Raw genomic sequence first — 71,312 nt, forward strand, 5'->3', positions numbered from 1 at the left:
ACAAAAATTAGCAGGGCGTGGTGGCAGGCGTCTGTAGTCCCAGCTACTTGGGAGGCTGAGATGGGAGAATTGCTTGAACCCGGGAGGCAGAGATTGCAGTGAGCCAAGATCACGCCAGTGCACTCCAGCCTGGGCTATGGAGCCAGATTCCATCTCAAAAAAAAAGAAGAAGAAGAAGAAGAAATTGGCAGTTTCTTTTCTTGAAAAGAAGAACTAGAGAAAGTTCATTTTGTTCGAGTATCTATGTGAATACAGAGGAGGAAGGCTGTAGTTCAGTGTTCCTCAATTGGGTGCTTTTTTGTGCCCTGATAGACACCTGACAATGTCTGGAGTCCTTTTTGGTTGTCAAAACTGGGCTAGGGGAGCTACTGACATCTTGTGTGTACAACCTACAACCTAGAGATGCTGCTCAGCGTCTCACAATGCACTCTTGTTCCCAGACCAAACCAAGGGTCAGGCTGCTTATTCTCTTAGCTCAATGACAAGATACAGGTGAACTGGCAGAGAAGGGAGTTTATTTCTGTAACTGGGTACAGGGAGAAGACCTGGAAAATATTGCCAGACCAACTCAAAATTACAAAGTTTTCCAGAGCTCGTATACCTTGTAAGCTATTTGTCTACAGGTAAGTGTGCATTCATCTAAAGACGTAAGCGATTAACTTATTCCAATCCATAACTAAGATCTCAATCCTGAAGATCTCCCTCTGGAGCCTCAGTAAATTTACTTAATCTAAATGTAGCAGGACGAGTCGCAGACGAAACCTCTCAGACACCGAGTTGTGGAAGGAAGGGCTTTATTCAGCTGGGAGCATTGGCAAGCTACTGCCCTAAAATCCGAGCTCTCCGAGTGCACAATTTCTGTCCCTTTTAAGGACTCACAACACTAAAAATTTTACATGAAAGGGTCATGATTGATTTGAACAAGCAGGAGGTACGTGACAGGGGCTACATGCACCGGTGGTCAGAGTGAAACAGAACAGAGCAGGGTGTTTCACAATGTTCTTCCATACAATGTCAGGAACAATGGTTTCTAAGTCATGAGTTGATTTTTAACTACTGGGTTTAGGCCAGGCAGACCAGGGAAAGTTCCGGGCCTGGCGCGGGGCTGCCTGTCTTTGGTTTTACTTCATTGTTTTTTCTTAAAACAGGTACTGAGTATAAAACAATATACAACAATATGAGAGGGTCTCTGTCTTTCCTCAGAAATGGGTACAGGGGCTGGGGTGATTACCCTTATCTTATCTCCTGCTAAATCATGGAGGTTTGGGGAGTTCCTTCAGACCCCCAATAAACTCGTTTGTGGAGGCTTGAGGAGTTTCTTCAGACCTCCAATAAAACTTGTTTAATCTTAAACGGGTCCTGTTAAGAATTCCTTCATTATCTTGTCATGCTCAAGGCCCAGGAAAGGCCTGGGCAAAACTCTTGGTGGGCTTTTGTTACATTCCAACCATTGTATGAGGGCACTGGCTCTGTCAGCTTTTAATATTTAACTTAACCACTCAATCAGTGCTGAGACAGTTGTTATGGAGGCCTGCCTGTTCAGCCATTAGGGAGACGTGGCCTGCCACACCCTCCCCTAACCACCACCACCAAAGAATATTCAGCCCCAAATGCCAGATTATGAATAGCGTTGAGGTTGTGAGGCAGGGTAAGTAAGGTTAGGAGGCCATACTGACTTGTCTCCTTATGCCAAGCCCGGTGGATCCCTTTCCAAGCAGGCTCCTTTGGCTTGCACCCTAGTGAGTCGGCACCTAACTCTTTTGCAAGATAAACAGTCCTACAGGATACCAGCAGACCACCAGATGGTTGCAAGTTCCTGTTGTTACTCAATATGGCCTGGGGAAGAGAACAAACGCTACTTATTCACGATGTAGTTTCCCCAATCTCCAGCCAATCAACACCAAAGCCCAAGAAGCTGGGAGCTGCAAATTCCTGCCGTGGGGGAGCTGGGAAGCTCTCCAGGGTCCTGCATGTGCAGCTAGGCTCAAGGTTTAGCTTACAGTGAGCTTTTCCTCATTTTAATAGTGGAAAACACACCCCTAGGTGGAGATTTTATATGCTAATGATACATGCAATGCGTGTTGGAGCACAGAGATGCTGAGTGCATACTTTTCATGCTTGACTCACCAATATTTTATGAATGTGTATGCATAACTCCCATAAAAGGAATTACCTTGAGATGCCAGAGGCTGTCTCTACCTCCCTCTGCCTCTCAGGGTGTACTTTGGCTTTGCAATAAACTTCTTTGCCTACTCTTACTTTGGATTCCCTCTCAAATTCTTTTGTGCCACAAAGTCAAGAACCTGAATTGACGTACCAACAACAGTTGATAAACTCTGCTCTAATCCAAGCTGTGGGAAAGTATAGGGGCTGGGAGAGGGGAGAGGGGAGGCAATGCAGCTTATCTGAGGAGGTGATGTTTGAACCAGCTCTCAAAGGATGAGTGTGTGCTGCAAAGGAGGAGGGCAGGGGACAATATTGCAATGAGACAGAACCACATGTATGAAGCATGGAGAGGCACAGAGGGACACGCGATCTTTAGGATGTGGCTGAGATGTGTGAGGGATTGTGGCTGAGGGTGAGATTGTAAAAAGTTTTTTTTTTTTTTGAGAAAGAGTCTCGCTCTGTCGCCCAGGCTGGAGTGCAGTGGTGTGATCTCAGCTCACTGCAACCCCTGCCTCCCAGGGTCAAGCGATTCTCCTGCCTCAGCCTCCCAAGTAGCTGGGACTGCAGGTGCAAACCACCATGCTTGGCTAATTTTTGTATTTTTAGTAGAGACAGGGTTTCATCATGTTGGCCAGACTGGTCTCAAACTCTTGACCTTATGATCTGCCTGCCTCAGCCTCCCAAAGTGCTGGGATTACAGGTGTGAGCCACGGCACCCAGCCTTTTTTTTTTTTTTTTTTTTTTTTTTTTTTTTTTTTTTTTTTTTTTTGACAAGGTCTCACTCTGTTACCCAGGCTGGAGTGCAGTAGGGTGATCTAGCTCACTATAACTTTGAACCCCTGGGCTCAGGGGATCCTCCCACCTCAGCCTCCCAAGTAGTTGGGACTATAAGCGCATGCCACCACACCTAATTGTTCTTTGCTTTTGTAGAAACAGGGTCTCTCTATGTTGTCCAGGTTGGTGTCAACTCCTGGCCTCAAGCAATCCTCCTGCCTCAGCCTCCCAAAGTGCTGGGATTACAGGCGTGAGCCACTGTTCCTGGCCTGAGAAAAGTCTTGAAAAACTCTCACTTAGAGTCAGAACGTCATCTTGAGGCAAAGGGGCAGGCATGGGAGGATATTTAGAAAGAGAGATACCGGGTTAGAGGTGAGTATTAGAAAGCTCCCATTGCTGATGGTTTTGGTGATGGACTGGATGGGGTGAGACTGGAGCCCAGAGGCTGGGGAGGAGGCTTTTCTCATGTTCTGGGGAAGGGGGGTCAAGATGGGACCTGGATCTGAGAGTAAGGGGAAGCGTACAGGCCAGGAACTTGGTGACTTACAGGAATGGGTGAAGAGGGAAAGGGAGAAGTGAAACAAAACTCTGGCCATGGAGACTTAAAATAGGCTTTATATAGCTGGGTGAGGTGGCTCACGCCTGTAGTCCTAGCAATTTGAGAGGCCAGGGTGGGCGGATCGTCCAAGGTCAGGAGTTCAAGACCAGCCTGGCCAACATAGTGAAACCCCGTCTCTACTAAAAATACAAAAAATTAGCTGAGTGTAGTGGCAGGCGCCTGTAATCCCAGCTACTTGGGAGGCTGAGGCAGGAGAATTGCTTGAATCCGGGAGGCGGAGGTTGCAGTGAGCTGAGATCACGCCATTGCAGGCCAGCCTGGGCAACAAGAGCGAAAAACTCTATCTCAAAAAAAAAAAAAAAAAAATAGACTTTATACTTCTCTTTTGCTATCTTGCACATCACTTTTCCCCGTGACCAGAGGGGTCACCCGTGTAATCAGGGTGCAAGTAGGAAGCCTGGTGCCACAAGGATATAGCTGGAAACCTGCAGGTCATTTAGTGAATCAAATCATTACCTTGAAGAATTTGGCCGGGGGCTGAGTTCACTTTGACCAGCCCCCAAGAGCTGGGGGCTTGGCAAGCATCAGCCACTCTGTCAAGCATTGATTCATTGAATCCTCAGGATGAACCAATGAACTAAGTGGTGCTATTATCCCCATTGAACAGAAAAGCAAATGGAAGTAGCAGGAGGTTCAGTGGTGAGGCAGATGTTCAGATCCTGGAGGTCTGCCTTGAAAGCTTAAATTATTATTATTTTTTTTTATTGAAGTAAAATTCATATTACATACAATGAACCATGTTAAAGTGAATAACTCAGTGGCATTTAGTACACACACAATGTTGTGTAACCACAACCTCTATTTGGTTCTAAACATTTTCACTGCTCCAAAAGGAAAGCGTGTACTCACTAAGCAGTCACTGCCCTCCTCGAAGCCCCTGGCAACCACCAATCTACTTTCTGCCTCCAGAAATATACTTCCTATTCTAGACATTTCATATCAATGGAATCACATGATACGTGATCTTTAATGTCTGACTTCTTTCACTTGGGTGATGTTTTCGAAGTTCATACACGTTGTAGCATGTATCCGTACTTCGGTTCTTTTTTCAATGACTGAATGATACTGCATTGCGGGAATGTACCAGATTTTGTTTATTCCTTCATTAGTTGATGGACATTTGGGTTGCTTCTAATTTTTGGCCACTGTGAAGGAAGTGAAAATTTTAATTGCTGCCTTCGTTAAGACAGTTTTAACAGATTCTAGATCCTGGGATATAGCTGTGGTGGAGAGATGGATGGGAACCTGTGGGATCCCGGAGGAGGGAGTTTCAGATTTGTCCCAGGGTAGTGCAAAGTTGAAGGATGTTTCATACCGGAGAAGACCTTGTACTTGGGCCTTGAGGTATTTCATACTGTGGCCAGTGGAGCTCATAGTCTCCAGAGGAGAAGGAGCCAGGAGAAGGGAGGAGGAGGACAAGGTATAAACTCATCAGATTCAGGAAGTGGTTCAAACAGTGATCTCTTAGAGGAACAGGCAGAGAGGAACCTAAATTGGGATCTGAGAGATTGGAGAAGGGCAGGAGGCCTGTTTCACAAGAAACCATGAGTGTAGGCCAGAAACTGTGTCTTTAGACAGGTTAGAACCAGGCACAGGGGTGCGATGTTCTCCTTGCTCAGTGAGATAGACTGAATGCTTATGTCCCCCCATATTCATATGTTGAAGCCTAATCACCAGTGTGATGGTATTTGAAGGTGGGGCCTTTGGTAGGTGATTAGGTCATGAGGGTGGAGCCCCCATGAATGAGATTAGTGCCCTTATGAAAGCAACCTCAGAGAGCTCCCTTCCCTGCCTTTCCACCATGTGAGGACACAGTGAGAAGGCATTGTCTATGGATCAGAAAACGAGCCCTCATCAGACATGGAATCTGTTGGCCCCTTGATCTTGGACTTTCTAGCCTCTAGAACTGTGAGAAATAAATTTCTATTGTTTATAAGCCACCCAGTTTATGGTAGTTGGCTACAGTAACCCAAACAAACTAAGACACCCAGGCATTGAGTACCAAGTGCCATGACTGTAGATGGGAGTCCTCACCCCTCTGGATGGGGAACCTGGAAGACAACCACGCTTAAGGAAAGATGAGTCCAGTTTGGGGTGCATTAAAAGCACAGAGCCTGTAGGTCATTTGGGGAGAGATGTGCAGGAGAATATAGGAGATTAGAGCTTAGGAGAGAGGCCTGGGCTGGAAATATAACTTTTGAGGCCTCATCAGAGTCCAACCTTGTGGTTCCCACCTGGATTGAGTTCAGGTCATTTCAGAGATTTACTGGAGTACACTTCATGTGCTGTGTTCCAAGGCTGGGCTCTAAAAATACAGGGCTGGACATAGTACAGTTCCTGACCTGGGGAAGCTGACGGTTTGGAGATCAGAACTAGATACTAATAAGGATAATCTTATTAAAATATTAATGTAAATTTGATTGAAGAGTAACATTCATGTAGAAAAGGGAACACATCACAAGTGTTTTACTAAAAAAATTTTCACAGAGTGATGACATCTGAGCAATTAGTAGCCAGATCAAAAAAAAAAGATCCTGGGCTAGGTGCAATGGCTCACGCCTATAGTTCCAGCACTCTGGGAGGCTGAGGCAGGAGAATTGCTTGAGCCCAGGAGTTCAAAACCAGCCTGGCCAACATGGAGAACCATGTCTCTACACAAAATTAAAAAAATTAGTTAGGCGTGATGGTGCACACCTGTAGTCCCAGCTACTCTGGAGGCTGCCGTGGAAGGATGGCTTGAACCAGAGAGGTCAAGGCTGCAGTGAGTCATGATGGCACCACTGCACTCCAGCCTGGGTGACAGAGAGATTCTGTCTCAAAAATAAACAAACAAAAAACCCCCAAAGAACAAATTCTTACCAGAATCTCCCAGAACTCCCTAATGCCCCTTGCTAGTCGTTACTAACAACCAGCCCCTGACCTCCGCCCCTCTGGTCACCAGTGTCTAGACTTTGAACACCAAAGATTAGTTGTGAGTGTTTCTAAACCTTATATCAAGTACATCACATAGTATGCACTTTTTGTATCTGGGTTCCTTCACTCAACATTATATTTCTAAGATTCATACGTGTTGTATGCAGTCATTATTTGCTTCTTCCATTGCAGAAATAATCCATAATTTATTTATCTGTGTTACTGTTGATTGGTATTGGGTAGGTATTATTTTCAACCATTACAATTAGTACTGCTATGAACATTCTTGTGTATATTTGAAGAACATTTGTATGTATTTCTGTTGGGTATGCACCTAGGAGTGGTTTGTAACCAGAGGAAACCTGTGCTGCTCCAGCCCCACCTCTGACATCTGCAGTGCTGTCCCCTCCCCGACACACTCACCCTCCCTCCCCAGGATGGGGCAGGTCCCTCAGTCAGCAGCGCCCTCACTGCCCCTACACCCTGGGCAGTTGCCTCCCATCTATGGGGCGGAGCCGCCTGGGGGTCTGGGCTGGGTGAGGTGGACCCTGGAGGGGCACCCGCCACTCCCATGGGCAGGGGAGGCAGAGGCAGGCACAGCCTGGCGGGGTCGGGGCTTGGCCTCCCAAAGTGTTGGGATTGCAGGCGTTAGCCACCGTGCCTGACCCACGCATTTTTTTTTTTAAGCAACACTAGAATCTTCCATTTGTTTATCTAAAGGGCATTATGAGCTTATGGCATAATGCTTTCACCCGTCATGGTTTGGGTGCTGCTGATGAATTTGGGGCTGGTTTTCTTAAACTGATTTTTATCATTTTAATTGGGCTTTTTAGGAGGATGATTGTAAGCTTCTTCTTTCTGCCATCTCCATTTGGACAGCTACCTTTGAGGTCATTTGGAAGGATAAAAATATGGTAGCCTGCTAATGACATGGTGACAGCCCTTCTTGGAGGAGGCATGTGGATTCAAACAGACAGGGAGGAGTGCATCAGAATGGCGTCCATAGAGTGTAGGGTGTGGCAATGGAAGAGTAGACTGAGCGAGATTCAGAACAACAGAGAATAGAGGTCAGCACACCATAGCCCATGGGTTGCCTGTTTTGATAAATAGCATTTTGTTGGAACATGGCCATATAATTCATTTTCAGATTGTCTGTGGCTGCTTTGGTGCTACAACGGCAGAATTACATCGTTGCAATTGAGACCATATTGCTTGCAAAACTGAACATGTTTACTATCTGGCCCTTTGCTAGTACTGGTTGACCATCTCTGACTTAGAATGTCACATTGAGAAGCTTCAGATTATTCCTGTGGGTTGGGGATCTAGGGAACTATTTTGACTATGGTTAGCTCTGAGTTTTAGAAAATTCCCCAAATGCTAATATGTGATTTTCCCTGTAGCAGGACATAAAGAAAGCAGAAATCTTAGTAGGGGACAGGTGGGATGGAAAGGAAGATTCAGGAGTAGAGAGAGATGATGTTGGAGGGCAAGTCAGTGAAGAAATAGATGGTGGGGTTTTGAGCAGCAAGTGAGATAGACATGTTGCTGATATAGTTCCAGGGATCAAATATCACTCATGACTTCTGTTTAAGGGGGAAGGAACCAGGATGCAGCAAACTCCCAGTGCACAAGGACTGGCATTTTCCACATGTACCTTTATTTAATGCTCACAGCATCCCTGTGAGATAGGACTTCTTGTACCTATTTCACAGAGAAGTAAATGGAAACATGGAAGGTTAAGGAGCTTGTGTGACATCACACACTTAGCAAATGAAAGAGCACAGATTTGATTCCACGACTCTCTGCTTACAAAGTCTAAGATGATGTCAATATAGCAGGAAACTCACATAATGTCTATAAACCCGTTGCCTGTGGGGTGTTAAATATCCAAGAATCAGCCTTTGGTCCCTGACCTGTACAGGATGTGAATCTTCTAGCTGAGCCCGATGCTCTTGTGGGTTCCTCACTGGGTCCTGACCTCTGAGTATTCGGCGGAGGTGTCCTTGGAAGGATTCATCCCATGAAAGTTGAGGGAAGCATAGTGCAGCTCCTCGTCCATCTCCACAGTAAGGGCGGCACCTGAACAGCCTGAGGTTTCAGTGGGGCCATGTAACTTGGACTTCTTCTGGTGTTTCTTATGGAGAGGAAAGAAGGGGGTTAGAGCAGGGCAGTGAGGAGGGGGACCGGGAGAAGGCAAAGAGGGTCAATGAAGTAAAATGAACATTTATTCACTCTTTCATTCTTTCATCAAATGTTTATTAATTAAGGCTTTACTTATTCATTATCTAACACATGTAGCACGTATTGATTGATTCCCAATTCTCTTGAATATTCACAGGACTAATGTGGAAAAATTATGACCAGCTACACTGACATCATCTTTGGCATCTATTATTTTATCCATTTTACAGACCAGGAAACTAGGTCTCAGAGAGCTTAGGTAACTTCCAAAGTCACACATCTGTTGACCCTGAACTCAGTCCCAAGTCTCTGGGACCTCCTCTGTGCTGGGAACTGGATCCTCAGAAGGGAGCAAAGCAGAGCAGGAGCCCTGTGATTTCTACTACTGCAGGGTATGAAGACAGAAACAGACTGGTAATTGCAAATTGTGACAGTGTGCAGCTGAACAGGAGAGAGTAGAATGATGGAGATCTGATAAAACGCAGCCTTTTCCTTGTGGAGCTCACGGTGTGGTAGGGGGAGCTATGGAAATGTAGTTAGTTCACGTGGTGCAAAGCTCTATACAAACAGGAACATGGTATCCTGAGAGACACAGGAGCAGATGCTGGAGAAATGGCAAGTCTACAGGGTACAACCATTTTCTGGTGCAGGCCCATTGCTTGTTTCTAGATTTGGTGCAGTGTTTCTCAAAAGAGTCCTTCAACTCACAGATTCTGCCTCCTCTCTTCCCATTCTCTCTTGAACTCTCTCTAGTCAAGGGATCTTTCTCCAGTAGAAGATCAGATCTGCTTTGCTGTCATATTGCTTAGCTACATTCAAATAGCCATTTCTCAGATTCTGTCTTACCAGACTTACCAGCGTTTGAAACAAATGACCAACCTCTCCTCCATGAAGCCCCATCTTCCGTTGGCCACCAACACTAGAGCCTGCAATTTCCTGGTCATTGGCTGCTACTCATTCTCAGCTTTCTCACCATTTACACCTCATCTCCCTAACATTCGATGCTGGAGGGTTCCAGGGCTATGTCTGTGGACCCCTTCTCTTCTTTGTAGATTCATCCATTATTGGATGTTGATATGGAAGCCCCTAACCTCTGTGTCTCCCACATGGATCCCTCTTCTGAGCTCCAGACACTTGCCTGGTACTTGTCATCTCCACATGGATGTCTCAGAGGCACCTCACACTTACAGTAACCAAAATAATGTTTGATATACACTTGAAAATATACTTCTCCTTCAAGGTTGGCAATTTTCATCATTGGCAATTTGATTCTTTAAGTTTGAATTCTGAGTAAGTCACATGAACACCATCATTGGCATCTATAGACATCTATGACATCCATGGGGGTCTTCTTGGACATCCATGACATCTATGATATCTGTGGAGCCACCTATGACATCTGAGACACTTACCGAGCAGAGCCCGTGAGCTATCTTTGCTCCTGCCTTGCATGCACTCTATCACTGCATTTGCAAATACTGTTGACTCCACCTTCAAGACGTATCCGGAACCCAATTTCTCCACATTAGATTCATGATTCTTACTTGGGACTAAGTCTGAGTCAGTCATCTCTTGGCTTGATTATCCGTGTATCCTCTATTCTGGTATCTTCTCTTCTATGTTACGTCCTAGAGCTTCTCACAGAGCAACCAGAGTCGCTCCCACTAAAATGAGTGTCAGTTCATGTCACTCTTCTGCTCTAAATGCATCAAGAACTATGATGGACTTAGGACCCTGCAATATTTGCAGCTTCTATGTCTCTTCAGCTTCATTTCCTACCTGCCATTGTTCAGTCCACACCCCACCCCCGACACTGCCTTATCCACACTGTCCTACTTTGTTCCTCTAAAACGTCAGACGTGCTCCAGCCTCAGAGCCATGGTACTTGCTGCTTCCTCGATGATTCTCTACTGCTCACACTGTACTCATTTTCTTCCTGCAGCTGTTTGCCCAAAGGCCACTCTTTGGCCCCCAGGACTGTCCAATCCATTCTCCCGTTTCATTTTCTGCCATAGCACTTATTTCATGCCTCTTTCATGTATATTTGCACTACTTATTTGTTCATTATTTTCATCCCTTTTCCCAATAGATGTTAAGCCTCTGATAGGAGGAATACTTTATATTTGTAAAATACATGTTTATAAAAATACAGAATAGCACAAGGACCTAGAACAACTGGCAAATGGGATTATATAGATATTTGCAGAATGAATGAGTGCTTATTGACCCTGTGTTAAAAAACTTTACTGTGATGTTCACTTTAGTCAGAGTTAAATAAATTAAAAAAAAAATCAGAGCTTGAAGGATGCACTGGAGTTGGGCAGGTAGCTACTAGGCATATGAGGAGGAAGGAACAGCTCAGCAATGATTCTGAGATGAAAAAGCTTGCTCTGCTTGAGGTGATTGAGTGGCTAATGTTGGGGGAGCATAGCACTGAAGGGGCCTCTGGTTTTCCTGCTCTAAATGCCAGACCAAGTTGTTGGAATGCCAGCCTTTCAGGAGTGTGGAGAAGCAGCGCATTTCAAACTTGGGAATGAGGGGACGATGATCTTTGAGGGAGGTAATGTTCTGGAGAGGAGAAATGGGAGGTGAGGCTGCAGCAGAATAAGGAGTAACAGGGGATCTCAGCTCAGAAGGAGTGATTGTGTTAAGCTGTGTTCAGAGGAAGCTCAGACATGCATCGTAGCGTACTGGCACAGGAAGAAGAGATGGAGGACTGGGGCAGGAGAGGGCCATGTCTGTGGTTGGGTAATGGGGACAAGAGTGCCATTAGTGAGACAGAGAACCAATCAGGAGAAGTATATTTAGGGGTGTGTCAACCAAGTGTTCCTGATGTTTTGACATCTGGGGCATTGCTGAGCCTTGAGAGACTACCTCTCCCAGGGATAGTAGATTTCTAGAGCTAATAAAGGACTTGCATACAAGTGAACCTTTTGTGTGCAAACCAGTCAATCTAAAGCCCACACTACCAGCTGGATCCTTTATTGAGCTTTTACACTCCAGGCCACAATCCCTCTTAATAAACCCAGGACCACGTACCAGACAACTAGAGACAACTCCTATACCCGAGTCTGCTGAAATTGTTCAAAGTAGCCAATCCTAAACCTGCCTACCTTGCTTACCCTGTCTTGGCCATTATTTTCGATGAAAGCCACAGTAAAGGCTCTTGTCCCATTTTCCCCTTGCTCCCTCTGCTTCCTGACTGACCCTGGTGCTTTTCTATATCGCCTTGCATGGTGTGGTGCATCCTCTCCTCTTGGGAACAGTGAATAAGAAACTATCTTTCTTTTTTTTGTTTTTGAGACAGAGTCTTGCTCTGTTGCCCACGCTGGAGTGCAGTGGCACGATCTCGGCTCACTGCAAGCTCTACCTCCCGGGTTCACACCATTCTCCTGCCTCAGCCTCCCAAATAGCGCCCGCCATCATGCCTGGCTAATTTTTTTGTATTTTTAGTAGAGATGGGATTTCACTGTGTTAGCCAGGATGGCCTCAATCTCCTGACCTCATGATCCATTCACCTCAGCCTCTCAAAGTGCTGGGATTACAGGCATGAGCCACTGCGCCTGGCCAAGAAATGGTCTTTTCAATGGCCATAATCTCCTGATCTATTGGCCTCAACATACCTGAATAATATTAAAACCCACACTGTTGGGGCCGGGCGTGGTGGCTCATGCCTGTAATCCCAGCACTCTGGGAGGCCGAGGTGGGCAGATCACGAGGTCAGGAGATTGAGACCATCCTGGCTAACATGATGAAACCCCATCTCTACTAAAAATACAAAAAATTAGCTGGGCGTGGTGGTGGGTGCCTGTAGTTCCAGCTACTTGGGAGGCTGAGGCAGAATAGTGGCTTGAACCTGGGAGGCAGAGCTTGCAGTGAACCGAGGTTGTGCTACTGCACTCCAGCCTGGGTGACAGAGCGGGACACTTGTCTCAAAAAAACAAAAACAAAACAACAACCTACACTGTTAAACAGCAGGAAAGACAATAAGCTCAGTTCTGGAAATGCTGAATGGGGCATGACTGTGGGCCATTTGGGAGGAGGTGTCTGCAGGGCATCCTGGATGCCAGCATGCCCCATCACTCACCGAGGATGCTGGCCCTGTGGCAGGGTGGGTGTCGATCCTGCCCACTGCTGTCCTGGCTGCTTTCCTCCTGTGAGTCTTCACTCTGATGGGAGACACCAGGGTCTTTGAGCCTGGTTTTCTCAGGCTGTGGGGCCACTGTTATGAGCTTGGAATGACGGACTTTGGCAGGTAAGGGGTGGAATTAATCCAGGAGCCTTCAAACAAAACTTAGTAACAAGGTCTTCCTCTACCTCCCACTCCTTGGACACCTGAGACCAGGGCCCTAGCATAGACCCATGCCTAGCCCAGTGGCTACAGGCTGGCTTCTGTAGATCACCACACCCCCTGCCCTTTCTCCAGCCCTCACAGCCCCTCCAGCACCCTTCTACACGAGGTCCATCCTCTTCACCTCTGGTCCATGCCTGACCCAGAGAAAATGCTCACATGAAGAAGATGAGGCAGAGACAAAGAGCGATCAGGGCTGTGACACCAGCTCCCCCAATGGCCCCCTGAACCACTCCTTGTTTCCCTGCAGACAAAAAAGACATGGGGTGAACTCTAATCTGGATAAACAGGTATGTGTATCCTCTTCTCCAGCATGTAGAGAGGGGTGACTTCACCTCCAAAATGGAGTTTAGCTCCTAGATCTTCCCATCCGTCATAGACATGAATATGGACCATGACCATGAGATGAAGTACACAGTACACCTGATACCTCTCACCTCCCACCCTCTCTCTCCGGTGCACAAAACACCATCGCTCCTAGGACCCAGTTTCCTCTCCACCCTCGGGCTCTCTGAAATGAACCTCAGAAATAGCCGCTGAAGGACTGTGAAGCTCTGAGCCTCTTGGATGACAGAGAGAGAGAGAGAGAGAGAGAGAGAGAGAGAGAGAAGGAGAGAGAGAGTAAGCACTGGAATGCTGATAGGCCTTGTCTCTTCTTTCTTCCCACTGGCCCTACCACTCAGGGTCAAAGGGGATCCTTTTGGCCTTAAAAAGCACCTGGAATCAGGGTGGGGCAGGGAGGTGGTTCTCAGACCTTCTTAGACCCAGACAGTTCTCCTGGACCTGTCTGGCTGTACCTTCTAGATCCCAACACTCAGAGTCAGGGGCGTTTCTCTGAGCATCATCTGTCAACAGTTTGATGACAACTGCTGAGGGAACTATTCCTGCCCTCACTGGGCTCACTGTCCACTGAGGGACCAGATGCCATTATTAATTGGAATAAGGCAGTGGAGAGAGCACTGGTCTTTGGACAGAGGTCAGGGGTAAGGGTTGAGGTATGGACAATAGAAAAAAAAAAATGCCCTAAAGAGATTTTTGGGGAAGTGTGACTATTCTATATGATACTCTCATGGCGGATTCATGTCATTCTACATTTTTTTAGAAACCTGTAAAATGTACAACACCAACAGTGAACTTTAATGTAAACTATGGGCTTCAGGTGACAATGATATGTCAATGTAGGTTTATTGATTGTAACAAATGTACCATTTTGATGGGGGATGCTGATGGCTGGGGAAACTATGTGTAAGGGTAGAGGGCATATGGGAAGTCTTTGTACCTTCTGCTCAATTTTTTCATGAAAAATAAAGTTCATTTATAAATGCTCCCAAGATGTTCAGTGACTAGAAGATTCCACTCAATTTTGCTGTGAAACAAACACTACTCTGAAAAATAAAACCTATTAAAAAATGCCCCCATTGGAGCAAAATGGCTGACCAGAGGTGCCTGGAGCTCATCCTCCCCCATCCCACCAGGCAGGAAAGGACCAAGGCAATGAACAAACAGCAAAGATTTGAGTGGAGTGTCGAAGGGAGAGTACTGTAGTGCAGCAGGGGAGTGGAGAGTTACCTGTGGTAACTGGAAGCCAAGGAGGGCAGCATGGAGGCACCCAGACATTGCAGCTCCCTCTCCCCAGCCCAGATTGTGGATTGTCCCAGAGACAGGAAGGATTTCCTCTTGTAGGGAAATGATAAGCAGAAGAATACAACCAACCTCCAGTGCCCACTGCAGATACCTACATTCCTTACTACAGGTTCATCCTACAGTCCTTACAAGCTCTGAGCACAGTTGGAAGAGCTACCAGGAATTCATGCAGCTGCACGGTTCTGGATTAGGAGCACACGGTGTGCACTCCCAACTTCCTAACCAGCCCCTGTGGGCAAGCTGCTGCAACACAGCACCATCTCGAGACCACAGCCGTCTCTGGAGTGCACTCTCCTCTGGGGGCCAGTGGCCACGCACCTCTTCATCACTGTAACTCCATCTTCGTTCCCCTAAGCCTGCAGTAATGGCTGGATACCACAATTAGAGCTGCATGGAGCCTGGGCCCAGGATTGGCTGGAACACGGGTCCTGAACAGCAGAGAAACCAACCCCTGCTGCCTGTACTTCCAGCTGGAAGGAGAGTCTTACAGTCCCACTCAGTCTCTTCAATAAATGATGCTGGAAAAACTGGTGCCATATGCAGAAGAATGAAACTAGACTCACACCTCTCATCCTATGCAAAAATCAATTCAAAATGGATCAAAGACCTTAATGTAAGACACAAAAATATAAAAATACTAGAAGAAAACATAGGGAAAATGCTGTAGGACATTGGTCTGGAAAAATATTCTATGAGTAAGACCTTGCTAGCACAAGCAACAAAAGCAAAAGCAAATAAATGAGATAATATCAAGCTAAAAAGCTTCCATGCAGCAAAGGAAACAATCAACAGAGTGAAAAGGCAACCCACAGCATAGGAGAAAATATTTGTCAGCTATTCATCTGACAAGTGATTCATATACACAATATACAAGGAACTCATGCATCTCAATGGCAAAGAAACCCAATCTGATTTAAAAATGGGCAAATTATCTGAGTAGACATTTCTCTAGAGAAGATATACAGATGGCCAACAAATATATGAAAAATGCTCAGCATCACCAATCACCAGGGAAATGCAAATCAAAACCACAATGAGGTAACGTCACCCCAGTTGGGAGGACTATGATAAAAATAAGATGAAAATTAACAAATGATGGTGAGGATGTAGAGAAGAGGGAACTCTTAAATGCTTTTGACCAGAATGTAAACTAGTATAACCACTACTAGTATATGTAGTTTTTTTTCCTCAAAAAAACACAAATAGAACTACCATATGATCCAGCAATCCCACTACTGGGCATTTATGTAATGGAAAGGAAATCAGTATATTGAAGAAACGTCTGCACCTCTGTGTTTATTACAGCACTATCCACAATAGGAAGATATGAAATAAACCTAAGTGTCCAACAACAGATGAATAAATAAAGGAAATGTGGCATATATACACAATGGATTATCATTCAGCCATAAAAAATAATGAAATCTTGTTATTCACTATAACATAGATTGAACTAGAAGACATTATGTTAAATGAAATAAGCCAGGAACAGAAAGTTAAATACCACATGTTCTCACTCATAAGTGGAAGCTAAAAAAAGTTGATTTCATGGAAGTAAAAAGGAGAACAGAGAATAATAAGGGCTGGGAAGTTTAGGGGAACAATGATAAGGAGAGAGATTTGTTAAAGGATACAAGATCACACCTGGAAAGGAAGAGTAAGTTCTGGTATTCTATACCACTGTAGGATGACTATGGTTAAAAATAATAGATCGTTTCAAATAGCTAGAGAGGGGATATTGAATGTTTCCAACACAATGAAATGATAAATGTTCAAAACGACGGATATGCTATTACCCTGATCTGATTAGTATACATTATTAGTATTGAAACATCACTATGCCATCCACAAATATGTACTATTATTATCTATCAATTAAAAATAAAATACCCCGGCCGAGTGCGGTGGCTCAAGCCTGTAATCCCAGCACTTTGGGAGGCCGAGGCGGGCGGATCACGAGGTCAGGAGATCGAGACCATCCTGGCTAACACAGTGAAACCCCGTCTCTACTAAAATACAAAAAAACTAGCCGGGCGAGTTGGCGGGCGCCTGTAGTCCCAGCTACTCCGGAGGCTGAGGCAGGAGAATGGCGTAAACCCGGGAGGCGGAGCTTGCAGTGAGCTGAGATCAGGCCACTGCACTCCAGCCCGGGCGACAGAGCAAGACTCCGTCTCAAAAAAAAATTAAAAAATAAAAATAAAATAAAATAAATAAACAAATAAAATAAAATACCCCAAGACATTCAGTGACAGGAGGGAGACAAAGAGCATTATTTGGATGGGCAAGGAGGAAGTTGCTAGTCATCCCCAAATATCCTTATCCGAGGTGCCTGATGTCTACCTGTGTCTAACTGCAGGCCTTGCCTCTGAACATTTGACTCTGAAAGTCCAGATCTGACCAAACGTGACACAGACTCAATCCAGTAACAGCCCCAGGCAGGGAGGCGCCTTCCTACCTGAGCCATCTTCTAGAAAGATACCAGTTCTTGGGTTCTGTGAAGCATCTAAGAGAGGAAGAGAGGATTTCCTTCAGTTGGGAGTAGAGATGAGATAAGGGTAGGCATTTTCCCTTACTCCTGCCAAAGCCACAGAAATGCAGAAGAGACAGGGCTTATGTCCTTCTAACTGCCGAACTCAGCCAGGCCCCCAGGACACTAAATGTCCCCAGCACCAGCCCATCCTGTCTCCCCTACACACTCAGGGACCCGAGCATCCTGGCCCAGCACTTACAGGTGACATTGAGCTGGATGGTTCTCTCCGTGGTCACACCAGCTCCAGGGAGCTTCACCTGACAGGTGAGGTTGGTGCCGTGGTCCTGGGGCCGTGGGGTGATTATGAGCACCGAAGAGTGAGTGGTCCTGAGGCCCAGGGAGGTGGGGGCAGCTGACAACCAGGAGAAGATTGGAGGTGTTCCCTGCTCACAGGCCCAGGGCACAGAGCAGGTCAGGTTTTTGGAGTGGTCGGGGTCTAGGGCTCCAGGGATGAGGATCTGGGGCCTGTGGGTCAAGTCTAGTGAGAAGAAGCAGGGGATGCAGAATCAAGAGGGAGGGTCCAGGTGAGGGCCTGAGAGAAGATCAACCTCTGGTCAATCTCCCCCGCTAAGCATGACAGGCTTTACCCCTAAACCCCTCCCTGTACCAGGGGCCCATCCCAGCCCTGCCCTGTAGTACCCATGACCTTCCCTTGTGACCACTTCTGGAGCCTGTGCCTCACCTGTCACATGCACAGAGAGCTGGGTAGATTTGTAACTGTATTTGGTATTGCCTTTCTCCATCCGAAAGAAGTAGGAACCATTATCCCTCCTCCTGGCATCTACGATGCTCAAGGAGCAGTTGTTCCTACTGGGATCCCCAAGGAGGTGGAATCGGCCCTGGGTCTCCTCCTGTACTTCTCGATCTAGCTTGTTTGTGGCCACTGGAGAGTCCAACGATACAATGGCTCCTTCCCGGAACCAGTAACCATGAACTGGGTGATTCCTGGTGTAGGAGGGTACAGGATGGAAGAAAGTGCAGGGCACAAGGACGCACAAACCCTCTTGTACTGTCACTGACTCCTGCACTTCCAGCCTGACTCTTGGATCCATAGCCAGGACACCTGTGGGGAAATGAGGGTCAGCTCGGCCCAGCCCGACAACCCCCCTCCCCGCAGTCACTCACCTGCCCACAGCAGGGGCAGCAGCAGCAGCAGCAGCAGCAGCATGTCTGAGGCTGAGGCTTCCTGGGCTCCCTGTGTGAGCAGAGAACAGGAAAGGAGTGGAGGGGAAGGGCTAGGGGCCGGACAGGAAGCTGGGGAGGAGCAGGAGACCTCAGTCGTGCGTGGAAGAGGAACCTCAGACCCACACGTGCTCAGAGCTTGTCTCTTCCACACAGATTGACCCTCATGGGCCAGAGATGCCAGAGACCCGCCCAGAGAGGGGAGGAGATGGAGCAGAATCTGAGTCTTGCCTCCCAGGAGCACCGGAGCCTGGACCAGTACCTCCGGGGCCATCTGAGACATGCGAACCCCATGTCTAAAATCCTTCCACTCTGAGGTACTTTTCTGTGCACAACTGTTTACACCGGGGCTGGTCACTGCTGGCCTGGCCCGAGTCACAGCCTCACCTAGATCCATGGGGTGATTTGTCCAGCAGGATATAGGATTCCATAGGGTCCGTGTGAGTGTCTGGGGCAGAGAAACAAAGAAGAGTCCTAGGTAAAGTGAAGGTGGCAGCCATTCATTTCTTCATTCATTCACTAAAGACATGGTGAGTGACAGAGCAGGACCACTGTCATCTCGGACAAACACCGCCACTTTAAGTTCCAACTCCCTTTCTAGCTTCATGTATTTCAAGGAAATCACTTCTCTGCTAACTACAAGCAGCCAGAAAGAGCAGACGGTGAAACACGGATAAGACAGCTCAGGCACAGAGGGAGGTGGGGGGAAAGTCTCTTGAGTTATTGCCAAACTTCACCCTCATCCAACGGGCCCTAGTAAAACAGTGGGCCTTAGTAAGCACATACCTTTGCCTTCAGGTGCACTAAGATAGGAAAGCTAAATGCAGACTCGGTGGGTATGCCTGCAGCTGCAAAAAGATGCATGGGAACAGACACACAACTCTCCCTCCCAGATAAGCACAACAAAGAGACACAGAAGCAGTCCAAGCCTCTGATAAACCCTCCCACCCTAAACCTTTAAAAACTCTTAGTCTGTAAGAGAGTGAGCCTCTACCTAACTCAGCCAGAAACCCCTCTCAGGTTTGTTTTCTCTAAAACCTGTCTTGACTAGTAAGCCACCATACATGTTTCTTTCTTCTTTCTTTAATTCTTACAGTGAGCCTTTGTGTATAGGTGGGGCTTGAGAAGAGATGCCACTGACCTGATTCCTGCCCTTGAGATGTTCCCCATCCATAGCCTCATGTCCTTACCACACACACACATATACTGTCTGGCTTTAGAGCTGTGAAAAATTGGGAATTTGCCATGTGTCATGGGAGCATATTGGAACTTTTAAAAGAAATATGACTATAGAATTTTCCCCTGGCAGCTAGTACACTGCTTTGCACAGTGTCAGTGACATCTCCAAAATAAGAACTATGCAGCATCTTCCTGTAAAACAAAAAGGAGAACACATGTTTGTTCTATGAACCAGTGCAGAAAAAAACTTTTTTTCTGCTCATGCTGCTATTTGGTGCAGTATGGGCAGAAGCAAGTGTTTTTAGAGGCACATGATATGGATCAACATTTTCATGTAAAAATCTGCTTCTCACAGTTAAATATGGCCCAAAGACATAATATTTCCAGACAACATGAGTGGAATGTACAGGGAAAATTAAACTTTAGGTCCAGCTACATGGTTGTCCATATCACTCTGTGTAGTATGCATCCATCAACCCTTGATCCCTGGGACATATTAGTACTTGCCACCATACCTTTGTCAAATCTCTACACACAATAGTATCTAGATAACTCTTAATTCTTCCTTATTAATAGAGAGGTAGCTGCATCCTCATTTGATATACAACAAATTAAGTCTCCAGTAAATAATATCTGTTGTAAGTTATTTAGCATGTGGCACATAATAAAAAGTTCAGTACATTTAGTGCTTTTTTTTTTTAAGACAGGGTCTTGCTCTGTTGCCCAGGTTGGAGTGCACTGGCATGATCACAGCTCACTCCAGCCTTGACCTCCCAGGCTCAAGTGACTCTCCCAGCTCATCCTCCCTAGTAGCTGGGACCACAGGCTCATACTACCAGGCTGGAGTAATTTTTTGTTTTTATTTTTAGGAGAGATGGGGGTCTTGCTATGTTCCCCAGGCTGGTCTTGAACTCCTGGGTTCAAACAATCCTCCCACCTTGGCCTCCAAAGTGCTTTGACTATGGGTGTGAGGCACTGTGCCCAGTCACATTTAGTTTTAACAATAAAGTCATACTATGTTCAGAGACCAGAAGATCAAATATGAATATGTGAGTCTTACTGTGGTTCTTTAACGAATTTAATGAAGGCCTGAGAACCAAGAGCAGATGGATTTCCCAGCTCCAGCAGAAGGAGCAAGCTCGTGCTTCCCGCTAGCTCTTTCCTTCTACGATTCTGTCATCTGATCCTTGGCCCCAGCAGAGTCTCCCCTCCATGGCTGGAGCCTGAAAGAGAGAGCGAGAGAGAGGATGGGGAGGAGGGACCTCTCCTGCCTCTCCTGGGCCCTGTCTCCGACATCCTCCATCCCCACATAACAGCACTAAGAACAAAGCGCATGCTCAGTGCAGGTCTACACGAATGAACGCCTTAATAAATGGTGGGGGCTGTTTCCCTACCTTCTTCCTAATTCACACTGCAAAGCTGCTCCTGATGAGGCGTCCCTCGTCCGTCTTTTTCTTACGGATGCGTCTGCTTCCTGCGGCAAAGCCTGCCCAGGCTCCCACGTATGTCTGTTTCTCTCACTTTTCAGGAGCTCTGAGCAGCCTGTACGTGTGCATCCGTGCTGCCTCATACCAGGCAGAGCCGCAGTCTATTCTCTTCTGCAGATGGAAGAGCAACGTGTGTTTGATTTGAGTGCAGGAAGTACGTTTGCTCCCATGTGCTGAAAGATTTTGTTGTAAAACTTCCCTGTAGTGTGGCGCCAAGGGAAGCCCTCTTTTCTCTCTGCAGCAGTTGGTGGGATGACTTTTTTTTTTTTTTTTTTACCAACCTCCCATCCAATACGGAGCAAGCCACGGGAGAACCTCCTGTGATCCTCAACACACGAGAAGTGAAAGAGTGAGTATGTCCTCCACCGCCCGGACGAACTTTTACCGGGATTTGCAGAGGCTGTAATTCACAGTATGGCCACCAGAGGGCAGTCATAACCCTTCACTTTCCAGTCATTTCACACCAAAGACAAATCAGGTCAAACGTCATGTGAGACTTGTGCAAATAGCTGGAAATAGTTTTCGTTTTAATTGGAGAACGCTGTTAGTGAGCCTTTAGTATTAATTAATTATTAATTATTAATTTATTATTAAATGTTCGAAATCCTTTACCTACAACAGATCTTTTGAACCTTATGAGACTGTAAGAGACCAAAAAATACATCACCGCAAAATACGACTGTAGGAGACCAAAATACGCCACCCCAAAATGTACCTTTTTGGCATAAAGATTATTTCAAGAGCCTGCAGACACAGGAGACTCTCTGAGAACCAGGGAAGAAGTTAGCTTTTTAAAAGGGAAAACCACATCTACAAAGGAATCTCCAACAGCAAAGGGATCTCCCTCTGTACCAGGAAGAGAAGACGACTCACTCACGAAACTCTTATCAAGGGAAGAGGCACCCATGTGATCTGCAAAACAAGCCTGCTGTTGTTTCCTGGTGTATTTCCCTGTTGCCTTCCGATAACTGGCCTACCCACACCCTTCTTTCTTTGTTTCCGTGGAAGATGCTGTTTAAGAATGAAGTCAAAGCCACCTCTTTGAAATTTACTCTTTTTCCCTGGGTGTATCCCATGTACACATGAGGTATACAGGTTGCTAACCTCTGTTTTTCTTTTAATAAACTTTTGTTACTTGGGTTCTTCCCAACGAAGGACTTTGAAGTCCTGTCACTCATAGTTTCGAAAGGTTTTCTTCTTATTTCTAAGGGAAACTGAAACTCCCCACTATCCTAAAAAGAAGTACATGATCTTTTTCTTCCCCTCGCAAATGGCCAGGTTAGCAGGGGAACATATCCAAGTCCTGTGGCAGATCATATTGGGAAGCTGCTGATCACCAGTTTCAGGTGTTTTCTATCTTTTGGGAGATGGCCGTTCTCTGGCACCAGCTGCGACCAATAGATTATTTTAGAGAAACAGTGTAACAACCACCTGACAGCAGATAGCCACCTGACATTGCCGGTAGTGGAGGCAGCCCTCTCCTGCCCTGCTTGTGCTGACTAGCTACTTCCTGTAAGAGCCTTAGTAAATGTAATCCACATAACATACAACCGACCCATGTAAAGTGTACAATTCACGGGTTTTTTAGTATCATCACAGGATGGTGCCTTATACCAGGCAGAGTCCATTCTCTTCTGCAGAAGGAAGAACGGCGTGCGTTTGATTTGAATGCAGGAAGTACGTTTGCCCGACATCACTACAAACATTTTAAAAACTTTTTCGGCCCGGCGCGGTGGCTCACGCCTGTAATCCCAGCACTTTGGGAGGCCGAGACGGGCGGATCACGAGGTCAGGAGATCGAGACCATCCTGACTAACACGGTGAAACCCCGTCTCTACTAAAATACAAAATTAGCCGGGCGCGGTGGCGGGCGCCTGTAGTCCCAGCTGCACGGGAGGCTGAGGCAGGAGAATGACGTGAACCCGGGAGGCGGACCTTGCAGTGAGTGGAGATCGCGCCACCGCACTCCAGCCTGGGCGACAGAGCGAGACTCCGTCCCAAAAAAAAAAAAAAAAAAAAAAAAAAAAAAAAAAAACTTTTCATGACTTCAAAAAGAAACCCAGTGCTGATTAGCAGTCACACCTCAATCACCTGTTCCCTCCCAGCCCTGGGCCACTGCACTTTCTGTCTCTGTCTCTATAGATGCGCGGAGTCAGACACGCGCATATAAAGAGGGAAGCGTGCATTTGTGGTCTTTTGTGCGGAGGGCGGCGTTGTTTTTTTGTTTTTTTTTTTGTTGAGATGGAGTGCTTCGCTGCTGTGCGCCCAGGGCTGAGTTCGTGGCCGGGACTCAGCTCACGCCAAGCTCTGCTCCGCGGCGTTGACCCATTCTCCTGCCGCAGCCCGAGGTGGCTGGGACTACAGGCGGCCCGCGACCGCGCGGGGCGGCTAGTTTTTTGTATTTTTTTTTTTTTTTTTTTCTTTTGAGACGGCAGTCTTGCTCTGACCACCAGGCTGGAGTGCGAGGTGCCGGATCTCGAGCTCACGGTGCAAGCTCCGCCTCCCGGGTTCCGCCATTCTCCTGTGCTCGAGGCCTGAGCCGAGTAGCTGGCGATAAGCGCCCGCCTCATCGCCCCGGTAGTTTTTTGTATTTTTTATAGAGACGGGTTTCACCGTATTAAGCCAGGGATGTCTCGATTCCTGACGCATTGATCCGCCCGTCTCCGCCTCCGCAAAGTGCTGGGGATTACAGGCGTTGAGCCAGCCGCGGCCCAGGGCCTAGGGTTTTTTGTATTTTTTTTAGTAGCTAGAAAAAAAAAACCGGCGTGTCACCGTGTTGCCAGGATGGTCTCCGATCTCCTGACTCGTGATCACCCGTCTTGGCCTCCACAAAGTGCTGGGATTACAGGCTTGAGCCACCGCGCCCGGCCCCCGTGTCTGGCTTCTTTCACATAGATGATGCATCCAAGCCTCATCCATGTTGTAGCCTGTGACGGTTCTTCGCTCCTTCCTACGGCTGGATACCTATGTAACAAACCTGCACGTTTAGCACATGTATCCCAGAACTTAAAGTAAAACAAAATAAAATAGTATGTGTTATTATAAAAGGAAAGAAAAATGTATTTCCAAGTACTGCTTGCGATACCCTGTGAATTGAACATTTCTGAGTGGCTCTTTCTGCCTTTCTCCTCCTCTATCTCTGTTTCTCTCTCTCTCTGTTATTTCTCAGTATGCAACACATCATCACATCCCTGCACACCTCGACTCCTCCTCCACGAGCTCCTGTCTGCACAGGTCTGCCCCTGTGCTCCTAACCCGCAGCGTTATTCCTCTAAACAAATGTGAACCAGAATGAGCCTCTCTTTCAAGACGGATCCTGAGTGGCTAACTGAGCCTAAGTTTAAAATAGAGGCAAGCGGCCAATTACTGACTACAGGTCACCCACGTACTCTGACTTCCCTAAAAACCCACAGCTTTTTCATCTCCCGGACTTTCAGAGATCACCTGAACCAACCAATCAGAGCTCAGCTGTGTCCACCAATGAGCACTCAGTAAGTTTCAATCCTTCATTTGCATAAACAGACCTGATTGGGAGCCTGGGCAGGACACTAAACCTGACACTTCCCTTGGCTTGATGGAACAACCCTTCATTTTACACTGGAGTCTCTCTGGTTTGCAAACTGTTACCTGGAATAAAGTCTCTTTCCTGCAAAATCCTTTTCAGAGAACTTTAGTTTATAGTCCTAATAGTGAATTTAGGAATAACCTAAAACTCCAACAAGGACACTGGTTATACGAACTTGGGTTTAGGATTTTACCAGCATGCCCTGCAGCCATCGAAAATGGACTTGCTGAGGAACATTTAATGGTACAAGGGAAGAGTACCCTGTTGAGGAGAAAAGCAGCTGGTCTTAAAACAGGACCAGTAATTTAAAAATTGGGTGAGACTTCCGGGGGCCGCTCTGGGCTCCAGCGTCTGCTTGGGGGCCGACTCCCTCTAACTGGCCAGTGGCATGGACGGGACAGAGCCGAGCCCTGGGCCCACTTTGGCCCATCCATGAGTGCAGCTGCATGATGCATCCCAGCCTTGGCAACTGCAGCAGGCAGGGAGGAGCTGCAGCGCCGGCCGACTCCGCCTGGGCCTCAGATCCTGTCACACAGGACGGCATGCACCTTAGATCCTGAAAAAAAGGCACAAAGTGTTCAAGTGATGTTTAGAAATCATTTGCGAGTGGATCTTACAGATTTGGTGCTAAAGCACCCAAACGTTATGCATTAGATCCTGATGTGCACTCCTGGGAATTCTTGCACGGCCAGGGTCAGGTGTCTGTGGGTGCCCATCGAGCATCCTCCTCTCTTGACTGAAAATGACAATAACGACTCTTCGTCATCCTCCTCTTTCTCTGAGGCTGATGTGGCAAATGGGGTCTGGGTCATTGCAACTGCTGTGGCATGATCCGCGCTGTCATGACTTGGCTGCTGGTCTTCTGTGCAGACTTTTGGTGACGCTTGTCATGCTGCTGCCTTCCAAAGACTTCTGGTACTCTGTGGTCAATGGCGGTGCTTGCCTGTTGTTCTAGCTGGGAACCACGCTCACCGACCCCAGGGCGGTACCCAAAGGAAAGGCTACAAAAGAATACACGGAGAGTGCGCGGCTGCAGCCCCGAGAAGTGATCAACACCTGCTCCAAGTGCTGCTGTATCAAGCAGAGATAGGTTAGACAGGCGGGTCACAGCCTCCCTTAAAGGGAAACAAACTTGTTAAATAGAGAGAACAAACCGCCGGACATCGCACAAACCGCATCCCGGGCTGGTGGTCAAAACATCCTGCAGGAAGGAGGTAGAAGGGCAGAAGGGAAAGTCCCCAAATTCGTGCAAGTGCGGAAACCCATGCTGAGTTAGTGTCCTCGGGCTGATCTGTGCTTATTATAATAGTGAAAACACACCCCCGCGTGGAGACTTAAGGTGCTAATGAGACAGCGAGGTATGCACTAGCGTGTACAGCCATTGCACATGCGGGCCTAAGAGACCACCCAGAACATGCTTAAGAGCAACACCGTCCTACTCCCGCATGAGTAGTCACGGAAGATTCCCCTAAAGGGAGTTTCCCCAGCGTCAGTCAGCGCCATCTCATGTTTGAGCAGCCGCTCTGACCTGCTGTCAGAGTGCACTTTCACTTTGCCATTAACTCTCTTGCTTACTTTTAGTTGGACTCGTTCTCAAATTCTTTTGCCTAGTGAAGTCAAGAACCTGAACTGGCCCACCAGCCTACAAAGCCAGAGCGTGCCCACCACTGCTGTACTTGCAAGAGATGTGTTTGCAAAACGGGTCACCACAGCCTGAGGGTGAGCAGTGGTGTAGGAGGTAAGAATCTGAGTTTTCTGTGCTCTTTCCTATGTAGACAGCTCCGTCTTCAGCCCACGGTCTGATTCTCTGTGGATTTCAGTTTATCTCCTGTGTCCGGGGACAGCGGACTGAATGCAGTGAATTCTTACCTCCAATAATTGTCATCCTGCCGATCCTCCTGTGCCTTGAGGATTGTCTGTTTTCACTTTCACTGCAGTTGTTTGGCAACTGAATCCACTCCATATGCAACAGACAAGACAGAGATCAAGAGATGGGAAAGTAAGAAGTCCACGTGGGAGCAGAGGCTGCCATGGGAAAGGGTGAAGGCTATTTTTAGGGGTCCCCTTATTCCTTTGGATGAATCTCTTCTTCAGCTACCGATTTAGGCGACTGCCGATGATACCCTGGAAAGGAGGCCTGGAGTTCTCTCTGGGAGGGCCCTCTCATCAGGCTGGAAATTGCTAACAGACTTTCACTTATTTACTTGGGATCTGAAGGGAACGAACAGCTCACCTGGGACCAACAGGGCAAATGGAACCTACACAAACCAATTGCTTACAGCAGGCGGAGTGTGATGTATTTACAGTCACAGACTGCAGATTTTCCAGTTCTCACCTGTACAGCTAGGGAAAGGTGCACAGCCGCGTGTTGAAGCCAAACGTCATTAACATTCCTGCGGAGTTAGGATTTTTAAGAATACTTTGCTTTTTTTTTTTTTTTGAGCCAGAGCTTGCTGTTCCGCCCAGGCTGGAGAGTACAATGGCATGATCTCGGCTCACTGCAAACTCTGCCTCCCAGTTCAAGCGATTCTCCTGCCTCAGCCTCCTGAGTAGCTGGGATTACAGGCTTGTGCCACCACACCCAGCTAATTTTGTGTTTTAGTAGAGGTGGGGTTTCACCATGTTGGCCAGGCTGGTCTCAAACTCCTGACCTTGTGATCCACCTGCCTCAGCCTCCCAAAGTGCTGGGATTACAGACATGAGCCACCGCGCCCGGCCAAACAACCTACTTTTTAAGAAACCGTTTCAGGGAAGAGGGAGAACTGCTCCAAGGTCCTCCCCGTGGGTTACTATGAATACTCTGCAGAACATCTTGATCCAATGAGCAGCCGTTCCTGTGTGGTCCTTTGTGCCTCTCCTGTTTTAATTTTGTTTCAAAAATCTTGAGTGTGTGAGGGCCTTGGAACTGATTTTTGTTGTTGTTCCAGCGAAATCAGCACTGTAAACATAGCACCTGCATGAGAGAAAAGCAGCGTCTCGGTGGCCTGATACTAATACTTTGGGCAGCTCAATGCTGATGGTGGTGTGGGGGACCAGGGGGCTGCCAACCTAGCCCTTGGGCACCCTGGGAAGGCGCAGGGACCACAAGGCGGCCAGCCCCTGGCAGGGGAGACCGCGTGTGCCGCGGTGCAGGCAACACTCATGCCGGGAATGGTCAGGATGGCACCAGCTTGTTGGATTTTTTGTTGGCATTTGTGTTTGTTTCTCTACTCACCACCCAAGTGATAAAATAGGATCCTTGGTGCAGAACTTAAATTATCCCAGAAAGCCAACAGTTCCCCGCCTTGGGGACTTGTCTTTAAATTGCCTGGTTTGTACGTTTCTGGCCGGACGCATGAAGAAGCAATCTGTGACAAATCTGAGGGTCTTCCTTTCAGCCCCCCTCCCACGCTAAGAAAAGTCGGTGTTTCCCTCCCGGGAGCTGTTGTGAATTTCTCTTTATCTGGGAACTGGTTTGGTTTTGTTTTTAGTTGCTCTGTGCTCCCTCTGAATCAAAGCTTCTAGCACTGCCCCTGAAAACCACAAAGGGTCCTGCTTGAGGCGCCAACCCGGCCAAGAGAGCAAACCGGCAGGAGGTTTGGAAATGGACTCGGTCTCTGCAGAAGCGTGTGCACTATTAGGGGATGAACCGCGTCACAGCCAGAGGCACGAAGCTCATGTTGTAGGCGATCCAGGAGACGTGAGTTCCCAGAGCTTGTTTGGCGCGTTCATGTGCACACTGTTGTCGGGGTTGGAATGTGTACTGAGCTTCCATGTGAGGCTTGTGATATGCATTTCCTGTTTATCAATAAAAGATTATCGAAGTGGTTGAATCCTGGGAGTTGGCAAATGTGTACTGACCCAGTGCACTTGACTCTTCAACCCCTTCTTTCCATATCATTTTTATAAGAAATAAGGTAACCTACATGACAATTCTAAAATAAAATAAATTGGGCGAGGTCCTAAGTAGGAAAACCAAACCAAACGGAAACAGGACACCTGGAAATGTGAGGCTTTGCTGTGCTTTTCTGTATTTCCCAACTGTCCCAACAGTGAGCTGTCTTTTTTGTTTGTGTGTTTGCTTTCTTGCTCGTTTGATAGCCAGGTCAAAATAAGGTAAACAAATATGAAAATAAGTAAATAAATAATAAACTAAAGGCAACATAAAGCCATAAAGATAAGGTTGGGCTCACAAGCGCCATCCTCCCCAGGCCCCACCCGTGCTGGTCAGAGTTCACCCTGGGGAGGAAAGGCTGCCCCAAGGGCTGGGAGATGAGACCCGCAGCCTCTGTGCCAGGAGACACAGGTCTGGGAGGGAGCAGAGCAGAGGGAGGGAGTTGCATCTCTGGAGGGACCCCTCTTCCTGGAGGACTCCAGTAGCTCACAGACCTTTCCAGACCCAGATGGAGGCTGTGGAGGGGGCTCTTTCTGGTGGGTAAGAGAAGCTGGATGCTGGATGAGCTTCCCAGGGCTGAGGGAAGGGCAACTGGAAGCAAAGGAGGGGAGGAGGCTGGGGCCATCCCCATCCAGGGCCACAGCCGGAAACTCCCAGAGCAAGGGTTGAGGAGAAGGGAGGAGGCAGGACCCTCTGCAGGACTTTCATGAGGTCACACACCTGGAAATGTCTTACCCCTAGACACAGCCCTGCACAGACTCACAGATGTGGTGTTACACTCACTCAGACATACACACACGCACACGTACACACACACACACGCGCGCGCGCACACACACACACACACACACACACACACCATGCATTTCTATCCACATCCAGCTGCCAGGACCCTGTACCTCCACCCTGAGGTTCCCATACCGACTTTCTCGTTGGTGTGAACATTGGTCTCTATCATGTTCTTGCTGTGTGATTGTGGGCAAGTAACTTCACCTCTCTGCACCTCCGAATTTCTTCATCTGCAAATGGGGTTAAAGTATGTGTCTTGCTTGGCTGCTGGGAGGGTTAAAGGTAACCCTGTCACAGTGCCTGGCATACAGTCAGTGTGAAATAAATTACTATTATCATCCGCATTGTTATTGTTACCCCTTGTAGTTAGGCCAGCAGTGCCAACTCCTTCCTCAGCTTCACCTGGCGGCCTCTTTCCCCCACACGATGGCATCTTCTTACAGCGCCCTCGGAAATCTTTAAAAGTACGGAGATGTTGAGGACTCTTGGTGCAGAGGTGAAGTCCCCAGACCATCTCCTCCACCTCCTAGGGTCCCACGTGAGGAGGAATTGGGCTTGGACTTGGTGGGAAGTTGGGCACCTTCACCTCTCTCTACCCAGGACTCTCCCGTGGTTCTTACGGACCTGAGATGCGACTTCTTCCCTGATTTCTCCCCATAGGGCGTTGGGTCAGACATATCTCATTATAACCCCATTTGTGTGGTTTAGACACAATAACTTAACAACGTTAATGTTACCGTAGAGACCCTAAGACTGACAGAGTGGACTCTTTGTAGCATTATGGTACCAAATTTTAAACAAGACCTAAGGGCACGCCAAGCAAAGGTGAAGTCACGTGCCACAGAACTTGAAGAATTACTGTGTTCTGACGGCCTCAAGGTTTTTCTTTTTCTCTATCAGCTCAACAAACACTGGTCTCAAAATAAACAATATTAAAATAATTTGCAGCTCATCCACTGCCAGATGCTAACTAACCCCCTGTTCTACCAGCCACAACCACAGCTTGAATTCAGCAAAAGACTAATTTCACTAACTTTCTCCTAAGAAAACAACCATAGGCTAATTCTGCCCATTTACAGAGACTACACACTTTTTTTTTGAAATTATTTTTTCAAAAAATTAAATTTTGAGGCCCGAAAGTCTCGCTCTGTGGCACCAGGCTGAGTGCAGTGGCCGGATTCTCAGCTCAATGCAAGCTCCGCCCCTGGGTTTACGCCATTCTCCTGCCCTCAGCCTCCTGGGTATGCCTGGGACTACAGCGCCTGCCACCGCGCCGCTAATTTTTTCCTTGTATTTTAGTAAGAGACAGGGTTCCAGCCATGGTCTCAATCCTACCTTGTGATCCACTCCGACCTCGGCCTCCCAAAGTGCTGGGATTACAGGCGTGAGCCACCGCGCCCGGCCCCTACACACTTAAACACCTCTGCGTCTCTGCTTTGCCTCTTGACATAGATGGCTTAATTATAATACATTTAAATATTAAGTCTCCACCCCAAAATAAACATGAGTTGCATATAACTGAGGTATTTATCCATCACACGTACGCGTGACACCCTTTCATAAATACCCATGACTCTGCCTCTAATGTGTTAAATCTGTATATTTAGCCAACCCTTCCAACATAAAACTGCTCCAAGCCCTCCTCCCTTAAAACACCTGACTTTCAACTTTTACGAGAAGTTACACTTCCCAGCCCGCCTAGATGGCCACTTACAGACTATAACCCTTTTATTTTTATTTTTTTTGAGATAGAATCTTGCTCTGTCAGCCAGGCTGGAGTGCTGTGGCGTGATCTTGGCTCACTGCAACCTCAGCCTCCCAGGTTCAAGCGATTCTCGTGCCTCGGCCTCTTGAGTAGCTGGGATAACAGGTGTGTGCCACCACGCCCGGCTAATTTTTACATTTTTAGTAGAGATGGGCTTTTGCCATGTTGACCAGGCAGGTCTCCAACTCCTGGCCTCAAGTGATCTGCCCACTTTGGCCTCCCAAAGTGCTGAGATTACAGGTGTGAGCCACCACGCCTAGCCTCATGTAATATTTGAAAATCAAAATTGTGCCAAAAACTCCATGGAGAACAAAAATTTAAATAAACCCAGGATTTTAAATGTGCTTTGCTGAGCCAATTGCAGCCTGAGGCACGAGAAAAATGTTTGTCCCTCTTTATATGTTTTCATGTATGTTTAATGGTCAGTTTTATCCAGAACATTAAATAATTGAACTACTACTGACAAATTGAAAAATTGTGTGTAATAAAACATCATTTTAAGTTTAAAGATTTTACGTATACCTAGAGCAGAATTTATTATACTCAGCTTTCCTGGCTCTACTGGAAGCAAGGAGAAATAATATTTTCAAATCCAACTTTGATTCCCTCATTTTCAACTGAGAACGCTGCCCTACTTGACAATTTCTCTTGACTAAGTGATGATCTTAAATAATTCTTAGTTCACTTCAGTTTATTTTTTTTTACTTTATTTTTATCTTTTGAGACGGAGTTTCACTCTTGTTGCCCAGGCTGGAGTGCAGTGGCATGATCTCGGCTCGCTGCAACCTCTGCCTCCCGGGTTCAAGGAATTCTCCTGCCTCAGCCTCCCGAGTAGCTGGGGTTACAGATGCCTGCCACCACATCTGGCTAATTTTTGTATTTTTAATTTAGTAGAGGTGGGGTTTCACCATTTTGTCCAGGTTGGTCTCAAACTCCTAACCTCAGGTGATCCGCCTGCCTCAGCCTCCCAAAGTGCTGGGATTACAGGTGTGAGCCACCACACCTGGCCACTTCAGTTTATTGAACCTGTCATTATTTAAAATCTTGATATTGGCTTATCATTGGTTTTTAAATTTTAATTTTGATGTTTTAAAAAACAATGCATGTAACTTTGTTTTTCTCAGTTGCTGAGATTTTTGGCGTCCCCTTAAATGTTGCATTCAAAGCAAGTGCCTCATTCTTCTCATCCTAACTCTGGCCCTCCTGGAAAGGTAGGTGCCTAACAACCAGAATGTGCAGGGCTCCAGGCTGAGGAGTTTGGGCTTTATCATGGGTTGGCAAACTACAGCCCTTGCATTGAATCTGGCCCACTGCTTGTTTTTGTCAGTAAAGTTTTATTGGAACACAGTCCAACTCACCATTAACATGTGGTCTACGGCTGATTTCATTCTACAGTAGCAGAGCTGAGTAGCTGCAACAACAACTGTATAGTCCACAAAGCCAAAAATACTTACCATCTGGCCTCTCAGAAAATGTTTGCTGGCCTCTGATCTAGACCATGCGGGTGGAGGACAGCTGTCCAAATGCAGAAGAACTGGGCAGTGATGCCTTCCAGATAGTCCCTCCAGATAGGGAAGGGGAGGTGAGAAGTAGGGAGGTGACAAGGTCCAGAGAAAAAATCCTGAGGCCTCAGCAATGAGAGGGTCAGGATGGGCGGGAGTGATGCTAGCTGTCCTTTGTGGGGCAAATTGACAAGATATGGTGAATTTTCAGCTGTAGAGGAAGACAGGGAGGACAGAGAGGAGGCAACTCTCCTCCATGCCTGATCTGGGAGGAGTGGCTGCCATGCTGTCAGCAAGATGGGGAATCCTGCAGGAGAAGCCGGCTTGTAGGTAGGAGGAGGAGATGAGGAGATAACTTTGGCTGTGACTAGCTGAGCAATCCTGGAGGCCATCCTGTGGGAGGTGTCCAGGCTGAATGCTGGGTGTGGAGACACCCACATTGCTCACCTGACAGGCTGAGCCCCTGACGGCGTTTGCATTCTCCATGCCTGTATCCCCGATGCCCGCTGCTGGCCTTGCCTATTTCTTCCTGCAGGACCTCACTCTGAGTGAAGAGACCGGAGTCTTTCAGTCTTTATCGATCAAGGTGTAGTGGGTGGACCAACCCCCACCCCACCATCATGTTTCCTATTAAAGGGCTGGAGGGATGACTGAGGTGAGAGAGAGGTAAGCTAGTCCCAGGGACCCCAGTGACTCCAGTGATGAGAACACAGGCTCCTGCCTTCTGGCTGGTGGTGCCCGGGGCTTGCCATAGACTTGGAGCCCCACGGACAAGGATGCTTGTGAAATTCTCACTTTGCATCTGTGACCTCCTTGCCCTTATTTTAAGCTCTTGACCATGCAGGTCCCTACAGCTCTGACTTCAGGGATTCTGTTCCCACCCTGCCCTCCCTCAGGGCTCTCCTTCCCTCCCTCCCCAGGGTGAATGCTCACACCATGAAGATGACACAGAAGGACAGGAAGGCCAGGGCTGTGGCTCCAGCTCCCCCGACCGCCCGCAACATCACTCCTGATACAGGCCATGTGGTGCCTGCAAATGGATTGGAGTTATCTCTGGGATTTACCTTCAACAACTGGGTCTCTTCGCCTTCTACTGCCTGTAAGGCCCTCGACTTTGATTCTCCTCCCAGCTTTCCCAGATACAAAGAGCAGGCATGGGAAGGAGGAGGATTACGGACTTCTGGTGAGGCCAGTGAGGCATGAGAGTGCTGGGTGCAGTTTTTTTTTTTTTTAATTTAAAATTTTGATTTGTGTTCACCATGGAATTATTTTGCATTAACTTTTATTTTTTTAAAAAAGATTATCATGTCACAATATTATTTCTCTTGCTTGCTGAGTTGTTTTATTTTTGGTTCTTAAATTTGGTGCCAAGGCAAGTGCCTCACGTGCCTCATCCTGGTCTAAGCACTGCAAAGCAAGGCGCTTGTCTTCTTAAATACACCCATCCAGGCCCCAGCTCCTCCCCTCCAAGATCGACTCCTCCCCTCTCCCCACCCCACACCCTTTTCCTGGCGGGGAGAGGACAGTGACGCTCTGGGTTTCGGGGAAGTTCCAGGCCTCATAACTGAGCACAGACCAGAGCTGAGCTCCCCCTTGAAGCTCAGGGCAGTGGATGGCCCATGAGGGTGGGGCAGGTGTGTCCTCCTCCTCCAGCCCCTCCCCTACCCACCTGTGCCCTCATTCTGCAGGGAGAGGCTCAGGGAAATGTGCTGGGAGCCCCAAGGGTTCTGAGCTCGGCAGGTGAATTCCCCTTCATCCTTCACGTGCACTCGAGGCAGCTCCAGCAGCCCAGGGTTCGAGGACTGTGAGGGGCTCAGGGTCAGGCTCCCTCGGGTCCAGCTCAGCCTGGCAGGGGGATTGCCGTCGACAGCACAGACCAGGCGCAGAGACTAGCCCTCCAGGACTGAGAGGGATGAGCTGTTCCCCAAGGCTGTGGATGCTGTACAGAAAGGTGTGTTCAGGAGGTGGATGATCAGGACCCTCGAGGCTGGTCCTGCTGTATCAATGTCCCCCTGCCCTTGCTGCAGGGCCAAGGAGGGTGTGTGTAGAGGATTCTGAGGGGAGTGAGGAAGGGATGGGAACAGGGGCTCAGGTGGCCACAGGGGCTGAGGATGGGGAGGGGCACTGGATTCACCCACAAGGGGGTCTCAGGTCACCAGGGTGAGTCCGGGTTGAGGAGGGACCTGGCTCTGCCCTGAGCTGAAGGCCCTGCTCCCCCAGCCCCAGGGAGGGGGCTCTGTCCCCTACCTGTGCCATTCACTCGGAAGACAGTCTCGGTCAAGTTCTGAGGAGGGTCTGGCACAGAAAGACACGGAGACCCACGTCACTGTGAGGGCTGGGGACAAGGGCCCTGTCTCCCCAGGAGTCGCGTAAATGGGGAAAGTGGAGCCAACCACTCCAAGCCGAGATTCTGGGAGCCAGCACCCTTGACCCCCATCCTGCTGCTCTCAGCAACACCCCGCCCCACCAGGAACCCAGGCGTCCTGGCCCAGCACTCACAGGACACGTTGAGTTGGACGGTCCTGGTCATGGTCACACCCATCCCAGGCAAGGTCACCTGACAGGTGAGGTTGGTGCCGTGGTCCTGGGGCTTTGGGATGAGGGTGAGCACTGAGGAGCGGGTTGTGGTCAGGCCTGGGGAGGACACGGAGGTCCCCATCCAGGATATGGTAGGGGGCACCCTCTGCTTACAGGCCCAGGGCACAGAGCAGGCCAGGTTTCCGGGGCGGCCAGACTCCATGGTCCCCAGGGTGGAGATACTGGGCCTGTGGGTCAGGACTGGTGAGGAGGAGGGGGTGCAGGATCAGGAGGAGGTCTGAGGTGCAGCCCTGGGGAAGCTTGGGCTGTGGTCCAGTGCCTCCCCTGAGCCCGATACACTTCACCCCCGACCCCTTCCCAAGACAAGGGTTCCAACCCACCCCTGAGCTACAGCCCCATGACGTTTTCTCATGCTGCTTCTGGAGCCAGCGCCTTACCCGTCACCAACACGTGGAGCTGGTTGGACATGTAGTTCCATTTCACGTGCCCTCTCTCAATGCGAAAGAAAAATAACCCCTGGTCCTTCCTCCTGGTGTCTCTGATGCTCAGGGAGCAGTTGTTCATCTGCGGGTTTCCAGAGAGCTGGAATCGGCCCTGGATCTCCTTCTTCACTTGTCGTTTTAGGTTGTTCGTGGCCGCTGGAGCGCGCTGGGCTGTGTTAGTCCCTTGCTGGAACCAGTAGCCATGAACTTCTGGAGAGTCAGTCTTGGGGTGGGAGAAGGAGCAGGGGACGTCGACGCACAGGCCCTCCTGCACTGTCACCTCCCTCTGCACTTGCAGCGTGTAACCATCCCCCCGTTGTCCCTGTCCCTCCACCCTCTCCCTCCCCCAGAGCAGGGGCAGCAGCAGCAGCAGCATGTCTGGTTCGGAGGTGCCAGGGCCGCCAGGGAACGTCTGTTCCTCAGAGTTCTTCTCTCAGGAAGTGAGGGCTCAAGACTTAGAGGAGGCCCCACAGGAGGTTGGTGGTGAGGTCAGAACAGTGACCTCCCCAGAGGAGGAACTTCACACACAGACACTGTCAGGCCTGGGTCAGCCCTTGGAGATCGATTATCTACAATCCCACATCCGCTCCTGGGTCCCTGAAGTCAGACAGGATGAGAGACTCACCCAGATTTCCTCCTCATGCCGAGCCTGATCCCCACATCCTGCCTCCCTGTCTCACCCTTGCCTCTGCAAGGTGAAACTGGGTCCATCCGGCCAGACCCCTGAGTCTCCTCTGTGGCTATCACTGTGGAGGTCAGACCTGCCAAAGGCAGGACTCGGGGCCGTGAGAGGGTGCAGGTGGGGTGAGCAGGCAGCCTCTCCTCCCTCCCTCAGCAGCCACAAGGTGGGCACCCCCTTTCTGCATAACGAGGTCAACAAGGCAGAGCCAGACACTGTCCCCAAGGAGTCACTGTGCAGTGGGGAGACACTGAGGCTCATGACGTCTGAGCTCCCCAGGACAGGAGCTTCAGTGGGGGGCACGGGCAGGGTGGGGTCGCTCTTCCCTAGGTTGAGGGTTCAGTCTCAGGAGGACCGAGCAGAGGGATGCGGGGCTGTGGAGGTGAGGATTTTGTGTGTGGATACACGCCAAGGACACGGAGGGGAGCCCAGCCTGCAGGAGGCCGGGGAAACTGAGGCTTGTCGATTTGACAAGGGCAGACACTTCTCCCTTCGTTGTGGTTATCTGGATATCAGGAGGGTTTTCTTCACCACTGGTATCTTATTCAGCCACCCTTCCCCTGGTTACTCCACAGCAGGCGGGGTCCGCCGGGCCCGGGGCTTTGCTCCTACAAGTGCTACTCCCAGGGGTCCAAGTGAACAGGAGCCATGGAGCGAGGACCCCAGCCCTGGGGCATGCACCCTCAGCACTGGGCAGGATTATTTTGGAGAAGAAACGTGCACCTGAATTAAACAGAAGACTATTTTTAACTGTGTGGCTGCAGGCTGGGAGGGAGTGGTGGGGAACACTGGGAGGTGGAGCCTCCTTAGACCCATGTAAGTTTTCTTGAAACATATTTTTTGGGGAAATAGAAGACATATAGATAAAAGTGACCCCAAGAGATCATCTCAGGAAGGGTGCAGTGGCTCACACCTGTAATCCCAGCACTTTGGGAGGCCGAGGCCGGCAGATCGCCTGAAGTCAGGAGTTCGAGACCAGCCTGGCCAACATGGTGAAACTCAGTCTCTACTAAAAATACAAAAATTAGCCAAGTGTGGTGGTGCATGCCTGAAATCCCAGCCACTCGGGAAACTGAGGGAGGAGAATCGCTTGAACCCAGGAGACGGAGGTTGCAGTGAGCCGAGATTGTGCCACTGCATTCCAGCCTGGGCGACAGAGCAAGACTCTGTCTCAAAAACAAAACGAAACAAGACAAAACAAAACAAAACAAAACAAAACAGGACATCTCAGTGATTTGCACATATGAACACCCTTAGAGAAACAGAACACTGATAGCACCTCAGGACCGCCCATATATTCCCCCTTCCTATCAGTCATGCCATACTCTCTTCTGATGGAGTCCCTAGCCTCACTTTAATGCTAATTTTTAATTAACCTTAACGCTTGCTTTTCTATATAGTTTTATCATCTGCATGCACTGCCTTGAGTACTATAGTGTTGCATAGGTTTTTCTGAAGACTTTGTATACATAAAAATTTACATACTTTGTAATTTTTTTATGTAGACTTTTTGTATACATAAAAAAGTCTGTGTTCTTCCGCACAACTTCACGCATCTGTGCGTTCCATATTGTCCCCTAACTGTCCATAACCTGGAGTGGATCAGCTGTGACAATTAAGAAGGGTAGGTGCAGGGCTTGGGTGTGCATAGTTCACTCCCGCCCCCATCAGGAGTAGTTGAATTTGCTGCTGCTATCTGCTGCCACTTCCCTCTCACCTGGTCCCCCATCCTTGCCCAATCACTCTCTCCTAGTGGAGGCAGCTGCAGCATCTCTGTGGTCAGCAGCGCTGAGCCATGGCCCATGTGTTCCCCATGGTCCCCAATTTGCAAAGAAAAGCAGAAAAATGGAAAGGAGAAAGAGGAGAAAGTTGCAGAGACTCTAAGTATAAAATAAGTACTAATAACCAACTTCTGACCCAGAAGACCTGGGAGGCCCTGTATGTATCCCCACTTCCTCTTTTTGTGGAAGAAGATACCCAGGTTCAGTGTCAAGGGCTATGATCTCAATGTTTGTGCCTCCCTCTACTTAAATCCTCGCCTGTAAGGTGATGGTATTTGAAGATGGTGGAGCTCTCATAAATGGGATTAGTGCACTTGTAAAACAGACCCCAAGCAGCTTGCGTGGACTTCCGCCATGCAAGGACACAGTAAGAGGACATCATCAGCTATGAAAAAGCAGGACCTCACCAGGCACCAATCTCCTGGCACTTTGGTCTTGGAATTCCCAGCTTATGCGACTATGAGAAATAAATTTCTGTTGCTTATAAGCCAGCCAGTTTATGGTATTTTGTTATAGAAGGCTGAATGGACTGAGCGAGCAGGTGAATTGCCCAAATCACACAGGTGCCCTGTCTCTCGCTCCAGTGTCTGATCAGGAGCCACCGCATCAATCTTGTCTGCCCAGGATAGACTAGGCTGGGACAAGGAAAGCTGATGTTAATTTGAGAGGGAAGAACTGTCAAGTCTCTCGCATGAGATGAGGAAAGAAATTTCATTCATTCATTCATTCATTCATTCATTCTGCATTTAGGTCATGAGCACTGTGCTGTGCCTTGAGATTTCCAGCAGAGTGAGCAGGATAGACCCAGTCCCTGCCTTTGAGGAGAGAAACTTTGGGTTAGGAGACAGACAAGCCACCTGATATTTCTGATGCTAGGGGGTAGGTGGCTGTGAAGTGGGAGGCAGAGACTGGGAATGGGGGGATCTTGCTCTTTTGGAGTGGAAGTGAATTCTCGGGAAGGAACAGGTAGAGTGGACATGGTCGGGATTGTCAGGGAGCCATCGGAGTATGAATTCCCTGGAACTCTGGAGTCCCTGGACTTTTGGGTACTGTGGTTCCATTGCTTTCACCCTCCCATTATACTGGAGACCCTGAGCCAGCTACAAAGTTCTGCTCTCTGCATGTGACCAACCCACCCCCTGCCCCAGCAGGGGTCAGGGCACTGCCCATAGGAGGCGCTCCCTCTGCCCAGGATAGGCTTCTGCTCCTGGGGTTGCCCAGGCAAGGAGGGTGGTGCTGTCCGTCGTGCTGATGCAGAGCAGAGCCTGGACTTTGAACGTGTGGAGGGACCTGACCACACAGAGCAGGGGCCTAGCTGAGAGTAAGACACTCAAGACGTCAGGTGTCCTGGGGAGAGCCTGGGTCCACCTAGGAGGAGGCACTCAGAGGAGGGACAGCTCTCTGTTTCTTGTTCTTCTGTCCACCCTCAACAAATGGCCTATGGACAAGGCTAGGCTGTGACTCCTGGTCACACATTGGAGCGGGAGACAGGGCACCTGGGTGATTTGGGCAATCGCTTGTTCTCTCAGTCCATTCAGGCTTCTGTAACAAAATCCCTTCACTGCTCTAAGGGCAGAGAAGGTGAAGGCTCTGAGCTGCCCCTCTATGTACAGGTTTCCATTTCATTCTCCAATACCCCGGAGTAGCAGATGCCTTTTTTCTCCCTAAAGAGGTCTGTCCCTGCGTCTCCCCTCTGTGCGTTTCTGACATCCAGAAAGCAGGTGCTGGACTGGGGTCTGAAGCAGGTGGAATTGGCCCTGGGTCTCCTCCTGCCCTTTTCCATCTAGATTGCTTCCGGCCACTTGAGGATCCTGATAGAAATCATTCCCTTTCTGGGACAGTAGCTTTGGAGAGGGCTACAGTCATACAGGGACCCAAGGGCATAGAAGATGGAGCAGTGCATAGTCAGAGACCCTCCTGCACCTGCACCGACTCTGGGGCTTCCAGCCGGGATCTCCTATCCTGAGCCAGAGCCCCTGTGGGGAAATGAGGGTCAGTCCAGCCCAGCCCCTTGGCCCCTGTCCCCCAGGCCCACTTTCCTGCCCACAGCAGGGGCAGCAGCAGCTGCAGTGCGAGCTTCTTTAGGGTGAGCCTTGGTGTCACAGGGCCCTCGAAGGGCCCCACAGGAAGCCTGTGGGTAAGATCAGAAAAATAACTGACCACAAAAGAGGACCTTGGCCCCGATGCTGCCAGAGCTGTCAGAGCTCTTGGAGAGTGGCCAATTCTGCTTTCCGGATGGTCTTCAGTGTGGGCTGCACACAGCAGGGAGGCCACGACCCATAGCTGCAGGCTCTCTGCCCACAGTCTTTCCCTCCTGCAGCACCGTGCACACCAGCGAAGCAGGCACTGCCTGGCCATTACAGCTTCTAGGTGCTCGGGAGGGTCAGTCCTGCCAGGGCTGGGACTCAGGAGGGGCTGGTGGAGGAACCACGAGGCACCCAGCTCGAGGAGATGTTCTCTGCAGACTCGGGCATGGCCAACGTGCTCTGTGTCCCTGGGCAGGCCCTGAACATCCACATGTCGGGCCCTAACCATCCTCAGGAGTCACTTGGAGTCCTGTCCCCAGCAAGGAGCTCCTGGTGGTCCACATTGCTCTGGGGCTTCCTCACGTGAGGCCTCGCAGAGAGAGGTCGGGAGCACAGGCTCTGTAGCTGGATGGCTGCTGGCTTGAGCTGGGCTCTGTGAAACCCACGGTGTTGTCTTGGGAAGGGGCTTACCCACTCTGTGCATCATCGGGTGTCCACACTCACGGCGTGTCAGGGATGAACTGTGTCCCCCACAAATTCCTATGCTGAAGTCCTAACCCCCAGCATCTCAGAATGGGACCATATTTAGAGACAGGGACTTATAAAAAGGTAACTAAGTTAAAATGAAGTTGTTAGAGTAGCCTCTCATCCTACATGAGTTGTGTCTTTATTAGAAGGAGTGATTAGGGGCACAGCACTGTGGCTCTGGCCTGTAATCCCAGTGCTTCAGGAGGCTGAGATGGGCAGATGACTTGAGGTCAGGAGTTGGGGACCAGCCTGGCCAACATGGGGAAACCCCATCTCTAGTAAAAATACAAAAATTAGCCGGACATGGTGGTGCATGCCTGTGATCCCAGCTACTTGGGAGGCTGAGGCGGGAGAATCGCTTGAATCCGGAAGACAGAGGCTACAGCGAGCCAAGATCGAGCCACTGCACTCCAGCCTGGGAGACAGAGCAAGGCTCTGTCTCAAAAAAAAAAAAAAAAAAAAAAAAAAAAAAAGGAGTGATTAGTGATTAGGACAAAGACCACGTGGGACACAGGGAGAAGATGCCACCCGCAAGCCACGGAGAGGCCTCAGAAGGAAGCAACGCGACCACAGCTTGGTCTCAGACTTCCAACTTCCAGGAGGGTGGGAAAACAACGGCGTTGTTGAAGCCACTGGGTCTGTGCTCCTTTCTCAAAGCCAAACCGGCAAGCGAGTGCATGGAGGGTCGAGAGGATGCGATGTGTTTCTGTGGCATAGCCAGGTGTGGCCCGCGGTGGGTGCAGAGTCCCACAGGGGGTCTGGGCCGTCTGTAACATGCTCAGAGGATGGAAGGAGCAAAGGGAAGGAGGGCTCCTCACCAGAGAAACCTGTGCTGCTACGCCGCCGCCTCCCGACATCTGCAAGGGCTGCCCCCTCCACCCACACTCATACCTTCGCCTCCCCCAGGAACAGGCAGGGCCTCTCAGCCGCAGCCCCTCCGCTGCCCTGGACCCTTCACAAGTGCCTCCCATCTATGGGGCAGAGCAGCCGGCGTCCGGGGCTGGGTGAGGCGGAGCCTGGAGCGGCACCCGCCCAGGCAGGGAGACAGAGGCGGGCACAGCTGGCGGGGTCCGGGCTGAGCCAGCGGGACACGGGGCTGTGGGAGCCCAGGGGAGAGGGTGAGGATCCGCGGGCAGGTGGGAAGTGAGCCGGAGGTGAGAATGGGCAGGGGCGCGTGAAACGCAAGTTCATCCCAGAGCAGCGAGCAGGGCTCAGTCAAAGGCCGCGGGAGAAACAGCGGTGATTTAAAACAAACAAACAAACAAGCAAACAGCAAAAACTCTGCCTGCAGTGAGCCTGTATCTTAGTGGGGCGGCCACAAAAATATTGTTGAGTAGCAAGAAGTGTTTCGAAAGTGTGCAGTGGGTAAAGTGTGAGAAAATAAAGCAGATTTAATCAAGAGGGACGGAGTCCTCAGGGCTGGCTGGTTTCAAGAGCCAGGAGCCTGATTTCAAGAATGTGGTCAGGAAAGGACCGGCTGAGAAGAAAATTGGCGCCTAAACGTTCCTGGCACCGCCCGCGGCTGCTGATTGGCTCAAGCCCGTAGGCTGGCTCTGGTTCTTCAGCTCCTGATTGGCTCTGGCAGCTGTGCGTCAGCTCAGAGGCACGTGTCCGTGAGGGAAAGCTCCATCTGCCTCGCTGATCGGCTGCGTAGCAGGCACCTGAAGCTGCTGATTGGCTACCAAAGAGGCCTGTGCAGCCACTGTTTGGCTGTGGGGTAGAGGCACAACGTGCCAGGCGAGCGTGGGCTGGGCCCAGGGCGGCAGTGGAGCCTTCACACTGCTTTCTCCGCGCGCTGACAGAGGATACATGGCCTCACAGCAGTGCCTGGCCTGTGGGCGTCCCCTGCAGTCCTCGGCTGCGGAACCTGTATCGGGACTGCGCAAAGTGGGCTTCCAGGAGAGCGGGGCTGCTCTCTCAGTCCGGCGTCCCTCAGTCAGCTGTGCCTTGGAGCGTGGGGCAGCCCAGGCCCGTGAGGCCGCCAGGGTCACCCTCAGGCCCCCGAGGTCTCTGAGCCCCTTGCGGGGTCCAAGACCACTTCTGAATCAGTCACGAGGCAAGACCGCAGACCCTCAGGAGATCACCAGGAGCCTGACGCGCATTCCTCGGCCTCCACCACGCCAGTCACCTGCTCAGCCCGAGGGCAGCCAGCGGCCATCGCCCCAGTGAGGCGCCCGTGAGATGCTGAGGCTGTGACCAGGGCAGCGCCCTACAAGTCAGCGTCAGCCCCCCGGCCAGCCTCAGAGCTTAGAACAGTGTCTGGCACACAGTAGGCCCCATGTGTTTGCTTTTACTCCAAGGACTTTATTACAATGTAAAGGGCTACCATGGGGCTGGCCCCTACTAGGTCCCTGATCATGGCAGATACTCTTATTAAGGTTATTGTTGTGGACACAGCTGCCTTGCCTCGGGCAGGTCTAGGGGTCAGCTCAGGGTGCACAGTGGGGAACCTCCTGGCTGGAGGAGGACCTCATGAGGTGGTACCCAGGACCCCAAAGGGTCAGAAGCACAGCCCCAGGGCCTCCTCCCCTGTCTCTGCAGATGGACCTGACTCTGTGTTGCTGAGGAGCAATCCTGAAAACGTCAATGGCATCGTGACGGCTGAGATCGTCTCCCAGGTGGAAATGGATTGTGTCACCTATTCTTTCCCAGATCTCAAGTACTGCTGGATCCAGAACAGCTCCTTCCTAAACTTCTCTTATGCAAAGTTGAATCTCTTGAGTGTGGTCTGGTAGCAGATAGGCCGTTATCGATGGATGCATGGTGGAGAACCTCGTGACCCAGCTATGTACAGGGACATCAGGATCCAGGCCCCCTGTGAGTGCAGCAGCTTCCCGTCCAGGCTCACACTCTGCACATCTCCTGCCTCCATGCCCTGCTAAGCAGTGCCCACCCTCAGGAGCGCCACCTCCACCCTGCCATGACATGCTCACAACCTCTGGGTGAAATCCTCCAGTCCTCTGAGGTCTGGGTCCAAAGCTGTCTCCTCTGTGAATCCTATGGAGTCCTCAGATCAGAGTTAGGGTGAGCGGCAGGGGGATAAGAGCGGTGAACATTAGCTGTGCACTTACCATGTGCCCGCTGCCATTCTAACCTGTTTGACCCTCACTGTCTCTCTATGGAGAAAGTGAATGTGATTAGCATCACCTCCACTTTACAGGTGAGAAAACTGAGCCCCATGGAGTTTGAGTGTTTTATTCAAGGCTCCTGTGCTAACCCACAGAAGAGGTGGGATTCAACCCTGGGAAGGCCAAACCCACAGCCTGTGCCCTCAGCTGTTCCCCTCAGCTCCCTCCAAGATGAGGAATGAGAAAGATGCAGGGATGGGATGGGATTTTGTCATAGCTCCACGACCATGACACATCTCTACTCCCTACACATTTCACCAAGCTTCTGGCCTTATTCTTGGGCCTCTGATAACAAAAGATGAACAAGCTGCTCTCCCTGCCCCCAGGGGTAATAATAACTAACCTAATTTCCAGAGTTGATGGCATGTCTTATGGCATGACATAACAGTGTGAAATCAATTATTATTATTAACTCTGTCATTGTTGTTACCCCTGGTAATTACGCCAACAGTGTCGACTCCTTCCTCAGCTTCACCCAGCCTCTTTCCCCCACACAATGGCATCTTCCTCCTGCGCCCTTGGAAATCTTAAGGATGTTGAGGACTCTCGGTGCAGAGGTGAAGCCCCCAGACCGTCTCCTCCACCTCCTAGGGTCCCACATGGGGAAGGATTGGGCTTGGACTTGGTGGGAAGTTGGGCCCCTTCACCTCTCTCTACCCAGGACTCTCCCGTGTTTCTTATGGACCTGAGATGTGACTTCTTCCCTGATTTCTCCCCATAGGGCAAATCAGCCTCCATGACTGTCCACCTCAGACCTGAGGACAAGACCAGAAGGGCAAGCAGGTGAGGAGAAGGTGATGGAGAAGGGCTGGGGGGGTCTCCATAGGACCTGTGAAGCTGGAAAGAGTCCAGGGTCTTTCTGGAAAGGACTGACAAGAGAGGGACCCAGCCCAGTCACACCAAGGTCCGGAGATGGGGGCTCCTGGGGGAGGTCTGCAGACCCAATCGGGGCCCTGGGGATGAAATCATGGGCAGCATGGTCATTGGAGGCTCTATTTGCTGATCAGAGCTATGCAGGCTGGGGCAGAACATGCGCAGAGCTGGGCTGTAATTTCAGGCGCCTCCTTTCTCAGCTCTGGCATGTGCAGGTTCTCAGATGCCTTCACCAGAGGCCATGGAGTCAACAGAGATGCTGCGAACTTATGGCTAAGGGGTGCCCAATCAGTGGTTGCTTTACTCAGTGCCAGGTGAGAGAAGATACCTCAGAATCAGGCAGGGATTAAATTCCAGCCCTGCCCTGAGAACCTGAGCGACCTGAACGCAGCCCCAGTGAGGCTCCCTCACCTGTATGCACCATGGAACCATCAAGTCAGCATGATAAGCACATGCATCAGCTCAAATATTTATCTTTTTTTTGTGTGTGTGTGACAACATTTAAACTTCTCTCTTAGCTATTTTGAATTATTCAATACATTACTCTGTCATTTGAAACAACACAGATGAATTTAGAGGATGTTATGTTGAGTGAAATAAGCCAGGCACAGAGAAACAAACACGTTATGATCTCACTATATTTGGAATCTAAAATAGACATCCTCAGAGAAGTAGAGAGGAGAATCATGGGTACCAGAGGCCGGGGCGGGGAGTGTGGACTGATTGGATTGGGAAAGGCAGGCATGCATTTTCAGTTAGATAGGAGGAATAAGCTCTGATGTCCTGTTGCACAGCTTCGAGGGCTGTTAATTCTACAGGAATCGGCCTCAGACTCCTTTACTGGAGGGGTTGTGAACCCTCAAACAAGCCCAAGTCTCTGCAGTTTCTCACTTGGGGATCTTGATCTCTGAATACTCATTGTTGGTTACCTCTTGTCCCCATAGGTCCTGAGGCCCCACCTTTTGGAAGCTGAGGGATGCATACTGGATCTCTCCTTCCTCCTCTGAGGAGGGGGCAGCCAGGCCATGGTGTCGGGGGCTGTCGTCTGCCCAGGACTCAATCAAGGTACCCTGAATGGAGAGAGAGAAGGGAGTCAGAGCAGAGCAGTGGAAATAGGATAAGGCAGGGAGAGTCACAAGTTGTTTGATTGGTTGGTTGGTTTGGATATATTGCTCTGTATAGAATTAAACTTCATGAGTTCCTGCCTCTATCCCATGTTCATATTATAGAAATCTCCTTCATTTATACTTTCCTGCAATATTTAACCCTTAATGAGCACCTCGTTTGGTGTTTATTAATCTTATTAACTTCCTACAACAACCCCATGAGGAAAGCAGCGTGCCCAAACTCCCTGTTATGCCAGGACCCAATCCAGTCCATCCCTTCTGACCCCAAAGCCTAGAGTCCTGCTGAGGCCCTCTGTATGTGAGGCCCTGAGCCAGGTGCTGGATGGACTGTGGTGGACACAGTAGTGTTGGCCCTGACCTCCTGAAGCTCACTTTTTAATTGAGGGAAGTTGGCAAAAATGACTGTCAAACAAATGAATATCTATGTGTGAATTATAAGATGCACAGGAAGAGGGTGAGAGAGAATTACAGGGCCTTGATTTGGATGGGGCAGCTGCCCGTAGGAAGCTCACAGTTTGGTGGTGTGGGGAAGACAAGTCAATCAAAGAAATTACATCCCTCTGGTAAGAAGTATAACCGCTCCCCAAAATGTCTGTGCCCTAATCCCCTGAAACCTATGAATCTGTTACCTTACATTGCTAAAGGGACTTTACAGATGGAACTAGGTTAAGGGTACTGAGATGAGGAGGTTATCCTGGATTATTTGGGTGGGCCCAGTGGAATCACAGGAGTCCTTATAAGTAAAAGGAGGATGGCAGGGAGAGATGGGAAGATGCCAGGCTACTTACCTTGCAAACAGAGGAAAGGACTTGAGCCAAGGAATGCAGGTGCCTCTAGAGGCCAGAAAGTGTGAGAAATTGCATCCTCCCCTGGAGCCTCCAGAAGGAACCAGCCCTGCCTGCCAATGCCTTGATTTTGGCCCAGTGACACCCATTTTGGGCTTGTGACCTTCAGAACTTCAATCCATGTGTGTTGTTTGAAGCCAGGAAATGTGTGGTAATTTATCACAGCAGCCACAGGAAACTAATACAGACTCACACAGCAGAGGGTGACAGAGGCTGCCTGGGAGGGTCCTCCTTCATCACAGCCCTTCCCTACTGCTCCCCTGTGCAGAGGATGCTCCATGGAACTGTCAGTGATTTTGCTTGCCAGATTCTCTCTTGATTACTCAAATTAATATTCACACACATACCACATCTAAGCACTGCTATTATCAAGGTCACCGTGACTGCCAGTTGGCTGAGTCTAAATGTCCATCTTGCAGTCTTCTCCTTCCTGGACTTTGCAGCAGCAGAGGACCCAGCTGCTCACCTTCCCTACACAGAGGCCTTCTTGACTCAACTACAGGGCATTGTGCTTTTCTGGGTCCACCTTACCTTCTTGGCAACCTCTTTGCCAATTGCTCCAGGTCTCCCTGACCTTAAATATCAGAGCAGCCCTGGGCTCTTTTCTTCTTTACCTTTACCTTGGGATCTCATCCACTGTGTTGGCTTCACGTCATCAACAGGCTGATGACTCCCAAATCTATACCCCCAGCCCACTCTTCTCTCCTGACTATAGTCTTTGATCCAGTGGTATAATTCAAACCCCCACGTTCTTGTCTAAAGACACACAAAACTCAGCCTATTCAATCTGAACTCCTCCTTTTCTTTCCCAAATCTCTTTCTCCTGCAATCTTTTCAGCCTCAATGATTGGCACCTCCGTTCTTTCCACTGCTCAGAGCAAAAATCTGGAAGTAATTCTTGCTCCCTTTCTGTGGCTCACATTCTAATTCCAATTAATTAACAAATTCCAGTAGGTTCCACTGCAGAATTCATCTGGGAGACAGTCATGTCCACCACTGCTGCTATCTTGGTTCCAGCCAACACCACCTTCTGCCTGGGATGTTCACCAGCCTCCTCTCTAGCTCCTATGCTCTGCCCTTCCCCTGCCACACACACGGTCTCTTCTGCACACAGTGGCCAGAGGAATCCCATGAAAATGAAAGTTGATCATGTCCTTCTGCTCAAAACTCTCCAAATGCTCACAGTAGCCTGTGCAGTCAGACATGATTCATACACAGGTTCAACTCCTCCAAAGTCATTTCCTGCTCTCGGTCCTGCCTCCCTCTGTCTAATCACACAGGTGTTCTATGGCTCCTCTCCTCTCCTATTCCTGTGCCTGAGCCTCGCTTTGCTCTTCCTTCTGCCTGGAAGGCTCTTCAGTCACACAATAAATGTCAGATCTGAGCCTCCTTCTGTTCCTACTGAAACTATTCCCAAATGCTGAGGAAGACTGACCCTTCCCCAGCTCATTCTATGAGGCCAGTATCATCCTGATACCAAAATCTGGCAAAGACACGACAAAAGAAGAAAACATCAGGCCAATATCCTTGATGACCCTTGATGCAAAATTCCTCAACAAAATACTTGCAAACTGAATCCATCAGCACATCAAAAGGCTAATCCACCATGATCAAGTTGGCTTCATGTTGGTTCAACATACACAAATCAATAAATGTGATGCACCACACAAACAGAACTAAAGACGAAAACACATGATTATCTCAATAGATGCAGAAAAGGCTTTTGATAAAATTCAACATCGCTTCATGTTAAAAACTCTCAGTAAACTAGGTATAGAAGGAACATATCTCAAAATAATAAGGGCTATCTATGATGAACCCACAGCCAACATCATATTGAATATGGAAAAGCTGAAAGCATTCCCCTTGAAAGCCAGCACAAGACAAGGATGCCCTCTCTCACCACTCCTATTTAACATAATATTGGAAATTCTGGACAGAGCAATCAGGCAAGAGAAAGAAATAAAGAGCATCCAAATAGGAAGAGAGGAATTTATTCCTCCTTACAGATGATATGATTCTATATCTAGAAAACCTCATAGTCCCAGTCCAAAAGCTTCTTAAATGATAAATAACTTCAGCAAAGTTTTGAGATACAAAATCAATATAGAAAAATCACTAGTATTTCTATACACCAGGAACAACCAAGGCAAGAGTCACATTAGGAACACAATCCCATTCACAACTGCCACAAAAAGAATAAAATTTTTAGAAATACAGCTAACCAGGGAGGTGAAATAACTCTACAATGAGAATTACAAAACACTGCTCAAAGAAATCAAAGGTGACACAAATGGAAAAATATACTATGCTCATGGATAAGAAGAATAAAAATCATAAAAATGGCCATAGTGCCCAAAGAAATGTACACATTCAATGCTATTTCTATCAAGCTACCAATGAGATTCTTCACAGAACTAGAAAAAAACAATTTTAAAATTTACATGAAACCAAAAAAGTGCCCAAATAGCCAAGGCAATCCTAAGCAAAAAGAAAAGTTGGAGGTATCACATTACCCAAATTTAAACTATACTACAAGGATACAGTAAGCAAAACAGCATGGTACTGGTACAAAAACAGACACATAGACCAATAGAACAGAATAGAGAGCCCAGAAATAAAGCCACACACCTACAACCATTTGATCTTCAACAAAGCTGACAAAAACAAGACATGGGGAAAGGACTCCTGATTCAATAAATGGTGCTGGGATAACTGTCTAGCCACATGCAGAAGATTGAGTGGGACTGCCTCCTTATACCACATACAAAAATCACTCAAGATGGGTTAAAAACTTAAATGTAAAACCCAAAACTATAAAAACTCTGGAAGACAATGTAGGCGATACCATTCAGGACCTATAAACAGGCAAAGATTTCATGACAAAGATGCCAAAAGCAAACACAACAAAAGCAAAAATTGACAAATGGGATCTAATTAAACTTAAGAGCTTCTGCACAGCAAAAGAAGCTATCAACAGAGTAAACCACCTACAGAATGGGAGAAAATATTTGCAAACTGTGCATCAGACAAAGGTCTAATATCCGGCATCTATAAGGAACGTAAACAAATTTATAAGAGAAAAACAACCCCATTAAAAAGTGAGCAAAGGGCATGAACAGATACTTTTCTAAAGAAGACGTATATGGGGCCAACAAACATGAGAAAAAGCTCAATATCACTGATCACTAGAGAGGTGCAAATCAGAACCACAATGAAATACCATCTCATAACTGCAGGGCTGCAGTTATGAAGTTTGGGCTTTTTCTCTAGGTTAGAGCTTGTCAAACTAGAGCCCTTGGGACAAATTCTACCCACTGCTTGTTTTTATAAGTAAAGTTTTATTGGCACACAGCCAGCTAATCATTTACACATGGTCTATGGCTAATTTCCTGCTACAACAGTAGAGTTGAGGAGCTGCAATGAGACTGTGTAGCCCAGAAAGCCAAAAATATTTCCTATCTGGCCTTTCCAGATAGTGTTTTCTGGCTTCTGCTCTAGACAGTGTTGGGGGTGGGAACAACCATCCAAATGCAAAGAAACTGGTCAGTGATGGCTTCTGAACGATTCCTCCCATCGGGGCAAGGGACACAATAGGCAGGGAGGTCAGGAAGTCCAAGACAGAGATCCTCAGTCCTCAGCATTGAAAGGGTTTAGGATTCGTGGGGGTGGGAGCAATGCTAGCCATTCTTAGGGAGGAAAAATGCACAAGATTTGGTGAATGTGGGGCCATAGAGAAGAAAGGAAGAACAGAGAGGAGATAATTCTTTCTCCATGCCTGGCCTGAGAGAAAGTAGGTAGGAGGGACTGTCATACAGTCAGCAAGATGGGGAATCCTTCAGGAGAAGCTGGCTGGTGGGAAGGAGGAGGAGGTGAGGAGAAAATTTTGGCCATGATGAGCAGAGAAATCCTGGAGGCCATCCGTGGGAGATGTCCAAGCTGGATGCTGGGTGTGGAGACGTCCATATCACTCACCTGAGAGGCTGAGCCCCTGATGGCATTTGCATCCTCCATGCCTGTATCGCCCATGCCCGCTGCTGGCCTTGCTGATTTCTTCCTGCAGGACCTTACTCTAAGTGAAGAGACCAGAGAGCCTTTCAGTGTGGTCAGATCGGGGTGCAGTGGGCAGACCAACCTCTGCCCTGTATTTCCTACTGGGGGGCCAGAGGGGTAACTGAGATGGGAGGGGAGTGGTCCAGTCCCAGAGGCCCCAGTGTTGAAAACAGAGGCTCCTGCCTCCTGGATGGTGAGGCCCGAGGTTCACCACAGATGTGGAGCCCCACAAACAAGGGCGCTCTTGAAATTCTCGCCGTGCACCCGTGAGCTCATTCTTGCCCCAAGCTCTTGACCCATGCAGGCCCTTCCAGCTCTGGCTTCAGGGATTCTGCTACCAGCCCGCCCTCCCCCAGGACTCTCCCTCCTTCCCCAGGGTCAGTGCTCACACAGTGAAGATGATGCAGAAGGAGAGGAAGACCAGGACTGTGGCTCCAGCTCCCCGACCGCCCCAGCATCACTCCTGATATAGGCCTCATTTTGCCTGAGGATGGATTGGAATTGTTTTGGGGATCCCACTCCAAGAACTGGGTCTCTTCTCCTCCCACTTCCTGTAGGGCCCCCACTTGGGTACCCTAATCCACCTTCCCAGAAACAAAGAGCAAGAATGGGAGGGAGGAGGAAGGAACCACTCTTGCGGTCACTGAGGCATGAGAGTGGTGAGTGCAGCCTGCCTGCATTTGAAATTTTGATTTGTATTCACTGTCAAATTATTTTGCAACAATTTTTATTTTTTAAAAAAGATAATCACATCCAATATTATTTCACCTGCTTGCTGAGTTGTTTTATTTTTTGTTTTTTAGTTGTGTGCCCAAAGGTGAGTGCCTTGCTTGTGTCACCCTAGTTCAGGCACTGGAAAGCAAGGCGCTTGTCTCCCCAAACACACCTGTCCAGGCCCCAGCTCCTCCCCTCCAAGACCCACTCCTCCCCTCTTCCTGCTTCATACACCTTTCCTGGCAGGGAGAGGACAGTGATGCTCTGGGTTGTGGGGAAGTTCCAGGTCTCACAGCTGAGCACAGACCAGATTTGAGCTCCCCCTTGAAGTTCAGGAGCACTGGGTGGACCATGAGGATGAGGCACATGTGTTCTCCTCCAGCCCCTCTCTTACCCACCTGTGTACTCCTGTTGCAGGGAGAGGCTCAGGGAAATGTGTTGGGAGCCCAGAGAGTTCTGAGCTTGACAGGTGAATTCCCCTTCATCTCCCAGGTGCACTCGCAGCTCCAATACCAGAGGGTTCGAGGGCTGTGAGGGGTACAGGGTCAGGCTCCTCCGGGTCCAGCTCAGCCTGGCAGGGGGATTGCTGTCAACAGCACAGACCAAGCGCAGTGACTGGCCCTCTAGGACTGAAAGAGATGAGCTGTTCCCCAGAGCTGTGGAGGCTGTAGAGAAAAAGTTGGAGGGTCAAAGAGACAAAGTGATTGAAACAGGGAGGAAGGATACAGAATGAGACTGGGGAATGGAACAGATAGTGATGTAGGCTGGTGCAGGGACATACTTACGTTCACCACTCACTGCTGGGAATGTAAACGTGCCCACCTTTAATTGAGAACAACTTCGCCACATCTTTCAAAATCAGAAAGAACATATGACACTGGTAAATTTTGCTTTTAGGAATTTATCCCATACACTTATACGTTCCTTGGGGAGTAGATACAACATTGTTCATTGCAGTGTTGGTGCCGTAGGATAAAATTAGTACCATGATCTTCCATTAGGAGATGCCACAAAATCAGAGACTATTCAGACAGTGGAATCACACACAGCCCTAGAGGAGGGGGCGAACAGTCTCACTACTGACGTCAAACCACCTCTGAGATCCTCCAGGTGCACAAACCAAGGCTCAGGGCAGCCTAGCAGACCCTGGTTGATTCTGTGGACATATTTTGCTGTGAATTTTAAATTTTTGCCCACGTGATTATGGCATGTATCCAAAAGAATGTAGCTCAAAACTACTGGGTAAAATAAAAAGACGAGGTAGGTGGCGTATTCAGGAGATGGAAGATAAGAGGCCCAAAGCATGCTCCTGCTGTGTGTATTTCCCCCGTCCTTGCTGCAGGGCTGAGGAGGGTGTGTGTGCAGGAGTCTAAGGGGAGTGGAGGGGAAGAAGACAGGTGCTCAGGTGGCCACAGAGGCTAAGGATGGGGAGGGGGCCTGGGTTCAGCTACAAGGGAGCCTCAGATCACCAGGGTGAGTCAGAATGAGGAGGGACCTGGCCTTGCCCTGAACTGAAGGCCCTGCCCGCCCCCCCCCCCCCAAGGGAAGGGGTTCCATCCTACCTGTGCCTTCTCCTTGGAAGACAGTCACAGTCAAGTTCTGAGGAGGGTCTGGGACAGAAAGACACGGAGACCCGCATCACTGTGAGGCCTGGGGACACTGGCCCTATCTCCCTAAGAGCTGCATAAATGGGGAAGGTGGGGCCAGTGTCCTCCCGATCCCACAACCAGCCCAGATTCCGGGACCCAGCACCCAGTGTCGAGCACTGACCCCATCCTCTGCCCTCAGGGACATCCCCCCACCATTAGGGACTGTCCTGGCTGAGCACTCACAGGGCACATTGAGTCGGATGGTCCTATTCGTGGTCACGCCGGCCCCAGGCAAGGTCACCTGACAGGTGACACTGGTGCCGTGGTCCTGGGGCTGTGGGATGAGGGTGAGTACCGAGGAGCGGGTGGTGGACGGGTGTGGGGGGAACACGGAGGTCCCCATCCAGGAGATCACAGGGGGCGTTCCCAGCTCACAGGCCCAGGGCACAGAGCAGGTCAGATTCTGGAGGCAGCCAGACTCCAGGGTACCAAGGATGAGGATGTTGGGCCTGTGTGTTAGGGCTGGTGAAGAGAGAGGGACTCAGGATCAGGACGGAGGATCCATGGTGCAGCCCTGGGGGAAGCTCAGGCTCTGGTTCAGCCTCTGCCCTGAGCCCAACTTGCTTCACCCTCAGCCCTCTCCCAGGTCAGGGACCCCATCCCAGCCTTTCCCTGCCACCCCCATGACCTTTCCTGGAGCCCGTGCCTTATCTATCACATTCACAGACAGCTGCTTTGTTTTGTAATTCCATCTTATCCGTCCTCTCTCCACCTGGAAATAGTAGTTCCCCAAATCCCCCTTCCTGGCATCTCTGATGCTCAGGGAGCAGTTTTTGGTCTTCAGGTCCCCAAGGAGGTGGAATCAGTGGAATCAGCCTCATGTCTCCTGCACTTTTCTATTTTTGATGTTTGTGGCCACTGGATTATTCCATTGTATGTTGATCCGTTTCTTGAACCAGCAGCCATGGACAGGGCTACAGTCAGTCCAGTAGTAATGGGGGTAAAGGACACTGCAGGGCATAGAGACACACAGGCCCTCCTGCACCATCACCGACTCCGGCACCTCCAGCCTGTATCTTGACTGGGATGCTGTGGGAAAATGAGGCTCAGCCCAGCCCCCACTGTCCCTCTCTTCATTTGCCCACAGGAGAGGCAGCAGCATCTCTGAGACAGAGGGTTCCTGGGCTCCCTGTGTGAGCAGAGAAGGGAGAGGCAGAGGAGGGGCAGGGCTGTGGAACCCACAGGGGGCTGGAGACCTCAGCCCTGCACAGAAGAGAAACTTCAAACCCACACGCTATAGGACCTGGTTCCTTCTGCACAGAGTGAAGGAAACCCTAAAGCTCAGAGACCCTAGAGACCCACCCAGGGAGGAGCCGAGACTGTGTCCCACCTCCTACCTCTGGGCTTCCCTGGAGCACCAGGGCCTGCACCAGACACATGGGTCCTGCCCTCCCGGACTCTGGACCATCATGGAGGTCCCTTCTGTCTTTTGAGTGTCTAAATGTGGATCTCTGAAGACCTTGGGGCATAAAAGACGGAGGGGCCCTGTGCTGAGTCCCCTCGCCCAGGCTCAGGTGCCTCTGCTGCCCTTGGTTTGCACCAGGAAATTGTCCTTCCTTTGGCTGACGTGAGAGAGTCACAGGGTTGTGTAGACCTAAGGTTCTCCGCTGGGGAGGACTTAATCCCCCAGGAGGTTTGACAATGTGTGGAGATAATTGTTATTGTCCCACTGCATGGGTGGGGCGGGTGCTTCTGGCATCTGGTGGGGAGAGGCCTGGGATGCTGCTAAACCCCTGCCATGCCCAGGACAGGCCCCGAAACTAGGAGTCATGCGGCCCCACATGCCACAATGCCAGTGTCAGAGCAGGATGAGGATATCAGGTCTGTGGGTCAGGGCTGGTGAGGGGAGGGCTTGCAGGATCAGGAGGGGCATTCGAGGTGTGGTCCTGGAGAAGCTCAGGCTCTGGTCCAGCCCCTCCCCTGAGTTTATCACCCCCAGCTCCCTCCCAGGACATGTGTCCCATCCCAGCCATGCCCTAAAGCCCCCGTCACATTTGTCTTTGGCCTCTCATGGAGCCCATGCCTTACCTGTCACAAGCACAGACAGCGGGTAATGCATATAATTCCATTTTGTCTTTCCTGTCTCCACACGAAAGAAGTACATCCCTGCATCACTGCTTCTGGCATCTCTGATGCTCAGGGTGCAATTCTTGGTCTGTGGGTCCCCAAGGAGGTGGAATCGGTCCCGAGTCTCCTCCCGCACTGCTCGAGCTGGGTTGTTTGTGGCCACTGGAGCGTCCAAGTATATTTCATCCCCTGCCTGGAACCAGTAGCCATGAACTGGGTCAGAGTCAGTCTGGCTGTCCCCTGGGTAGGAGAAGGAGCAGCGCACATGGACACACAGGCCCTCCTGCACCGTTACAGACCTCTGCATTGTCAGTGGGTAATCCTTCCAGTTACTCCTCTGTCCCTCCACCCTCTCCCTCCCCCAGAGCAGGGGCAGCAGCAGCAGCAGCATGTCTGGGGTTGGAGGTGCCAGGGCCGCCAGGGAACGTCTGTTCCTCAGGGTTCTTGTCTCAGAAAGTGAGGGCTCAAGACTTAGAAGAGGCCCCACAGGAAGTTGGTGGTGAGGTCAGAACAGTGACCTCCTTAGAAGAGGAACTTCACACCCAGATACTGTCAGGGCTAGGTCAGCCCTGGGAGATCCACCATCCACAACCCCGTGTTCACTCCTGGGTTCCTGAGGCCAGAGCAGAAGACAGACTCACCCAGATTCCCACCCCATGCAAGGCCCATCCCACCTCCTGCCTGCCTCTCAATGCCTTTCCCTTTAGGTGACATTTTCTGCAGGGTGAAAATAAGTCCCATCTGGCCAGACCCCTGAGTCACAGGCTGTGGATGTCTGTGTAGCTCAGAGGTGGGACTCAGGGCCATGAGAGACAGGGGTGCAGGTGGGGTGAACAGGCAGCCTCTCATCTCTCCCTCAGCAGCCACAAGGTGGGCAACCCCTCTGTACAATGAGGTCAACACAGCAGAGCCGGACACTGTCCCCAAGGAATCACTGTGCAGTGGGGGGACACTGAGGCTCCTGATGTTTGAGCTGTCCACAGCAGGAGCTTCAGTGGGGGGCACAGGCAGGGTGGGGTCGCTCTCCCCTAGGTCAGGGGTTCAGTCTCAGGAGGACCGAGCAGACAGACACGGGGCTGTGGAGGTGAGGATTCCGCCTGTTGATACATGCCAAGGACACGGAGGGGAGCCCAGCCTGCAGGAGGCCGGGGAAACTGAGGCTGTGGCTGTTGTACTGTGGGGTTTGGAAGACAGGAAAGTCATAAGGGAAAGGATCAATATGAAAAGAGCAGACACTTCTCCCATCCTCACAGCTCTCTGGGCACAAGGACATTTCCCCTCACCACTGCTATCTCACGAGGCCTGGTTACTTACTACAGGGTATGAGGGCCGGCCCCGGGGCTTTGCTCCTGCAGGTACTGCTCCCAGGGGTTCAGGTGAACAGGAGACATGCAGCAAAGACACCAGCCGCGGGGTGTCCACCCTCATCGATGGGTGGGATTTCCTGAGAGAAGAAACATGCACCTGACTTNTTTTTTGTATTTTTTAGTAGAGACGGGGTTTCACCAGGTTAGCCAGGATGGTCTCGATCTCCTGACCTCGTGATCCATCCATCTCGGCCTCCCAAAGTGCTGGGATTACAGGCTTGAGCCACCGCGCCCGGTCTGTTCTATGTAGTTTTATCATTGGCCCATGCTGCCTTAAAATTCTAACTTCGCATAGGTTTTCCTGAAGACTTTGTATACACAGAAAATCCCAGTCTGTTTTCTTGCACACAACTGCATTGATCTGCTCAGCCCACATTGTCCCCCAGTTGTCTATAACCTAGGGTAGATCATTTGGCTGTGACGACTGACAGAGGAAAATGCTGGGTTTGGGCATCCATTGCCACTCCCCACCCTTACCTCCAGTCCCTGCATTTGCAGCTGGTATCTCATCCTGCAGACCAGTCTGCCTCCTGGGCACCCCCTCCTTGCCCAGTCACTCTCTCCCCATAAGGACATTTGCAGCATCTCAGTGGGCAGAAGTGTTACCGATGGTGCCATGCAGTTCATTCTTGGTGTCTTAAACAAATAATTGGCTGAGACACACACAGACAGCAAAGCAAGCAGCAGCAGTTTATTAAGCATGGTATCACACTCTTGGAGAGGGAGCGAACTGATCTCTATGAGGTGAGATCAGCATTACTTTGGTGTACTTTGGGTCCTTTTATGTATGTTTGTTTTTCTTCGCTTCCCAAGGCTGCTAAATCTCTAGCCAGCGTCTGCCTTTTTTGGGGGGAAGGGGTGGAGGTGAGGTGAGGTGGGGACAGAGTCTCACTCTGTCACCCAAGCTTGAGTGCAGTGGCATGATCTTGGCTCACTGCAGCCTCAACCTTCTGGGTTCAAGCGATTCTTCTGCCTCAGCCTCCCTAGTAGCTGGGACTACAGGCACCCGCCACCATGCCTGGCTAATTTTTGTGTTTTTAGTAGAGATGGGGTTTCACCAGGTTGGTCAGGCTGGTCCTGAATTCCTGACCTCAAGTGATCTGCCCACCTTGGCCTCCCAAAGTGCTGGGATTACAGGCATGAGTCACTGTGCCTGGCCAGTGTCTGCCTTTTTGATGGTTAAGTGTGTTGCTTAGTTACTTTGACCAATCCCATAATTTTAAGTACATGGATAATATGCAGTCCATATGTAGGAGCTTTAATGAGCTGATTATCATACAGGGTCAGGTTAAGGATACTTTTTCTCTCAAATGCACATGTCTAGCTCTGAAGAACTGCCCCTTACTGGCTTGGTCCAGATCTTGCTGGCCACGGGGGTCCTTGCTTGCTTCTCTGTCTTACTTTTTGTTTTGGCTGCTCAACTTCTGCCTCTTGCTTCTTGCTTACCTGTCCCCTCACCTTGCTTCTGCTCTCTGCTTTTATTTATTCTCCTCTTTATCCAACTTTTAATTCTCTTTGCTATGCTCCTGCCTTATTTTTCTATTCTCCTCCTGCCTCAGAAGGGCTCTGGACCATGGCCCCTCTCTTTCCCACAGTCCCCAATTGGCAATTAAAATCAGAAAAAAAATGGGAAGGAGAAACTTGAGGAAGCCATAGAATCTGTGGAAAGGAGGAACTTGTGAACCACGTATGACCCAGGGGAGCTGACAAGCCCTCTACTCCCACTTCCACAATTTGGAGAGGAAGACATTAAGGTCCACAGTGACAAGTGCTGTGGTCTGAATATGTCACCTCAAAATTCCTTTGTTGAAATTTGAATCCCCATGTGATAGTATTAGAAGGTATAATGTTTCGGGAGGCGATTAGGCTATGAGGACTCTGGGATTAGTCTAATGGGATTAGTTCCCAAATCTGAGAGACCCAAGGGAATTTGTACAGCCCTTCTACCACATGAGAACATAAGGAGAAGGCACCATCTATGAGGAAGCAAACTGTCTCCAGACACCAAACCTGCTGGCACCTTGGTCTTGGACTTCCCAGCCTCCAGAACTGTGAGAAATGAATTTCTGTTGTTTATAAACCAGTAGTTTATGGTATTTTGTTGTAGCAGCCTGAATGGACAGAGATAGGAAATGAATTGCCCAAATCACACAGGTCTCCTGGGCCCTGTCTCCTGCGCCAGTGTCTGCCCAGGAGATGCTTAATTTTGTCTGCCCAGGACAGAGTGGGCTGGGATGGGGGAAGCTGATGTTACTTGGAGAGTGGAAGAACTGTCAAGTCTCTCACATGAGATGAGGAAAGACATTTCATTCATTCATTCACTCATTCATTCATTCATTCTGTATTCAGATTGTGAGCACCTGTGCTGTGCCTTGAGATTTCCAGCAAAGGGTAAGTGTTTACCCAATCACTCCCTCCCAGGAGGGGAAGTTGCAGCATCTCAGTGGTCAGAAGGGTTGAGCCATGGCTGACAGTGATGTCCTGCATCTGTCCCACAGGGCTGGGTGTCCACATCTGAGTTCTGTCTTGAGCAGGAGGGGCTCAGTCAGGCCTCTCCGCCCTGCTCCCCTGGGGGCCTCCACACCCGCAGAGCCAACATGGGCCTCAGATTAGCATCGGCCACTTCAATTCTAACTCAGGCAGGACAGGACAGCTCAGCCCCATCTGGAACTTGGGGGCCAATCCTCAGCTTCCCCAGAAAAGAGCAGGCCTGCACCTGGAGTAGTAGCGCCAGGTGAGGCCATAGGTGAAGGGGAAGCCAGTGCCCATGAGGGCCTCTTGATTAGGTGAGAACCAGGGGCTGGGAGACCTCCTGATCTTCACTCACATGTCTGCACCCAGCAGGGCTTCCTGGGAGTGGGGAGAAGAGGGTGAGGTTCTGTTCCTAGATCTAGGCCCCTCTCACAGCCCAACACCTGACCAGGCTGTCTGCCCCGGTACCCGTTTGGAAGCTCCCTCTGCACAGAGAGGCTCAGGGAAATGTGCTGGGAGCCCAGTGGGTGCTAAGCCTCACAGGCAAGGTCCCCCCACCTCCAGTCCCTTGCTGGGGCAGCTCTAGGATCCCACTTGCTGAGAGCTAGGAGAGATTCAGTGTTCTTCCCTCCTGAGACCAGCTCAGTGAGGCAGGGGAGTTGTCAGTCACACAGCAGGCCCAGGGACTGACCCTCCAGGACAGGCCGCGAGGTGCCATTGCTCAGGGTCTTCAGGGCTGAGTGAGGAAGACAGTGAGAGCAGGGAGGGTGGAGCTGAGAGGCCGTCTCTCCCGCAACCCCACACAAACAGAAAGAGGAGACACCTGACTGTGTGACACATACTCACGAATGCAAATCCAGGTGTTCAAAAAGCTGAAAGACCCCGCAGGGAAAGAGGCTGAGCTGAGACTAGTGGAGGAGTTGGTCCTATTAACAGGTGGCTAAGGGCACCTCAAGTGGAGGGGAAAAAGCACAGGCCGTGAGACAGCCTGGCAGATGAAGGGCCCTGCAAATATGTCTGGGGTCTTCCAGGGAGAGATTGGAGGTGCTGGGACATGATCAGCTGAGGAGCTTGGACTGAGGGTTCCAGGGAACCAGAGAGGGCTCTGAGCAGGGAAGAGGCAGTGTCAGCTCTGGATGCAGGAAAATTTTTCAGGGCTTGTGCTGTGAGGGCCGCAGCAAGGAGGCGAGAGGCTTCAGACCGGGACGTTGGGTGGGAAGTGGAGCAGTGGTCAAGACCAAAAAGGGCCTGGCCATGCCGATGGAGGGCAGGAGACAGGGAATGGAGGGAGGAGGAAGGGCATGATGGCAGACATTTTTGGGGAAGTGAAGTTTACAGGAACCCCTGACTCATGAGTGGGGTGGTTGAAAACAGGAGGCAACTGGAATAAGTCCTGGGTCCTGACTGGGATAACTGGAGAGGTGGGGTGGGGGATGGAGACACCATGTCCAAGAAGAGGCTCGAGGGGCAGAAAGTGGGAGAGACATCAGGGCAGGGCTCACAGCTGAGCCACAGGGTAGATGTGCTCACTCGGGAAGCACGTGGAAGGGAAGGGGCAGCTCAGGGAATACGTGTCAGGCACTTTCCTGGGGCTGTCTTATCACAGGTTCCCTCAGCGTGGGAGGAACTGGCTTGGAAAAACAAGAGTAATCCCAACAGGAAGCCAGTGGGTAGGGGCAAAATGGTAATCACTCACATAAGTGCAACTTCAGACTTATGGGTGCCAGAGGTGGGAGGTTTCTGGAGATGAGCGTTTTTCCCTTCCCGTCCATGTAGATCTCAGTGAGGAACAGAGAAAGCAAAAAACTCCCCAGAGTCACCCTGGCGGATGCGTCTTTCATACTTGAAAGAGTTTATGAAACACCGGAATTATTTCTGCCTTGCATATTCAGAAGAACTTGCCACTTATTTTTTTTTTGCCTGGAAAATAACATTTGCTATTCAATCAGCTTTGTTATGAAACCACGGTCTTTTCCATAGGTAGCTCACAACATGACCTCCAGCTTCATCAAAGTGAGAAAGCAAGAGACAGCAAGAGAGAGAGAATGAGGCACAAGTTAGTCTTTTATAATGTGATCTTAGGCAGAACATTAGCAAGCANTGGGCCTCAGATTAGCATCGGCCACTTCAATTCTAACTCAGGCAGGACAGGACAGCTCAGCCCCATCTGGAACTTGGGGCCAATCCTCAGCTTCCCCAGAAAAGAGCAGGCCTGCACCTGGAGTAGTAGCGCCAGGTGAGGCCATAGGTGAAGGGGAAGCCAGTGCCCATGAGGGCCTCTTGATTAGGTGAGAACCAGGGGCTGGGAGACCTCCTGATCTTCACTCACATGTCTGCACCCAGCAGGGCTTCCTGGGAGTGGGGAGAAGAGGGTGAGGTTCTGTTCCTAGATCTAGGCCCCTCTCACAGCCCAACACCTGACCAGGCTGTCTGCCCCGGTACCCGTTTGGAAGCTCCCTCTGCACAGAGAGGCTCAGGGAAATGTGCTGGGAGCCCAGTGGGTGCTAAGCCTCACAGGCAAGGTCCCCCCACCTCCAGTCCCTTGCTGGGGCAGCTCTAGGATCCCACTTGCTGAGAGCTAGGAGAGATTCAGTGTTCTTCCCTCCTGAGACCAGCTCAGTGAGGCAGGGGAGTTGTCAGTCACACAGCAGGCCCAGGGACTGACCCTCCAGGACAGGCCGCGAGGTGCCATTGCTCAGGGTCTTCAGGGCTGAGTGAGGAAGACAGTGAGAGCAGGGAGGGTGGAGCTGAGAGGCCGTCTCTCCCGCAACCCCACACAAACAGAAAGAGGAGACACCTGACTGTGTGACACATACTCACGAATGCAAATCCAGGTGTTCAAAAGCTGAAAGACCCCGCAGGGAAAGAGGCTGAGCTGAGACTAGTGGAGGAGTTGGTCCTATTAACAGGTGGCTAAGGGCACCTCAAGTGGAGGGGAAAAGCACAGGCCGTGAGACAGCCTGGCAGATGAAGGGCCCTGCAAATATGTCTGGGGTCTTCCAGGGAGAGATTGGAGGTGCTGGGACATGATCAGCTGAGGAGCTTGGACTGAGGGTTCCAGGGAACCAGAGAGGGCTCTGAGCAGGGAAGAGGCAGTGTCAGCTCTGGATGCAGGAAAATTTTCAGGGCTTGTGCTGTGAGGGCCGCAGCAAGGAGGCGAGAGGCTTCAGACCGGGACGTTGGGTGGGAAGTGGAGCAGTGGTCAAGACCAAAAGGGCCTGGCCATGCCGATGGAGGGCAGGAGACAGGGAATGGAGGGAGGAGGAAGGGCATGATGGCAGACATTTTGGGGAAGTGAAGTTTACAGGAACCCCTGACTCATGAGTGGGGTGGTTGAAAACAGGAGGCAACTGGAATAAGTCCTGGGTCCTGACTGGGATAACTGGAGAGGTGGGGTGGGGATGGAGACACCATGTCCAAGAAGAGGCTCGAGGGGCAGAAAGTGGGAGAGACATCAGGGCAGGGCTCACAGCTGAGCCACAGGGTAGATGTGCTCACTCGGGAAGCACGTGGAAGGGAAGGGGCAGCTCAGGGAATACGTGTCAGGCACTTTCCTGGGGCTGTCTTATCACAGGTTCCCTCAGCGTGGGAGGAACTGGCTTGGAAAACAAGAGTAATCCCAACAGGAAGCCAGTGGGTAGGGGCAAAATGGTAATCACTCACATAAGTGCAACTTCAGACTTATGGGTGCCAGAGGTGGGAGGTTTCTGGAGATGAGCGTTTTCCCTTCCCGTCCATGTAGATCTCAGTGAGGAACAGAGAAAGCAAAAAACTCCCCAGAGTCACCCTGGCGGATGCGTCTTTCATACTTGAAAGAGTTTATGAAACACCGGAATTATTTCTGCCTTGCATATTCAGAAGAACTTGCCACTTATTTTTTTTTTGCCTGGAAAATAACATTTGCTATTCAATCAGCTTTGTTATGAAACCACGGTCTTTTCCATAGGTAGCTCACAACATGACCTCCAGCTTCATCAAAGTGAGAAAGCAAGAGACAGCAAGAGAGAGAGAATGAGGCACAAGTTAGTCTTTTATAATGTGATCTTAGGCAGAACATTAGCAAGCAGGTTCGCAAGACCCACGGCCACCCTGCAGCTGATGCACACCACGTTTAAGAACTCCCATCACCCACGGCCACCCTGCCAAAATGCTTTGTCAGCAACCCCTATTGGACCGTTGTTACCAGTGGACCCCGAACACCTTGGTTGTTCCAGCATAGGAGGTCTTAACCTTGAGGGGCCAGAAAAAAAAAAAAAAAGCCATGGGCCAGGTCCCAGGTCCCCATGGTTACAGCGTGCAGCTTAGGAGTGCTGAGTTGAGCCCGGGCCCCTTGAAATCATCCAGAAACAAATGCAGTTGTCTAAGCCCAATTTATACCACTGTGAAACCCTCAAGGGCATCAGAGAATATAAAAGCAAAGAGCCCTATCCAAAGAACAGCAATTTCAAAGATTAAAGGAACATCAACCCACACAGATGAGAAAGAACCAGTGAAAGAAATCTGACACATCCAAAAGCCAGAGTATTTTAGCTTCAAGTGACCACACTATCTCCCCGGCAATGTTCTTAATGAGTCTGAAATGACTGAAATGACAGACATAGAATTCAGAATCTGGCAACAGAGATCACCGAGACTCAGGAGAAACTCGAAAACCGAGTCCAAGGAATGTAGGAAATCCAATAAAAATGATTCAAGATCTGAAAGATAAAATAACCATTTTAAGAGAGAACCAAACTGATCTGTTAGAGCTGAAGAACTGCAAAAATTGCATAATACAAGTAGAAGTATTAACATCAGAAGAGATTAAGCTGAGAAAAGAATCTCAGAGCTTAAAGACCAGTTCTTTGAATCAACCCAATCAGACAAAAATAATAATAAAAAAAAGAATTTAAAAAAAATGACGAAAACCTCCAAGAAATATGGGATTATATAAAGAGACCAAACGTACAGCCCACTGGAATCCTGGAAAAAGAGAGACCCAGCAACTTGTAAAACATATTTGAGGATATCATCCACAAAAATGTCCCCAACCTTGCTAGAGAGGTTGACATAAATTCAGGAAATTCAGAGAACCCCAGCAAGATAGTATACAAGATTACCGTCCCCAAAACACATAGTCGTTAGATTTTCTAAGGTTCACATGAAAGAAAAAATATTAAATACAGCTAAAAGGAAGAGGCAGGTCATGTACAAAGGGAACCCCATCAGGCTAACAGAAGAGCTTTTAGCAGAAATCATATAAGTCAAAGACATTCGGGGCCTATATTTAGCATTCTTAAAGAAAACAAATTCCAGCCAAGAATTTCATACCCTGCCAAACTAAGCTTCATAAATGAAGGAGAAATAAAATCCCTTTCAGACAAACAAAAACTAAAAAAATTCATCACCACCGGACCTGACTTATGAGAGATCTTTAAGGGAGTGCCAAACACAGAAGTGAAAGAATGTTACATGCCACCATAGAAAGGTGTTAAGTGTTTAAATATATAGCCCACTGACATTATAAAGCAACTATACAATCAAGTCTACATAACAACCAGCTAACAACATAATGACAGGATCAAATTCTCACATCTCAATATTGACATATCAATAATGCTTTCACTGGCTGTCCCTTTTGCACAGAGTCCAGCATGAGACGCAGAGGAAACAGGGATGCATAATATAGCCAGATGGGGCTGACGTAGCTCCTGAGTTAAAAATACATCTTTCTTTGGGACAGAAGGAACCACATAATTTACTCTAGTCCAGTTTGGTCCTAGCATCCAGGAAAGCAAAGATGCAATATTCCAGAATACCCATATCAAAAAGTTAGAAAGATCTCAAATTAGCAACGTAACATTACACCTAGAAGAATTAGAAAAACAAGAGCAAGTCAACCCCAAAGCTAGCAGAAGAAAACAAATAACCAAAATCAGAGCTGAAGTGAATAAAATTGAGATATGAAAATTCATACAAAAATCAGCATACCCAAAAGTTGGCTCTTTGAAAGAACAGATAAGATTGATAGATCACTAGCTAGTCTAGTAAAAAAGAGGGAACCAAAACCTTTCATCATTTAAGAGTTTTTGATTTCTCTTTCATGAAAGGTAAATTTACATACAGTGAGATACATAGATTTTATTTGCGTAATTCAATGTGTTTTGATAAATACATAACCACGTAATCACTATCCCAATTAAGACACAGAATATTCCCAGGACTGGCTGGGCGTGGGTGGCTCATGCCTATAATCCCAGCACTTTGGGAGGCAGAGGCGGGTGGATCACAGAGTCAAGAGATCAAGACCATCCTGGCTAACATGGTGAAACCCCATCTCTACTAATTTACTCAAGCTGTTGCATGTATTATATATTGTTTGTTATTATATATTGATGAGTATTACGCCGTTACATGGAAACACCACACTATGGTTATTTGTTCACCTGTTGATGGGTATTTGAGCTGATACCACCTTTTGGCTATTATAAATAATGCTGCTAGAAGTGTTCTTGTCCAGGTCTTTATGTGGACTTTTTGCTTTCACCCTTCTTGAGTGAGTACCTGGCAGCAGAACTGTTGGGCTATAGGGTTGATATAGTGTGTGAAACTGTCTACAAAACTGCCACTTTTTTTTTTTTCAAAATGGTCGTACTATTTGCATCTCCACGGGAAATATATGAGATTTCCAGTTCCTCCACATCGTCTCCAACATTTGGTGCACTCGAGCTTTGTAATTTTAGCCATTCCAGGAGATGTGGTAGGGCATCTCATGGTGACTTCAATTTTTATCTCCTGATGTCAGTGGTGTTCAAAACCTTTTCATGTACTCCTGGAATTTGCATCTTTTCTCTTGTGGAATATATAATCAAGCCTTTTTGCCCATGATTGAAATTGGCACATGATTGACTGTCCAGGCACAGTGGCTCATGCCTCTAATTCCAGCACTTTGGGAGGCCGAGGTGGAAGGATTGCGTGACGCCAGGAGTTCAAGACCAACCTGAGCAGCATAATGAGCCCCTGCCTCTGCAAAACCAAAGTTAGCCAGGTGTGCTGCTACATGTCTGTAATCCTAGCTACTCGGGAGACTGAGGCAGGAGGGTCCCTCAAGCCTTTTTTTAGGCATATATTATAAATTACATGTACAAAATTCTCTCCCAGATGTGGCTTGCCTTTTCATTTTCTTAATCATATGTTTTGAGGAACAGGGATGTTTTCAATTTTGGTGAGGTCTCATTTATATACTTTCTTTCATACTTGACATTTTGAATGTGTTCTAAGCAATTATTGGATACCCATAGATATCGTCTAATTTTTCTTCTAGAGCAGCACTGTTCAGGAGAAATAAAATGTAAGCCACATATGTAATCCTAATTTTTTTTAGTAGCCACAACAAAAAAGCAACAACAAGAAACACGTGAAATTAACTTCAAATTATATAATTATATATATATATAATATATATATAATATATAATATATATATATATATATAATTTTTTTTTTTTTTTTTTTTTTTGAAGATGGAGTCTCACTCTATTGCCAAGCTGGAGTGCAGTGGCACGATCTTGGCTCACTGCAAGTTCCATCTCCTGGGTTCACGCCATTCTCCTGCCTCAGCCTCCTGAGTAGCTGGGACTACAGGCACCTGCCACCTTGCCCATCTAATTTTTTGTATTTTTAGTAGAGACGAGGTTTCACTGTGTTAGCCAGGACGTTCTCAATCTCTTGACCTCGTGATCTGCCTGCCTTGGCCTCCCAAAGTGCTGGGATTACAGGCGTGAGCCACCGCACCCAGTCTCAATAATATTTTATTTAACCTGATACATCCAAAGTAGCATCCTATCAACATGTAATCAATTTTAAATATTTATTAATTAGATTTTTATATTATTTTCTCACTAAATGTAGGACATTTCAAGTGCTCAGTAGCCACACGTGGCTAGTGGTTACCATATCGAACAGCACAGTTATACAAACATTATAGTCTCCACTTTTAGGTTTATGATTCGCTTCAGGCTAATTTTTTGTGTGTGATGTGAGAAAGGGCTCAACACTCATATTTACCAACCCTAATTTCACTTGTTTCACTAACATTTATCTTTTATTTATTTATTTTCAAGGTGGGGTCTCACTCTGTTGCAGGCTGGAGTACAGTGGTACAATCTCGGCTCACTGCAACCTCTGCCTCTCAGGTTCAAGCAATTCTCCTGCTTCAGCCTCCCTAGTACCTGGGATTACAGGTATTAGGCAATTTTTTTTTTTTTTTTTTTGTGGAGATGGTGTATCACCATGTTATCCAGGCTGGTCTCAAACTCCTGACCTCAAGTGATCCACCCACCTCAGCCTCCCAAAGTGCTGGGATTACAGGTGTGAGCCACAGCACCCGGCCACCCACCTACATTTATTAAAAGTTTTTCCTGTCCCAATTTAATAGACTTGATGCTATTCAATTGACTGTATATGTGTGGGTCAATTTGTAGACTGTATTCTAGTCCACACCACACACTCTGTATTACTATAGTGTTAAAGTCTGACTTCTCTAAATATATTTCTTATCACAATGATTTGGTTATTCTAGGCCTTTATGTGTTTACATAAATTTTAGAAACAACTTATCAATTTACAACTATATATGTGTATATATATAAACTTATATTTACAATATACATACACTCGTATATACTCATATATACATACATATACAGATATACATATATAATATATATATACACACACATAGAAATTTTGACTGGGATTACCTAAATCAGTATGCAGACAACTGACAGTTTAACCATTTTTGTCTTCCAGTTCATGAATATGATATATTTCTTCCTTCATTTGGGCCTTCCTTAAGTCTCTCAAAAATGTTCTATATTTATCAGTACAGAAGCATTCCATGTTATTTTTGTTCATTTGTGTTGCTATAGAGTAATATCTGAGGCTGGGTAGTTTATAAAGAAAAGAGGTTTATGCAGCTTGTAGCTATAGTGAACGCCAAGAATGAAGTACTCAGACAATTCCAGCTGGGCGGGAGGCCGGAGCAGCCATCTCTGAAAGAGTGCTGCCCCAGAATCCATCCGCCAAGTATTTATTGAAAGGGCTTGTTAAACCAAAACGTCCACCAGATGGCCTTTTGCGGTCGGGTCAGGAGACACATATGGCCTTGCAAAAACACTCAGACTACATTCTCAGGAGTCTGTTTTCAGTGCTCCTTATCACACATTCCGTTCCTTTCCCTGTTTTCAGGGTCAAGGAGTTACAGTCTCATGCACAAACAACATACACACAGTGCCGCAGTATTTTTCCATGCCTCGACCTCAAATGCCTTGTACATAAGCTTGAATATGTTGCCGTGCACCCCCCAACAGTTTATTTGACTCACGGTTCTGCACCATATGCTTGGCACCAGCCTTTGCTTCTGGTGAGGGTCTCGGGAAGCTTCCACTCCTGGTGGAAGGCAAAAGGAAGTCTGCATGTGCAGACAATATGGCAAGAGAGGAAGCATGGGCTGGGGAGGGGAGGTTCCAATGTCTTTTTAACAACCAGCTCTTGGAGAAACTCTCACAGGAAGTAACAGAGTGAGAACTCCCTCATTACCTTGAAGACAGCACCAAGCCATTCATGAGGGATCCAATCCCAGGACCTGAACACCACCCATTTGGCCCCATCTCCAACACTGGGCATCAAATATCAACAGGAGGTTTGGCAGGGCCTAACAAACCATAACCAAACCATAGCATAGGATTTTTTTTTTTTTTTTTTTTTGAGACAGACTCTTGCTCTGTCGCCCAGGCTGGAGTGCAATGGCACGATCTCAGCTCACTGCAACCTCCACCTCCCAGGTTCAAATAATTCTCTTGCCTCAGCCTCCCGAGCAGCAGGGACTACAGGCATACACCACCTCACCTGGCTAATTTTTGTATTTTTAGTAGAGATGGGGTTTCACCATGCTGGCCAGGCTGGTCTTGAACTCCTGACCTGAAGAGATTCACCTGCCTCAGCCTCGCAAAGTGTTGGGATGACAGGCGTGAGCCACCACACCCAGCTCACATATGATTTTTTATTGAGATGGAATCTTGCTCTGTCACCCAGGCTAGAGTGCAGTGGCACGATCTCAGTTCACTGCAAGCTCTGACTCCGGGTTCAGGCCATTCTCCTGCCTCAGCCTTCAGAGTAGCTGGGACTACAGGTGCCCGCCACCACACCCGGCTAATTGTTGTATATTTAGTAAAGACGGGGTTTCAACGTGTTAGCCAGGATGGTCTCGATCTCCTGACCTTGTGATCCGCCCACCTCGGCCTCCCAAAGTGCTGGGATTACAGGCATGAGCCACCGCGCCCGGCCGTGATTTTTAAAAAATTGTTCGTTGGTACTGTACGGTTTTCTGATGCTGCCGTAAATGGGCAAGAGCCCAGATTTAGGGAAGTGTTAGTGCCTCCTCCAGTCCTTTGATTCCTTCTCATCAGGGCTACTGCATAAAGTGACTGTTGTGAGATGTTCCTTTCCTCATTCGGGTGCTGCACGTAGGTGATTTTTTTTGGATCATGTTTAATTTGTCAGATGATCCTTTGACCCTTTGGAAACGTTTCTCATTCCCTGGGTTTGGCTTTAGAGGAGGGAGATCATGAGCTGCTGCTTCACTCTCTCCCTCAGCTCAACCCAGAAGTCCAATCCTGGAACTCCATTTTCAAAGATGGAGGCAGATGAAGGCCCAGGAGGAGGGCATTCTAGGAGGAGGGTCCCCAGTGTTCAAGGACTGAGGTATGAACCAACAGGACATGTTGCAAATGATTTGGAAAAGGCCAGAGGGACCAGTGGGTTAAGTGGTGAGGATGGAGGAGTGGACTGAGGTCGGAGAGTGATGTCATGAAGAGGATGTGACGGGAGGTTCAGGATCCAGGAGCCATGGATGGGCTGTGAGCAGCGCAGAGAGAGCTCAGTGTGTCCTAAAGACTCCCACTGGACTGTGCACAATACGTAGACTACAGAGAGCAAGGAGGCCTAGCAGTCCCAAGGAGGGGCGATGAGGCCGAAGAGGTGGGCAGGATCCAGATGCTACCCAGACCTGATTTGCAGGCTGAGGTCATTTCCTGGAAAGTTGCAGAATCACTATTTTGCAGGCAAGTGACACAGACATATAGGTACCAGTAGCCACCAGAATCAGGAGAGGTTCCCAGCAGGACCTTTGTGTTCAAAGCACAGCAATCCATCAATGCTTAGCTGTGCCAGGAGCTCTGATGGGATGTGGCTCCTGGAATGATCACCACAACCTTGCAAGTAGGGCTTCTCATTCCTGTTTTCCAGAGCAGGAAACCAAGGTACAGAGAGGTAGGAATTTGTCTGTCTTTTAGTCAAAAAAATAAAAAGGACGGCACAGTGTGGATTCAGGTTGGAGATACTTTGACTCCAAAGCCTGTGTGCTTTTCACTATGTGCCTAGCTCATCACTTTGAGGGCTGTTAATTCTACAAGAACCAGCCTCTGACTTCTCCCTTGCCTGGAGGGGCTGTGATCCCTCAATCAGGCTGAGTCTCTGCAGTTTCTCATTTGTGGATCTTGATCTCCGAGTACTCGGTGTCAGTGGCCTGTCCCTGCAAGTCCCGAGGCTTCACCGTCTGGAAGCTGAGGGATGCATACTGGTGCTCTTCTTCCCCCACTGAGGAGCGGGCAGTAGCTGGGGGAGGCTGGTATGGGGGACTGTCTTCTGCCCTGGGTTCAGTCAGGGACCCCTGAGACATGGGAGAGAGAAGGGAGCCAGAGCAGAACAGAGGCTGGGCGCGGTGACTCACGCCTGTAATCCCAGCACTTTAGGAGGCTGAGGCGGGCGGATCACCTGAGGTCAGGAGTTCAAGAGCAGCCTGGCCAACTTGGTGAAACCCTGTCTCTACTAAAAATACAAAATTAGCCAAGTGTGGTGGTGGACACCTGTAATCTCAGCTACTCAGGAGACTGAGGCAGGCGAATCACTTGAACCTAGGAGGCGGAGGTTGCAGTGAGCCAAGATTGTGCCACTGCACTATAGCCTGGGTGACAGAGCGAGACTCCCTCTCAAAAAACAAAAACAAACAAACAAAAAAATGCACTTGAGGCAAGAGCCTCACTCACTTCACCCTTGTTCTTGCCCTAGTGGAAAGGTAGGTGCTTAAAAGGTCAGAATGTGGCCGGGCCCAGTGGCTCACGCCTGTAATCCCAGCACTTTGGGAGGCCGAGGCGGGCGGATCACAAGGTCAGGAGATCGACACCATCCTGGCTAACACGGTGA

At 49.1% G+C, this 71,312-nt stretch overlaps 3 protein-coding genes and 1 pseudogene across 5 annotated transcripts in view; all 4 read right to left on the reverse strand.

Annotated features, from left to right (window-relative positions):
• Positions 1-8,112: 8,112 nt before the first annotated feature.
• CD33 (CD33 molecule) lies at positions 8,113-19,843 on the reverse strand. The gene is given in 10 exon segments (XM_017876467.1): positions 8,113-8,606; positions 12,741-12,822; positions 13,164-13,248; positions 17,104-17,151; positions 17,378-17,656; positions 17,861-18,062; positions 18,064-18,241; positions 18,304-18,373; positions 18,748-18,808; positions 19,502-19,843. Coding segments are annotated over 10 exon segments (1,209 nt in total). The 5' UTR covers positions 19,535-19,843; the 3' UTR covers positions 8,113-8,435.
• Positions 19,844-27,284: 7,441 nt separating this feature from the next.
• Positions 27,285-35,917, reverse strand: LOC108532403 (sialic acid-binding Ig-like lectin 8; annotated as a pseudogene).
• A 9,477-nt stretch (positions 35,918-45,394) lies between these two features.
• LOC108532399 (sialic acid-binding Ig-like lectin 7) lies at positions 45,395-55,672 on the reverse strand. The gene is given in 8 exon segments (XM_017876463.1): positions 45,395-45,846; positions 50,724-50,820; positions 51,191-51,247; positions 51,249-51,285; positions 51,914-52,180; positions 53,078-53,125; positions 53,348-53,626; positions 55,193-55,672. Coding segments are annotated over 8 exon segments (1,398 nt in total). The 5' UTR covers positions 55,623-55,672; the 3' UTR covers positions 45,395-45,663.
• A 14,708-nt stretch (positions 55,673-70,380) lies between these two features.
• Positions 70,381-71,312, reverse strand: part of LOC108532400 (sialic acid-binding Ig-like lectin 9) — a 5,368-nt gene continuing 4,436 nt past the window's right edge. For all 3 annotated transcript variants that reach the window (XM_017876465.1, XM_017876466.1, XM_017876464.1), the window contains one exon: positions 70,381-70,779. In XM_017876465.1, coding sequence (XP_017731954.1) covers positions 70,594-70,779 — 186 coding nt within the window. In that variant the 3' untranslated portion in view covers positions 70,381-70,593. The remainder of the gene's footprint in view (positions 70,780-71,312) is intronic.

Source organism: Rhinopithecus bieti, unplaced genomic scaffold (assembly GCF_001698545.2).
Source record: "Rhinopithecus bieti isolate Rb0 unplaced genomic scaffold, ASM169854v2 scaffold_10264, whole genome shotgun sequence".
NCBI classification, from domain to species: Eukaryota; Metazoa; Chordata; class Mammalia; order Primates; family Cercopithecidae; genus Rhinopithecus; species Rhinopithecus bieti.